The sequence below is a fragment of the Gallinula chloropus genome (assembly GCF_964237585.1).
Source record: "Gallinula chloropus genome assembly, chromosome: 1".
In the NCBI taxonomy this organism is placed as follows: Eukaryota; Metazoa; Chordata; class Aves; order Gruiformes; family Rallidae; genus Gallinula; species Gallinula chloropus.
In genome coordinates, this window is record NC_140085.1 from 62,840,884 (window position 1) to 62,911,826 (window position 70,943).

Below are 70,943 nucleotides of genomic sequence, written 5' to 3' on the forward strand. Positions count from 1 at the left end.
TGAGGAGCAAGAATAAGTAGGCAGCCTCATTTTCCCAGCTGCCTCATCCTTTCCCTTTAGAAAACCCACCAGCATTACATTCTTCCCACACAAAATGTCTCTGGGCCTTTACTGGAGATTCCTTAATTTACAGTTTGCCTTGTTGTTTATTTTTCACCACCCTACGTTTCATTTATGGCACCTGCAAAATGCCACCTGTTCCTGACAGGGATTGTTCTGAATGCAAAGCACAGATTAAATGCAAGCTTGAGAGGCTGAGAGAGTACTCTAAAAGCAGGATATAATCACAAAGAAAGGGATACACAGCCCGCAAATGTAACATTTTGACCTAAAACTACATGGTGGCCCTTGGTAGCCACCTGTCTATCTGAGGAACCCATGGAAAGCAGGAGGAAACAGAAAGAGAAGCAGTGTCAAGCTGCAGTTCGCAGGGCTGGAAGCAGAATTTTCTGTCTCCAACAGGGAGAAACCAATTTGGCAAGATAGGAAATAGTACAGAATAATACATTGTGTCTCGGTAGACAGGAACATTGCTGCAAAGCAGTGAGTGCTGCCTCCTACCCATGAAGGCAAGTGCATCCAAACAGGCAACGTGGGAGAAAACAAGGAAGGACCCTAAGTGTGTGGTTGATGGCATTCCATCACTGAGTGAGGTGCAGTGCATTTTGGCTCCAGGTGACCCACTTAAGGGTCATATACTCCCAGTGAATCTGACTAGTGCAGGTGAGGCAGATAAAATACAGATGCTCAAACTACAGAAGGTATATATTTCCAGGTGACAGGAGATAGGACAAGGGGAAATGGCGCCAGGGCAGGTTCAGATCAGATGTTAGGAAAAAAAATTTCACTGAAAGAGTTGTCAGGTCCTGGAACAGGCTGCCCAGTGAGGGGGTTCAGTCACCTTCCCTGGATGTGTTTATAAAAAGGGTAGATGAGGTACTTAGGGATATGGTTTAGCATAGGATGGGAATGGTTGGACTCAGTGATCTTAAAGGTCTTTTCCAACCTTGTTATTCTGTGATAAAGAAGAAAAGAACTTCAGATATGCTATTCCAGGGCAATAACCCCATTAACCACAGGCTGCATACGGGGGTGCTGCTGAGGGAGAAGCTGCACGCTTCGAAGCCGGGAGCAATTCTAGGTGTGGCTGAAAGATGCTGAGCTGTTCTATTCAGGATTTCTGCAGGAGTCCTTCTAAGGGTGAGAGCAAAGACGTGTAACTCTGTCCTTTGCTGATGCATGCTCTGCCTGCTGCTTGCCTGATCTCTGATAGAGCAAATGTAAAGCTCTCTTTTACAATTGTTGGCCCCCTGCACCCATGCTGCACGTGTGTATCTGTGTCAGTGGGAGCTCTGAGCTCCCAAACCCACAGAGGAGCCTTAGTCCTGAATGAGTTTGAATCCTTTTCCAACAACTATGCAGAAATTTCACTACCTGCTTTTTCCACAGATTCCCTGGAGTGTACAAACACCTTTCCCAACACTTCAGCCATTCTTGATAGTATCCCCTCCAAGCAACAAGTGAATGTTTTAGACTCTATGAGCCAGCTTCATTATTTTCCTTACCGAGTAACACACGAAGAAGATTTGGCCCACAGTCACTTAGCACCGCCTCTGCTTCAAATCTTTTTTCTTGAACACTCTGAAAGCACAAAAACATATATATATATATATATATATATATACACACACACACACACACAGACAGAGTGGTAAGTATGCTACTGAGTGTAAAGAACATATTTATACCAACAGACAGTGCAAGCAGTTAATTAGCTGCAGCCAGTGAATTAAAATTCAGGAGACCACACAGAGTTTACAGAAAAAAGCTATTGTTTCAAGGGTTTGTAAAATGCTATGTCCTTCCTTACAGAACCCTTGTGTCCCTGCAGATGCACACCTTTGTACCTGCCTTCCCAGCCACCACCAAGCAGATGTGCTCAGTTCATTGTTAGGAATGCGTAAACAAACACAGATAGCCCCAGTGAGTAGTCTGATCTTAAATAACAATTACCAATCCCAGTTACTGATTACAGGAACTGTGTTAGGAGCCAGGTATGGAGGCTGCTCCACGCTGCAGTACGGCACCAAGGCAAACCATGCCAGGGTGAGACTTGGGCTGGCTTCAGGCCACCAATGCCACGCAGCCAGTGACACACCAGGCTGACCAGCAAGGCAGGACCACGACTGGGGATGGAGCTTGGACGTGTTGCCCCTTTTCACCCTGGACAAGAAGCCAGCAGGGCTGGGGTCAGGCTGGTTATTCAGGAGCAGGAACGTGAGCAGAAGGCACAGGAGCGTGGCTGGTATACTTAGCATCTAATGAGATCCTACGAGACAGAAAAGCACCCAGGTGGCTGGCTGGCTACCACCGTCTGTCTGCCTCGTGGGACTCGGGAGGAAGAGCTGTAGATTTAGATATTTTTGGAGTAAGCAATAGCAGACTCAATTTAATGAAGCAGGAATCCTCCAGTTCATTGAATGTCAAGGGCATATATTTGCAAAGCAGGATTTCATCAACTCATACTTTACCATTTAAAAACACCTAGAGCTTTGAGAATGCTAGACATTCATAAATATGTAGAGCAGTGCTTTCCTATGACTTTATGACTTAATAATGATTTAATTATTGTATCACTATTCCTCTAAAACAAGTAATTCCACTTTAACATTATAAACTGTTCTGCAGTGTGTAAGGTGTTATAAATACCATGACATTCTAATGCAGTTATTAATGTCTGAGTGCCTGATAGGCAGCAACATTAAACAAAACAAACCTTTACTGTTAGATCACATAATCAAATGTAGTAATTCATAATAGTAAATGTTTATGTTAGTATTTTATAGTACCTAGTACATTGATACGTGAAATGACACTACTTGGATAGCTACAGATAATTTAAAAAGAATACGTTAGCCTAAATGTAATGCTGACTAGGTAGAGAGATCACAAGAGATCAGAGGTACAATTTACTCCATAAACAGACAAAACTTCTCTAGAACTTTATGAATTCTGGAAATTACCGAAGACTTGTCATAAAAATTGATTTTCTGAATTTACATGAGACACCTCACTTTTACAGTCCCCCCCCAAATTGAAGGTAGGAATCATTTTTTAAGTACATCTGTATTGCCAGTGATGGATAACGCTTATAAATTATTTAAGTTTAAATCATATTATTGTCTGTTAGCAGTGGCTGGCTGATCAGTTACAAAGAAGTAACCAAAGAATCACTACCTGGGCCTCTGACACAAGGGGAAAGTTTCTTTCCCTTCAAGGATTTCACAGAATGCTGCTTTTCACCACTCCTTCTGAGTTCTTTGTTATTTTATCCACTATTTATTATTTCTCAGAGCTGGGGGGAGAAGGGGGGCAGAAAGCTATTCCAAAGTGCTGTTTTTTCAAGAAGTTTTTTATGTAACACACACACATTTGGATTAATAAGTCTGCTTTCTGTCTCTTCTCTCTGTATAGCTTCACTGTTGGGTCAGATTACCTCTTCACCTGCACAGCTTCTCATTTGGATGAGCCCCCCATATGTAAATGCTGCTTTATAACCAGTTACTTCTAGCTCACTGCAGATTTGGTCACTTAAGGGACACACACTGTAGCAGCTCTAGGCCATCATCTAGACCTTTCAGGAATCTTGAGCGTCTTCTTTCTGGTCCTTCCGGCACTTGCAGTGATACTGAGAACTGTGGTTTTCCTGGCTCAGCAAATTCATGAGGTATCCTGAGGACAAGGACCACATCTGACTCAAAACAGCGGGGCTGCACTAACGGGAAGGAGCAACACAGCTGGTAAGATCTGCACATCTGCCCACACCTGGAATTTTGCAGCCACCATCAAGTGCCAGCAATTAATTCCAGAGCATCTGAGGAAGAAGGGACCCAGGAGGCCATTGAGGGCAGCCAGGTAGCCTGGGGAGGAGAAGCCACCCTTACAGCCCCAAACCCAAGCCACCCAACCAAACCTTATGTATACTGTCTGCATTTCAGACCCAGACACCATTGTGGAAGACATAAAACAGCACCTAACATGCCAAATAAATAAACTAGGCAATTCATCTTCCAGGTTCTCTGGGGCACCACCAGCTTTGTCAGGTATGGGCTGCCCAGACTATTTCTGCTGTTTGGCTTCCTTTTCTTTGCTTCAGGTGTCCAAAATAGTGCTAGAGGCCTTGTATTGTCAGTGACAGAAAGAGGCATTTCTAGGGCACAAGTCACCCTACCTTCAAGCAGATAATTAAAAGAGCCCTGTGAGCTACACTGTACAAGAACTTCTCTTTTTTTTTCACTATAAGGCAAGCCAGGAAAGTTGAGATACTGTGGATGAGAACATCTGACGTTAGGTGGAATTAATTCTACTCTGTATTTTTAAAGGCTTTGGTTACTTCATATAGCAAATCCCACAGCTGTCATCAAACTTCCTCTCTTTTGCTCTTCTCCCATTCTTTGCAACTTCCCTTTATTTTTTCTGCCTAGTTTCTGTGCCTCATCCTTTTTCAGCTAATGTAGCGATGCCGCAAAGTCCTTCAGAATGGCAGGTCTGCTTACTGCAGTGGAAGACTGAGAAAGATGAAAAGTCAAGGCATCAAAATAAAGCAACAAAACAAAATGACAAGCAAAAACTCCAAAGCAGTTTTATCAGTACCCTCAGCTTTTAAATATTGTTACCTTTTATGAGAAAACCACCTCAATTAGGCTACTGAGTGCACAGAGACTGTAAGCAGTCTGCTCTTCTGCAGAACTCTAAAACCTATATTTATAACCAGGACCCAGCATGACTTTATAGAAAGAGACCTAATAAACAGCAGAGATTACAGCCAACTTTCAGTTCCCCAAGTGCAAAGGCTTTCTTTCCCCATGCAAATTCCCCATGCAAACCATGGAGAAGAGTTTTGATCTGCCTTCCCCATGAACGCTTTGGAATTCATCAGACAGGCATGTGAGAGCTGTGTGTGTCAGACATGCTGTGCTACTGTTCTGGTGGTTTTAAATGAATAGTATTACTTCGCATGTTCATTAGGAAAAAATTGGCCAAGGGGCTTTTATTTTTTTAAACAGCTTTTCAACCTCACATCCCTGAACATCGAATGCCAACAAGGCTTTTATGCAAATATCACAGAATCATAGGATAGTTGAGGCTGGAAGGCACCTCTGGAGACCATCTAGTCCAAACCCCTGCTCAAAGCAGGACCAGCTAGAGCAGGTTGCTGAGTGCTGTAGCCAACAGGGGGTTGAGTATCTCCAAGGATGGAGAAATCCACAGGCCCTCTGGGCAACCAGCACCAGTGTTTCATCACCCTCAGCATGAAGAGTTTTTTTCATTGGTTTTAATTACAAAAAAGTTTTAAATAGACACCTTGTCTTATAATTTTATTTAATAAAGCTTGTTCATGGCCCTATTTTGACATTCTCCAGACAGCTTTTGCTATGGAGCCGATCGGACCTGGAATGCCATCCACTTGAAGTGCTGTGTTTCGAACTATAATGCTGGGATGCTAATTGCTTTGCTGACTGAAGCTGAGTAGCTGCAATTCTTCTCAGCTGCATTCTTCACTCCTGTGTGATGCCAAAACACCTGCCTTCAAGCAAACGTCTTGCCCAAGCTGCTGAAAAAAAACAAGTCTTAGAAGAGTGTATTAAGAAAAGTCTGTACCTGTGTCTGTGCTTACCAAAGGTTCACCGTCTTCTGAGAAATCAGGCTGCAAGGGAGGAAGGAACTCGCTCTCCTGTGCCAGGTCATACTCTGACTAGAGCTGCTGACAACTTTTTTTTAAAGGCCAAGGTGAGACATTAATTTGTCAATTGACAATTCATTGAAAATTAAATTGCTTATCCAAAAGGGTTAATCTTAGCAAATGTTTCAGTTCAAAAAGAGTATGAGACAAAACGTTCTAAAATTGTCAGGATTTCATAACAGCATGCAAGACTTGAGCTTTCCCATGATTTTTAATTGCAATATTAGAATTAACGTTAATAAAGACATAGTGAAGTGGTAAAAATCACAACGAAGTAACTGGAGATGACCTAAAGGGAATGCTGGGGCTTGTTCCATCTGGGATTTTTCTGGGGCAAGAGGGGAGGGAGGGATTACAGCCCAGGAGAATGGGTTATTGTCTGTCCTTTCTTTTTTGGGATGATGTTTTTTCATATGGCTCAGACCCAGTTCCTGCCCAGTGCTGGGGCTGAACGTATGAGCATTTTAAGGGAGTGAGCTTCCTCCTCCCATATATATAAGGTAACCATGAGAAAGTTGGGCAGCCTTTAGGTAATATATTACTTACCTCCTTCTGAGACCACTGCAGATACCTTGACTATATAAAATATCATGGCATTTTATTTTATCATGTTAAGTAACCCATAAGGCCAGAAACAAGGACCCCTCTGTATGTAGTTTCACTGTCAAGTTAGAGTTGCACACATCAAGACCAACCACAGGCACTACAAGAGATACAGCTTCTTCTATTTAATGTCTTTTTTTTCCCATATAACTTAACTAATTTATATGCAGTATAAAAAGATTTGTTCTAATGTAATATTTTAATAATTTATCAGTTTCCACATACAGCTTCTTTAAAAAAATAATCTATTCTACAGTGATATTTCAGTTGGCACAGTTGGGTTTTCTCTAACAGAATTACTGCAGAGTAAACGCAATACTTAAAAAACCCAACTGCTACAGTGTGTTCCAGCCCCCAGCAATGGCCCTAAAAACACACCAAGTGCACCATACTGGAGATTTTCACTCCTGTATCACCTCTGAAGTACTTGTACATCCATTTCAATACACCTGCATCATTTACTTTTTCCCCCAGTTTAGCACTCTGAACTCTATCCCTGTTTTCTTAATCTCTCCTCTAGGACTTTGGGTTTTTTTCATGTTACTTTTGGTTTATACCTTCTGTATCTATGAGCAATCCCTATAATCTTAAGACAAGAGTCACGATTTAGTCCCTGGGGAGTTAGAAATATTGAGAAATGAAAGCTGTTGAAGGTTTATGATGTCAAAAAGTATATAATCACATTTCACATTTCATTTTTTTCCAAGCCATATCATTTTTCTTTGTCTTTTGTGACAGTATCTCAAAGGTTACACGCGCCGTATTTTGCTGCTACCCCTGTCTGCAAACGTGTTCCCTGAGGGAAAATTTGCTCTCATTTCACAAAAGCAGAAGCAAGCGTAAAAGAGAAATCTGTGAGAGGTGTTCATTCAGCTCTCACAGGGATTTGCATGATTTGCAGTGTGATAGTTCAGCAGAACTTTCCATGCCATCTGTGGCACTGCCTATAAGCTATGACTTGCTTTCTGGGGTGATGTACTTGCTTTTAGAAAACAAACAGTTCCTCAAAAAAGTAAACAATATGTGGAAGAACTAACAGCTCTACGCTGCATCATTCATTGCCTAGCCATGTAATTTGGGATAATCATTCAATAAGAGTTGAAAGAGTTGCTCTTTTTATTTTGCCACAACAAAGCAGTTCAGTCTTTTAAGAAAGGAATGCTCTGGATTCACTGCTTTCATTGTGTGCTGGTAAACCTAGTACTTCCACACGGGATTCCATCGCAGTTTGAAGCTGTACCAAGGAAAAAGCACCTCTTTGTGGCACTTGGGAAACCTTGGGGTTTTTACTCTGTCAATAGTTGAGTGAGGGTGCTCTCATTTTCAGTGCCTGATGATAACTTCCATGGTGATTGTAACTCAGCCAGAAGCAGACAAGGAGCACTCGTATCATCCCTCGGGGTAACTCAGCGCTCAGACGAGGAGCGCTGCCAACAGATTTCAGGAGAGGGTAACCTTGGGCAATCAGTACTTTGGGTAACAGAGAGCTGAAATCAGCTGCGATCAGAAGAGAACGTGCGGTCGTAGCTTTTCATACACTGCAGGTTTGCAGAGCTGAGCAGGTCCAGAGTCCTGTAAAGCTGAGCCTTTGGTAGGTGCCAGGCGTGCCTGGTACTCTGAAAGTGTTCATGTCACCAGATCCGGGTCCACGCCGAGGACCTTTTTGCATTTTTCTGTTAGTACAAGAGGGACTGAAAGCAGCTTAAATGTTCAGTGCATCGCCTGCCACAGCGCAGTTCTTGACCTGAAGTAAGCACACCGAGCTCCACGACCAACACGTTTCCCTAAGCTAAAGCACCGCCACATGAGCACAGCCGCATCCTGAACGCAGCTCAGAGCACGCAGGGTGCGCGCTGTGCCTGGGTGTCAGTGCCAAACTCATTTGTTGCAACAGGCTGCAAACAGAAGAACCGGCTGAGCCTTCTGAAACAGCGTCAGCGCCTGACCTTCTTCAGCCCCCTCCACGTACAAAGCCAGGCCCGTGCCCCAGCCCTGGGTGTGCACACAGCCTCAGTCTACAGCCAGCATGCAAGTGGGTGATGTAAGGCTGTGGGGGGAAGGACTCGAGTGTGAGCACTGCTGATAAGGCCCTCAAGGGAGGGGTCAGATACCCTGATATTTAATAGCTCTACTAGTAAGACACTCATCTGGCATGTGAGGGACCCGGTTCGAACTTTTCTTCCTCTGATCTGAAGCATCAATTTGACCTCAAGTCACTGTCCCTGGGGGACTTAGCCCAGCTTCCATGCGCTAGGGCAGATCTCCTAGCTAACACTGCTTACCAAAGCCCTCACAGCTTGTGTCTCCGTGCTTTCGGGGAGCCTGCACACATTTTAAGGCTTTTAATAAAGCTTTAAGATGCAAAGTTTTGAAAAAGAACATGTCTTTATGAGGAAAATATACCTTTGCCAGTATCTAATGCGTTCTCAGGTGATTTGATTACCGTTATTCAAAAAATGGTGTTAAGCTTGACTTTGTGTGCAGTACCAAGGCACATCCAACCATCCAGCCAGGCTGCAGAGCATGCTCTAAGGCATGGGAAACACACAGGAAGATGAAGATCCAAAGCAAAGAGAAATATGTTGGCCATTAAAACTCAAGTACCAGTTCAATTTCAGACGAAGTCTATCTTTAAAGTTTCTTTAGTCTCACTGTCATGACTGCACACATCAGGATAAGCTGAACTATTCTGACAGCAAAACAACCCAAACTAGAACACTTGCATGTGCATACAATTCAGGTGTTGTAAGAAACAGGCTTGCCTTTTCCTCTTTCGTACATGTGATGACAAGAGTGGTGTCCATATGGCCACTTCCTTGTCCCTTCCTACTTAGTTGTTCACAGAAAACTATTGGATGAAAAGGCTTTTCCCTCCAGTCTAGAAGTTTCCAGCTTATACCTGCCTGGACCTGTCCCCACTCCTTGGCCGCTGCTGTTGCCTAGCTTGCTCCACACTCCTGGCTTCTGCTCATGCCTTTTCTTTTGTACATCACCCCTCTGGGAGTGTCATGTCAGGGTTCTGCCTGTCACGAGGTGGCAGGTCTCAGGAAGACAAGCAAGGCTAGAGAATGCCTTGGGAGTCACTTATTTACAGTCAATTTGCACCTTTAGCAGATTGAATAAAGGGAGCAGGGAGCACCTGCAATAGCACAGAACCGGCATTGCAATAAATACTAATCAATTGCTCTTTTTTATCAGTTGCCTTTCTGAACAGCTCTGCTCTCTTCATACTGCCAAGCAGCGGACACCTCCGATAAATAAATTCTAAAAATCTGAGGGTTACAAGGGGACCACAAATACTCTCACTTTAGAAACACATAGCATCATCTTTGTTTCTCCCTATTTCTTATCACTCTGCCTCTGCTGTGCAACCTTTTGCCTAGATATTTCTTTTGCCTCCTGTCCTGGTTTCAGCTAAGATAGAGTTAATTTTTCTTTCTAGTAGCCAGTACAGTGCTGTGTTTTGGATTTGGGATGAGAATCGTGTTGATAACGCACCAATGATTTTAGTTGTTGCTAACTAGGTGCAGTCTCTACACAAAGTCAAGGACTCTTCAGCTTATCACTGTGCCCTGCCTGGAGCACAAGGAGCTGGGAGAGCACAGCCAGGACAGCTGGCCCAGACGAGCCAGAGGAATATTCCCTACCATATAGCATCATGCTCCGTACGTAAGTGGGGAGGTGGGATCACTGCTCAGAAACAGGCTGGGCATCGGGTTGGTTTTGTTCTGCATGGGGTAAGCAATTGGAGTTGTACATCACTTGTTTTATTATCATTATACTACTACTCTTACTATCCTCTTCTTTTGTTACTCTATTAAACTGTCCTTATCTCAACCCATGCCTTTTTTCCCCATTCTTCTCCCTATCCCCTTAGGGGGTGGGGGGAATGAGTGGCTGCACAGGACATGCTTAAGTTCTCTCCACAATCTTCTCCCTTGCTTTTGGGGGCTGGCGTTTTACAGCCGTATACTGGGGCAAAGCTGGTGTGGCACTGCACAGTGAAGAATGTCCTTTGGCTTTTTGCACGTTCTTAACATACATTGCATTGCAGGCAGTTGGCAGATCCAACGCTCTTTTTTCGTCTTTTGCTTTCTGCTGCTGTTTCCACTCTTTAAACAGATACATTTAGGCTGCAGATGGCTTTAGAGAAGCAGATGCAAGGATTTAATAACATGTAGAGAATACACATTGAGTATCAGGTGATATATCCTCGGTAAACAGCTCTTGCGCCATCACACCACATGTCTGGTGATCCCAACTGCCTCTAATGATGTTTGAAACTGTGGGATCGTGCCAGCCAAGAGGAGCTAAAAGTCTCAAAGACATCTAAGCTTCGGTAGGTTTAGTGTAGATCACAGACGCCTTCCCGGAGTGGGCTCCGTGCCATTACTCCAGGCCCCGTGCATGGGGAAGAAGCCCGAGGAAGGGTCAGTTTTAGGAAGGGCTTTGCTTGGAGCTTGCGGTGAGGCGTGAGGGAGGTTTTGTAGGACACCGGGCTGCTGAGGTCTCTGGCACGGCAAGTTAAAAAGGGGAAGGTCGAAGCCGTCGCTGCCTCTGGCTATGGCCATCCCGGCCGAGCCAGGTACGATCGAAACTCGGACACGAGTTCGCGTTTGAACCACCACGGTTCTCGGTGTTTAACCTAGGCTAGCGCCGACTGCGGCTTTGTGGCTCCTCGCCTCCGGGGCTGAGCCTGTACCTCCCCGGTAGGCTGCTGCTACTTTCGGCGCGGAGCCCTCGGGGACCCTCTCACTTCAGCCCTGAAGCGGCCCGGGGAGCGTTACGCCCGTCGCCGCCACCCTCCCGCCGCGGGGGAGGCGTTTTCTGCTCCACGCTGCGCCCCACTGTGTGGGGGGGAGAAAGGGGGCGGGAGAGGGAGGCGGTGGCTGCGTGTGCCACAGCCCGGCCGCAGCGCCCGGTGGGTTTGCGGGCAGGGTGCCAGGCAGGCGCGGGGCAGCGGCACGCCTTTCCCCTCGGGCCCACGGCGGGTCGAGGTACGTGAGAGGACGCACGTCCCGGGTGGGGTGTGTGTGTGTGTGTGTGTGTGTGTGTGTGACACGCCCGGGCCTTCTCCCTGCGGCTCCCCGACCGGCGCGGCGCGGCGGCAGCGGGCGCGCGGGGGGGGGGGGAGGGGGGGAAGGGCGACCGCCGGGCAGGCCCTAACCTGGGCCAAGCGGCCGGCGCGCGCCCGAGGGGGGGGGGGGGCCGGCGCGGGCGGGAGCGCGCGCGCGCGGTCGCGCGTTGCCAGGAGACCCCGGGCGCGCGGGGGAGGGAAGGGGGGGGTTACGTGGTGACGTTAATTCTATATGAGCGCGAGCGGCGGGAGCTCGGGTCTTTTTACCGCCAGCCGCGCGGCGCCTCCTCCTCGCTCCTGAGTCACCGCCAGCCCCGGCCCGCGCAGGTACCGGGCGGGGCGCTGCGCCGCGGGCCGCCGCCGCCCCCGGGGCTGGGGTTGGGTGGGGGGGGGAAGCGCGGGGTGGGGGGGCCCGAGCGAGCGGGAGGTGGTGGTGTGGTGGGGGCGCTTGGCCGCCGTTCCCGCGCGGGGAGGCCGCGAGTGCCGGCCCGGCCTAGCGGGGCCCCTCGGCCGGCGGGGCGTGGGGGGCCGGCGGTGCCTGCGCCGCCCCGAGCCTCTCCCTCACGGCCCGCGGGGTGGCAGCGCCGCTGCTCGCCCGGCCCGTTCGAGGGGAGCGCTGCCCGCCGCCCCCCCCCCACTCGCCTCCTTCCCTCCGGGTCCCGCGTCCCAATCCGCCACCCTCCGCGCCCGGCGGAGGGGCTGGGGCGGGGTAGGCCGGGGCGCGCGGCGCGGGCCGGCGCTGAGGAAAGGCGGGTCCGGCCGGCAACACGTGGGGACGGAGCGGGGCCGCGGGGCGCCGCCGGGGAGGGGGAGGGCGGCGCGGCCGGGAAGCCGCGCGGGGACGAGCGGGTGTGTGTGTGGTGTGTGTCTGGCCCGGGCCGGGCCGGGCCGCCGCCGTGAGGGACGAGGGGGCGGGGTGCTGGGCAGGCACGGCCACCGGGCGGGCTGGGGCGGGCGCGCACATGGCGGAGGGTCGGGCAGCGCGCTGTGGCCTTGTGCTGGCTCCCGCGCCTTGTCCTCGCTCTCGAGCGGGGAGCCGCGGCCAGGCTGTGCTGTGCTGCTCGCTGCTGGCAGGGGGACCCAGAGATTCAGCTGGGGACGGGGAACTCTTGCTTCCTGCCTCGGGAAAGGGCATTTTTTTTTTTTTTTCGGTTTTCTGGAGTTCAGCGTGTCTCCTCTCTTCCCTTGGGTGCCTCCTAGCTACGATCACCCGAAATGAGGCATTTGCTTCCCTCCTGGTGGTAGATGTGTGGTACAGGAGGCTCATGATGCCTGTCACCAAGAAAGAAGACTTAAGAAATTACCCAAAAGATGTGGTAACCACAGTTTGAAGTATTGGCTTGCATTTAGCATTCTTCTGTGTTTGCATATAAAATATATCGTCTGCCTCACATTGGATATTTAGGGGACTTAAACTGCCAATGCTTGTGACACTTTCAGTGTTTAACTTTACTCATTTGTTTCTGGAAGAAAACACAAACTATTTTTTCGAGTCACCCACAGGTTATCTCCAAGTTCATTGCAGTTTTCTGTGTGTCCATTTGGTTTCTGTACCCTTATGGAGGTACACATACATTTCACATTTTGACTCCTTTAAGGAAGGTAAGAGAGGTGAGCAGTGACCATTCAAGGTATGACAGATTGTTCACCTCCTCCATTGGGATTTAAATCTTTGTAGAGGATGGCCTGATTGCTTTCACTTTGGTCATGTAATAAAATAGTTATAGGCACTTCGTGACTAAAAGAAGTGGCTTGTTAGTGGCTGCCTTTTGCAATATCGATCTCCTAAAGGGGTCAGAAAGGCACTGTGCTTGGATTGAAGCTAGTGGAATAGCTTCCAGTCTCTCATAAATCCAGAAGTTATCCCAGTTCTAAGGGCAAAAAGGAATCTGAAGTCTGTGTGCACTGAAATTCAAGTGACTTGGATGTCTCGGTACCAGACAAGTTTAGGCCACTCAGGGCTTCAGGTACCTGAAGTGTTGGTACAAGTACTTGGATTAGGCTGTTGATGTCTGAACCTCTGTTTTTGTGATTCAATCCTGTGAGAGTGATATATATATGTACTAGCAATTTCTCTTCCTTTCACTTCTGCTGTGACAGGTCTTGCATATCATGTGTTTTGGCTTCTGAGGACAGAGGACTGTAGAACGAGGGTGTTGCGCACAAATGGGTAGATCTGGTGATTCTGAGAGCCCCTGGTCCCTCTCTGGCATTCCTAACACTAGGAAGCAAGTGTTGGGGCTGCGCAGAAGTAGTGCTGGCTGCACAGATGCCACACATGAGGGCTGGATCTGCTGTAGAGCTGTGTGTCTGCAGCACAGTAATGCTCTTGCCATCCTTGTTCTTCATCTAGGCAGGGGACTTGTTCTGGTCGTCTTTTTTCTTAAAGTGTGCTGGAAATGGGTGGTCTGTTTTGGGGTTTGTTTTTTAGCTTCTTGAATAATGGACAATAAACATGTGTGCTCAAGTGAAACTGAAAGCAAGGCACTGTGGGTATGTATCTTAGGAAGGCTTTTCACAATCCTGGGTCGTACCCAAGTCTTGCAGGCTGAGACCATGTTCGTTAGTATGGAACCTCCAGATCTTCAAATAAACCTCAGCTTGCTGTCCTGTCAGCTGCTTGGGCAGAAATCTCCTCGTTCACTTAGCTCCTGAAAGTTGAAGCAGTTGCAGCAAGGAAAACTTAACTCATTGTGACAGAGGTTCCTTCAGAGGAATAAAATAGCTTGAAGATTGCATTTCAGTAATGAAGAATCTAAGGGGAAGACAGACAAGCATCTTCTATTTTGAATTCTTGATCAAATCCTTTCATGAATGACAGTTTGTTCCAGTAGACCAACAGGTGTAATGATCATGTCTGATGTGTAGACCTTTTGGATAATATAGTTCTAACCCAGTTCATCACACAGCTACAAATGTGCTCTATCTCAGACTAAAGGTCTGGTTCCTATTTGTGAAACTTGATGAACTGGACAGTTTGCAGGAAATAGAGATGCAGGTGTTCTTCAAATGCCTGTTTTTCTGTATTTGTGTGTGCATTCGGTGGAACTTCAGAGTCATAGAATGTGTTAGGTTGGAAGGGACCTTTAAAGGTCTGATTTTTCCCATGGATTGATAGTGCTTTGATATTTGTGTGACACTAGGAGTTATTTATACAGAAGATAACACTTTGCATACAGAAACATGAAGTTCAGCAATGCCAAGTGCACGGTCCTGCACGTAGGTTGGTGCAGTCTGAAGCACAGCTACAGGCTGCACAGAGATTGGATTGAGAGCTGCCCTGAACAGAAGGACTTGGGGATGTTGGTTGAATAAAAGCTCAATGTGAGCCAGCAGTGTGTGCCTGCAGCCCAAGCAACTAACTGTATCCTGGGCTGCATCATAAGCAGCATGACCAGCAGGTCAAGGGAAGTGATTCTGCCCCTCAACTCTGTTCTAGTGAGACCTCACGTGGAGGTCTGCATCTAGTTCTGGGGCCTCCAGCATAAGAAGGACATAGGGCTGCTGGAGCAAGTCCAGAGGAGGGCTATGAAGATGATCCAAGGGCTGCAGCACCTCCTTTGTGATGAGAAACAGAGAGTTGGGCTTGTTTAGTCTGCTGGATAAGAGAAGGTTCTGGGGAGACCTAAGAGCAACCTTTGAAGGGATCTACAGGAAAGCTGGACAGGGACTGTTCATCAGTGAGTGTAGTGATAGGATGATGAGTGATGGCTTTAAACTAAAAAAGGGAAGATTTAGATTAGATAATAGGAAAAAATTCTTCAGTATGAGGCTGGTGAGACACTGGAAGAGATTGCTCAGAGAAGCTGTGGCTGCTCCCTCCTTAGCAGTGTTAAGGGTCAGGTTGGATGGGACTTTGTGCAGCCTGGTCTAGTGGAGGGTGTCCCTGTCCGTGGTGTGTGTGGGGGGGGGTTGGAACTAAATAATCTTTGAGATCCCTTCCAACCCAAACCAGTCTGTGATTCCAAGACTTCTCAATGTTGGTTGGATTTTACTAGAGCTGAGGAGCCTTCTGAGTGACTGCATTCCATCTAATTGATTGTTAGGATACCAACTAGCAAGTAATAGAGCAGAACAGTATTGTACAAGTGGTCTTTAATCTGAGATACGATTGTCATGATGGATTTAATGTTTATAGGTCAGATTTCATTTGTAAATTACTTTGAGCTCAGAAGTGATTATAATTAAAACTAATTCAATCTAGCTGACCCAGACTCAGCTCCGAGGTTAGCACAGTCCCTCATCACCAAATTTTGGTAATCTGGAGAGTAGTTCTAATGTCATGATGTATTTGTCTAGAGGACCAGATGTGCGTGGAAAGCTTTACAGAAGTTGCTTGGGGATTGGTTTGATGACCTTCTGAAAAATTAAAATATTTAGAAGCAATGCATGAGGTTTTTGAGAACTTCCTGCACTCAAGAAAGATAATGCAAAGGAAAAAAAAAAATCTCAGTGATGAATATGTCCTCATGTATTTAGTGATAACTTCAACCTTAAGTTTTCAGGAAGACTATGTTGCAGACTAAAGCTTCAGCTGCATTCAGAAAAGAAAAAGACTTTTCTAACTTATATTATATTTTAAGACTAAATATAAGTAGCATAAATAATGTAAAGATTTGAAGTAATTTATTTTCTTTAGAAAAATTAATCTTTTTAATGAATTTATGTATTGCCAAAATGTAATCGGCATCTTAACTACTGTGAAAGATTAGACTGGAGACCTTTCCTAGATGGAAAGCTGTTTAGATTTTAGTACTGGAAAATATAGGATGCATTTGAGGGTTGAATATCTGCCTAAATGTACATCTGCACAGAAATAATGTATAATTGTGATGTCTCAGTTAAGCTTTAAACTTGCAGTAATGGTAGGCAATTGCACATCCCCTGATCTTTGTAGACTTTAGAATAAAGTACCAGTTTATCTGTAGTAGTGTTTTGTGATGAAAACACAAAAGCAAGTTTTTATTTATACAAACTTAAGTTTCTGGATGTACCTATATCAGTGCAAAGTTTGGCTGCTGGTTTGAGGTTTAGTTAAAAAAAACAAACAACAAACTAAACAAAAAAACCACCACCACACCCCCCAAACCACAACCAAACAATGAAGCAATGGTCACCCAAACCCTGTGAGATACTAGTTATTCTCAAGGGTTGGAAATTCTGGTTAAGGGAATAGACTAAGCAGGTACCTGAAAAATCTCAGAGTGCAGCAAATCCCTAATCCACCCTCTCCCCACCCTGTCCCCGCTCCCCCCCCAGGTTTCAAAGACCCTGGTTAGAATCATAAGTGCTAGTTATCTTCTCTGACCATCTGTAGTAAGTTCAGATTAATCACCTGTTTTCTCAATATGTTTAATTTGTTATGCTTCAAAGGAGGAAGAGTTCATTCAGGGTTTTTTGTGGAGTGACTGGCGGTTGAGGGAAAGTTTCCTTTTTGTTCTGGCTCTAGTTAAAAGCTGAAGTATTTGAAAGTTGAATTGGGGAGGACACAGCACGGGACATAAAACTATCCAAAGTAATTTCTAATAGTTTCTTTTTTACACTTCCTTTTACTTAGGCATTTTTGTGTCACTTCTCACTGCCCCCCTCTCAAATACTATTTATCACAAGATTTTAACTGCTTCTGTTCCTCAGGTATTCATGTTGCTAGGCCCTGAACTGATCTGTTTTCTCTCTTCTACAATGTTCCATGGTGAATACAGTATTAAGGATACATCACTGAAGTGTATAATGATCTTATTTTGCGTTATGTGTTTTAGTCATCACACATTTGTTTTAGATCCTTACTCTTTCTCCATCTTGAATAGAAGTCTGCAGTGGGCTACATACATACACAGAATTTTTTTCACTTTTTGAATTCTAAATTACCTTGAATTACTACTTTTAGTATTTGTTACTTGAGATTTTAGTACTGTTTATTTTGCTCACTCAGAGCCCCCTTTTAGAAGGTGCTCACCTTCATTCTGTGACACTTCTGGAAATTACTCATCTTGACTTTGTATGGCTAACTATGAGCTGGTGTAAGAGCTTTATTCTGTTCCTTGTGTGTGCAGGGTAGCGTAATCAGAAGCATACTTGCTGCTTGTGAACTACTGAGGTCTACATGAGGTGGCCTTTTGAAGAGGGGAGACCTGGTTACCTGGGATATGGAGGATGATAAATTACTCAAGGGTTTTGGGGTTTTTTTTGCCTCAGTCTTCATCAGCAAGTAATCTAGCCACACTGCCCAGGTTGCCAAAGGCAAAGGCGAGGGACTGGGAGAATTAAGAACTGCCCGTTGTAGAAGATCAGGTTGGAGAGCGTAGAAGGAACCTGAAGGTGTACATGTCTGTGAGGCCTGATAAGATGCACCTGCAGGTCCTAAGGAAACGGTGGGTGAAGTTGCTCTGTTTTAAGAAGGGAAAAAAGGAGGACCCAGGACACTTCACTCTCACTTCTGAGCGCCCAGCAAGATCATAAAGCAGATATTCCTGGAAATGATGCTCAGGCACGTGATAAAGGAGGAGGTAATTGGTGGCAGCCAGCATGGCTTCACTAAGGTCAAATCCTGGCTGACAAATTTGGTGGCAGTCTACAGTGCAGTTACAGCATTGGTGGTGGAGGGAAGAGTAACTGATGTCATTTGCCTGGGCTTGTGCAAAGGATTTGATGTTGTCCCACACAACATCCTTGTCTCTAAATTAGAGATAAGAATTTGCTGGATGGACCACTTGGTGGATAAGGGGTTGGGTCAATGGTCACACTCAGAGTTGCAGTCAGTGTCTCAGTGTCCAAGTGGAGGCCAGTCAGGAGTGGCATTCTTCAGGGACTGGCACTGTTTAACATTTTTTCTGGCAACGTGGATGGTGGGGTCAAGTGCACCCTTACTTAGCAGGTTTGCTGACAGCACCAGGCTGTGTGATGGACAGGCTGGAGGGGAGGGATGCCATCCAGAGGTACCTTGAAAAGCTCGAGAGGTGGGCCCATGTGAACCACATGAATTTCAACAAGACCAAGTACATCAGGGTCCTGCATGTGGGATGGTGCAAGCCAAAGGACAGCTACAGGCTGTGTGGAGAATGGATTGAGAGCAGCCCTGAGGAGGATGACTTTGGAGTGTTGGTTGAGAAGCTCAACATGAGCCAGGAGCTTGTGGCTCAGAAAGCCAACCATATCCTGAGCTGCATCAAAAGCAGCACGGCCTGCCACTGGCAGAAAGCGATTCTTTCATTACCATCACCTCTCTTACAGAGGTATTGGGTACTCCTGGTGGTGCCAAAAGTGTGTTTGAGTGAAATTCACAAGAAAGTGCTTATGAAGATGACTTAGTAAGTAAGGCTCTAGTTCATTGGCTTCAGTTCTCTGCAGCTGTAGTATATGTTTGCAAATGCTATTTAAACTCTGCACCTGTATTCATTTGAAAATGGCTTAGTCACCATCCCTGGAGGTGTAAAAAACTATGTAGATGTGACACTCCAGGACATGGTTTAGGTGATGTGGTGGTGTTGCACAGACGGTTGGACTTGATGATCTCAGTGGCCTTTTCCGACCTTAAAGAGTCTGTGACTTACCTAAACCGTTAACTGTGCGTATACTTCTGTCTGGTCTTACTACCAGTTGTAAGGCCTCACCCCTAGAGGTATCCAAAATGTACCAAAGTTAAATTGCTCTTTACATGAGTGGGGTTTTTTTTAGTGAAAGCTAGCTTGTTAGTTGAAAACCAAATCTTTTAAGATTTGCAATTTAGTAAGGACTTTGTTTCCATGGAAAAACAGACTGAACCAAAGCTGAAAGTTGTTAAAAATACTTTAGGGACTTCAGTGGCTTCTTGGGGGAGTGAATGAGTTTGCAATATTTTATTTGTCGGATGTTCTAGCAAAAAAACACTCTTTGAAACCTGTGTGCTTTTCACAGGTTTGTAACTTTCTTTTCAGATAAGGATGTTTAAGTCAAAATTAGATAAGACTTTGATCCTGCAGCGCCTGAGTCTTGCAGATAGCTGTGTAAATGCCAATACGCTTGTGTTTGATTATGTGGCCATCTTGGTAGTCAACTGCCACTGTCCTCTGTGATGGGGTACGTGCAAGTTGATCTCTTCAACTGTTAGAATGTACCCCACTGCCTCAAGTACTTCAATAAAACACTGGTTTTGTGTTATTTTGACATATTTTATAAAACTGAATACTTGTACCAACATGAACTGTATAAGGAAATACTCTAAGGAAGTTTTAAATGTCTTATTATATATGTAAAGATTTTGATTTCAGCCCTTCAGGGTGTCCGTTTGTTTCCCATTATCAGGGGTAGGAAGAAGAACCTGTAACAAGCTATACTGATCAGTTAGTTTAAAGAAATCTTCGTTTAGGTTTTTCAGATTTGAGTGTAAATTTGTGTATTACTTTTTCTAATAGTGAAAGATTGTTCTAAAGAGAAATTGGTATGTTTTCTGCTACAGTCTTGGCATCCAGGACAAAGGCCACATTGTGTGTTAATTACACTATTTTTAGAACATGATCAGGGAGCTCGGATCAGTAGCAGAGACAAACATGCAGATATAATTCTGTCCTGTTTTTTAGAATATAATTCTGTAGACTGTTTCCATCTCCTTGTGGAGACTTGCTGCAAGAGTAGTAAACAGGCACTATCTTAAAATCTAATTAAAGTGCTGCAAAAATGGAGGAGTGAGGTACTTGTCGACTGAATCTGCATTTCCCGATTTACAAATTAATTAAGGGGAAAGCTATAAAAAGTGTTTCCACATGAATGAAAGCAAGCAGTAACTGAGTTTTATATATGGTCACTCTTTTATTTTGGAGAATTTGAGTTCTTAGTATCATGTAAGTGGTGTTTTCATGTAAGTTGTAGAGCTCTTTAAAGTTGAAATGTGGGAAATCTGTATTTTCATGCCATGACATGTGTGGAGCAGAGGCCTGTGAGCACACGTGGAATCGTGGTGCTGGCAAATGGCTGAAGCTGGTGCCCTCACCTCAGGAGTTACTGGGAAAAGCAGGAAACACCAGGTGAAGGGAAGGGAGCAGGCGGTTCCAATGGTGGTGTGTTACTTGGTTCAGCGCGATCTGACTTAGTGTTTTGATTCTCTGCAGCCAGATTCTGGGTTTTGCCATGTTACCCCAAGGGGAGGTGTTGCAGCGTGTGGTTTGATGGTAACTTCAGACTTGCCTTTTCCCTGTTTGCAGCTGTTAGGAAAGGTGCTCTTGCCCATGGTCCCTCTGTCTCTGGAACCTGCTGTTACTTACACAAGTGCAGGTCTAGCCCTATGCAAAGAAACATGCAGCACTTCTTTTTTTTAATTAATGTTGGAGATGTTTGCATGTTTCTTACGAAAGGAAAGGGATGTGCATAGCTCAGGAACAGCCAGGATAAGCTCTTCCAGCAGCATTCACCAGGTGGCTTTAGCTGACTGGAAGATTGTTCAGTGGAGAAATTTTGTGTTCCCTTTATGAAGGGGGCATATCTCCATTGTGGTGATCAAAGTGCATCCCATCTTGCTCAGTTTAGCACTTGAACTTAGTGAAAAGTTTTGAGTATGTTTTGTGAAATTTTGCTACTCCTCTGAATTTCTTACCAGCCTTCTCTGCTTGGTGCAGAAGACTTCACTCAAATCTCTGCCAAAGTTTCCTGTGTATCACCATGCCAGTTAGCATTTCTCCTGTTGACTGTGTATGTCTTCTTGGACACAGAGGATGTGTTGGTGCTTGCACAATAAATTGCAACTGAACAGAGGAGTTTGAGTTACTGCAGCGGTCCAGTTGCACCTTCTTGTTACTGTATTTTGAAGAATCTGGATTCCTTGTTTAACTATTGGCTCCTTAGTCTGTCCTACCTTGTTATCCTTTATATGAGTTCTGCCTTGTTTGTTATCCTGTATTTTTGTTTCCTGTGCTTGTATTTGGGCAGACAATCTTAATCATCTACTGTAGATTTGAAAATTTAAGTTTCCTTTTGTCAATTTTTGCACTCAGAACAGTCAGTAATCTCTTTAACAGGAGAATTTTGAGTTGCTAATAACAGGAAATTTTGTCTGCACAGTTCAGTGCCTGATAATGTCTTTCATCAAATAGGTGTGGTATCTTGATGTTCTAGCACTGTCCTACTCTGCTCACTTAATTGAGACAGCTTTTGTTTTTTCTGTGACCTTTCCTAAGAAGGCCGATTTTCCCATAGTGTGAATGATGCACTCTATAACATGGTTCGTCTCTGCCATGTTACTGGTAGGCACAATATTCCCTTCTTTCATGACTGATTTCCAGGCTGATGATACCAGACGTTTCATGAATTTGATCACACAAGTAAAAAGGAAATGCTTGGTCTTCTTGACTTCCTTTTGAAATGGCATTTTTAAATCTGATACTTTATTCAGTTGTTGCTTTTTGAGGAGGAACTAAATGTTTTCCTAGTTACTTCTGAACTGTGTGACCCTTTCCTGTGTAATATTTTTCCTACCTGGTGGCTGGTACCAAAGCTCCTCCTGGCAGTTGTGAAGTGATTTATATGGTTTTAAGCTCTCAGAGCCATACAATGGGAAGTGTGTAGCCCTGCCATGGACTGTGCACTTTTTAAACAGTTCACCCACTTCTGCCATCGATGTGAATGAAACTGCACTGTGCAGAGCATCAGAGCTCTTTAAAGTTACAAACCTCTCAGTGGTTTTGAGCAAACTGCCCCAAACAGCTGCTTTTAACATCTACAGTCAGAGAGGATCTTTTGATGGATCTCTGTGCTACTACTTTAATTTTTGCTTTCTGTTTTGATGCTGATTACATAAAAGGAAAAATATTGTAAGTTGCCCTGCTGGAATGCTAGGCATCACTTTGCATTTATCATAACTTTAAAGAACATCACTTTAAAGTAATTTTTGGTGAGTATATCGCTCTTGGGTTTCACTGTCTGTAGTGAGGGTTGAACTTAGCTGATATGATGTCATTTGTCTGGCACCTTTGGTTTCTGCATGCATTGCAAATAGTTTACAGACTTAATCCTGGTACTTTTTTTAATACAACTAGCTGTCCTCCAGCTGGACCTCTCTTTTCTTCACCCCAGGATCTTCAGAAAGCCCATTTGTGTCCCCTGTTTCTTCCACTTGCATTGCAGGCTCATGGTCTGAGCAATTCCTCTAGAGAAAGGGAAGCGATGTTTCCTGAAAGGGAGGGGATGAGTGCTGCTGGTGGTGTGGTATCCACAGAGATGCTGAACAGCTGAGATCTTTTGGTGACCTGCCAGCCTCAGGGCTTGTGCAAAAAAAAAAAAAAGCTGTTTTGCTGGAGGAACCCTGTCTCAGGAATGTCTTGCCTCCTCCTCAGCTGACTCCCAATTCACCTCGCAGTGACCTGCCTTCCTGAGGCCGAGCGGATGTCAGGGTAATCTAATACTGTCATGCTTCCTTGGGACGCTTAAAGCTGACCTTCAACGAGGGAGGGGAAGAAAAGTGCTTCTCACCAGGGTGTTTGTGTCCCAGCTGCAACGTGGTTGGTGCTGCTGGCAAGCTCAGGCTGGTTTCTGTGTAGATAAAGGCAGACTGGGAAAGGGGAAGGACTGGGGAGGGTTGAATGTTTATGGTCTTCAGAAAAATGGCTTAGTGAAGAAGCAGTAACCCCCTGAAACAAAGCTTACTGTAATGGCTGCCTTGAGGATGCATGTGGCACTGTTACTAGTAAGTTTCTGCACGTGTCAAACTACATTTCCTAAAACCCATCACAGCTTAAAGAGGTAAAGTGCCTTAAAGGATGCTTTAAGAAAAAAACACCACATTTCCGTACTGTTTTGGTAAGGTTTAAGTGTTTAAAGGAGCTGTGCATATTTTTGGTAATTGTGCAGGATGCTCTCAAAACCGTGGCTAAGGTGGTGCTGTGTTCTGTTTTGAAAAACAATGTGTTCCTTGTGATGTCAGGCTTGTGATTGATCTTCAGCTACCTGTATGAAAGAGGTGTTAAACTTCAGCCTTTGGAAAATGAGCGCTGTAGCTTGCTTTTCTGTGCTTCTGCTTCCTCTTTGTTGCATAAACTTCCTGTGCATTGTCTTTAAAGCTCTGCAAAGATAAGATAACTATTTCTTTTCCTCTGCATATTCTTACAGGGAGCAGCATAATATTGTATGTGAAGCCTCTGGGCACCTTTGTATTTAACCGTAATTCAGTACTACTGGCTATAGCTATTTTAAGTAACAGGGAAATATTTTACAAATAATCACAGAATTGTAGGGGTTGGAAGGGACCTCCAGAGATCATTGGGTCCAACCCCCCTGCCAAAGCAGGTTTCCTAGGACAGGTCACACAGTAGGTGTCCAGACAGGTCTTGAACATCTCGAGAGATGGAGATTCCACAACCCCCCTGGGCATGACACTGTCAGCCTGTCCCAGGGCTCTGTCAACCTCACTGTGGAAAAAGTTCTTCCCCACATTGGTGTGGAACTTCCTATGTTCCAACTTGAAGCCAGTGCTTCTTAAGGAGGTCATTTGTAAAATAACGAGTAGGGGACTACTGTTTATTGGTACTCATAAACCAGGAGGTCTGTATCGAGTAGTAATGCCCAAAGCAAGCACCTGGACACTGAGGCTTGAAGTAACACAGCAGCTGTAGCCAAGGTGTGTTACAGCTCTGTACTGGCAGCTGGTGGGCTGCTATTTCCCAGGGACCACTTCAGGGAGCGATACCAGGGAATGCTTCTTGCTGCTTACAAGCCAATGTGCAGCTGCTGTTCATGGTCTAGTTGCACCTATGAAACATACCCAGAAAGATGGTTGTGTCTTTCTGGCAGAATACTGTATCCAAATATTTAGTTATGGGGAGATAATACCCCAGTGATCTATTTTGGTATTACTGGTTGTGGTACATACTGTATCTGAAGCTCTGGATACTGGGCTGGGGCCTTGTGTTAGATGTTGTGCAAAAACAGAGGAGTCTCAAGGAATGCATTTTCTCAGTGCTTTTCCTCTGCAGTTTTTTCTTTATCAGTAGAACTGTGTTTGCAGAGAAGCGTATGGTTGTTTATGTAAATGACAATAAGCTAAATGTGATGCAGCTATGTATGCATTCTAGTGAGTTGCAGAGATTAGTCTAAGTGTCTGCCAACGTAGTCCTGTTGGCATCGTGCCTTGTAGCCTCCTTGCACAAGAACTGTTGTCTAGAGCTGGCAGATGAGAGTGTCATGACAAACAGTAGTATCTTCTCAGTTTGCAGAAGAGCTCTTCCAAGTGCAAATGTTCTGATACCGAGTTGTGTAAGAAGTGGAGAGAAGATTAAAGGATGAGACATGAAAAAGACTGGTGCAAGGAGAATAGAAAAAGTGGGATGAGGCAGATAGGAACATACTGGAGGGAGGCTCTGAAGTTGACAGCTGTTTGATACAGACTATTTAATTAAAAAAAATAAAATCTTTGAAGAATGCTATCCGAAGTAAACTGGGCCACAGTTGGAAAACATGCGGTGCCTGCAGGGATTGTTTAAAAGCCAGGAAGCAGAAGGTAACTGCAATAGAGAGAGAGAGAGGCAGATGCTGAACTTCCCCTGGGTTCTGCAGCAAGATAAATGCCTTCAGCATGGTCATAGTGATCTTGGGAAGGCAGGTGAACAGTGAAAGGATGAAGGTTGCTGGCGACAGGTAGTTGTTTAGAGTGGTGAAAACAGGGGCCTCTGAGGAGCTGGAGAATGCAGAGGCTGCTGGTGACACCTCCTCTGCTGTGCTGTTCCCCGGTGTAGAAGTATCTGACTTAGTTATCATCTCTGAGCTGAATGTTGCAACTCAGAAACAGGATTTCAGTGTTTGGATACTTGAGTGATAACACCAGCTTACCTGCTCAGTTCTAGGGAAGATGATACCTCGGGAAGTTGTTAGGCACCACTTGGTCACAGCCAACTTTGTGTCCTCATTTAGGAAAAAAGTGTAAATGAGCTCTAGAAGCCTGTCTCATCAAACCTGCATCTTAAGGTGTTTCAGCTGCTGTTTCATCTAGCACACTGTCTGTGAGAGACCATAGGAGTTGTGCTGTCACTAGTCACTGTTGAAAGAGCTGCCTCTGGCTTTATGGCAAGTGAAGGAGTATTTGGTGAGAATGGAATGAGGAAGTGGTGCTGGTCTTGCAAGGAGCAATAGTTTGAGAATGTGATTACTGTTTCACACTTGCACAGAAACACAGGAGAGGCAAGTAAGTTGTGCCTCTCCATCTTTTGCACAGCAGTGTTACCAGTTGCCTTGACAAGGTCTTGCATGAAGGACGATTTAAGACAGAAAGCCTAAGGAGAAGTTGTATCTTTCGCACGGATACAATTATTTTGCAAATTGGAAGTAATGCTAATTATGTTGCTCAAGAAATACAGGGACATTGAAGTGTGAGTTGTAATTGTAGTATGATTTCTCCACTGTAGGTCTTGGTCCATGCTATCTTGTGTGAGAATGGTATCCAAAGGACACTCTTTGGAATTGCTATACAGATAGGCACCTTGTATCCATGTGTAAACCTGAGATCACAAGACAGGCCAATGTGGTCTGAATTCTGAGAAACTTTAAAATTAGTCAGGAATATTACCAAACTCCTCAATTTCTTACTGAATTGTTAGATGGCCTTTGGTTTAGACTAATCCTGCCATTCTGTTTGATAGCATTATTTTTCTGAAATGGACTGATAAGTAGATGGCTACGCAGTTTCAACATACACTAGGGAATTTAAATGTTTTGATTACATGCAGTCTTCTAAATACTTCATTGGCACTTAAAAGTTGTGGTCCTAAATAAAGATATCATACTACTTTCCCATAAAATTGTTGAGAAGTAGTTGTGACACCAGAAAAACGTGTTTTGACTATATCTCCACAGAATGTAGGTGTTTAATTCAGAAGTTTAGATTCTAACATGTCTCTCTAAGATCAGGACATTAACAGTCAATACTGGTTTTGTGCTCTTGTGTTACACGCTCTGGACAGATCAAACACAATTTTAATTTTTTACTGGAACACCCCTCTGACACTTTGACTAAAATTCTCATTGGAATGCAGTATAAGGAGGTGAACTTCCTGACAGAAATGTGAATTTGTTCAGCTTACTGGACAGCAACTAAAATGGGGACTCGCAGAATCACGGAATGCTTTGGGTTGGAAAGGACTTCAGAGATCATCTAGTTCCATCCTCCTGCTGTGGGCAGGGACACCTTCACTAAGCCACGTTGCTCAAAGCCCCATCCAGTGCTTCCAGGGATGGGGCTTCTACAACCTCTCTGGGCAGCCTGTTCAAGTGCCTCACCACCCTCACACTAAAGAGTTTCTTCCTAATGTCTGACCTAAACCTGTCCCCTTTCAGCTTGGAGCCATTGCCCCTTGTCCTATCACTGCACTCCCTGGTGAACAGTCCCTCTCCCACTTCCTGTAGGACCCCTTTAAGTATTGGTAGGATGCAATTAGGTCTCCCCTAAACTCTAAAGTGGTGATTTCCAAGCTTCCTGAGCCAGTGGGTTATTCTTGATACTTGCTGTCTCCAGAACCATTCAACCCAAGGCAGTGATAATGGTACAGTGTTTTCTTGAATGTAGTGTTGTCTCTGACTGCAAGCTACCTGAAACATCTTTCTGGAGACTAGACTCCTCAGTACTGTTTTGCTGGTAGAAGTTGTTGTTTATCTTTTAATAGGTTGGAGAGCGCAGGTGCTTGGTGGTATGCAAGACTTGCAGTAGTCTCAACATAATGTTACTGGTTAGTGTGTCTGGAATGTGTTTCTGATGATACTGAGATACTTAAGAAAATTCTGGTCATCCAGGACATGGAAATTGTTAATGTTAAATAGTTTGGCACTTGGCATCAAAGGTTGTGTGTTTTTTTTCATGATGCAATTCTCTGGGTATTCTGGGGAACTACTTGGATTTGTTCTGTGAAGTTGGGATTGAAAGGACATCCATATAAAAGGCATCTTTAGTATTAAAAGACTGATTTAGCTCTAAGGGTCCTCTGTCTGCAATTATATGCTGATAATGACTAAACAGTTCTGAAAACGGTTCTAGCACCCTTTTTGCTCCAGTTTTTCTCAGGTTATATTTTGATTTTATACTTGGACAGCACTAGTTTTCAATCTGTGATAATAGTACAGTCCTGTGATACAAAATGCAGCATGGCATTCTGCTGGTACTTGATGTAATTAGATCTGTTGGTTCTAAACCAGAACAAGGTTTTTCAGTATTTCTATGTGCTTTAGTGTGAAAGCTCAAAGTGCATGGAGACCTGTCACTTTTCAGACTGTAATATGTATTTATCCTGTTTCTTAAAGCTGACAAGGCTTGTGTTTCTTTCCTCTTTCTAGTACTGTGGTGCTTGCCTCTAGACCTTGTAAGTGAAGTCTAATGCTGCTGTTCTTACTTCTTTTTTTTTTTGTTTGTTTCTTCTAGGGTTTGAAATCTAGGATAATGGCAGACATAGACAAGTAAGTAAAACCTGCAGGTTACTGGTGTTCTGTGCCCTGTGCTGTACTTCAGGTGGCTGTGATCTCCAGATATGTGATAGGGTCTAGGTGGTGGTCTTGGTGCTGTGGCAAGATGTGATGTTTATAGCATGTGGGGGAAAAAAGGCTTGAGCTGCTCATACCAAATGGGTTTGAGATCTTAATTGTAAGTAAATCTAAAAGGTGGAACAAGGCACTGGTCAACTTAAACATTGGCTGGAATTCTGGAGGAGAGAACCTGTTAGTACTGCACATTACAATTGTTTCACTGTATGTAGTTATTTTCTACACTTTGAAAAAATGTATTTTGTGGCATTTGAAGTATAGTTTAGGTGAACTTGTTATGGACAGGAACTGAAGGCATTTTTTTGCAAAAAAGAATCTTCAGAGTTCTGGAAAGCTGTTAGTTCTTTAAACTGTTTTGAGATTTGTTGAATGTGAAGTCTGTGAAGAAAAAATTGGCCTTCTTTGGCTATTAAGACTTCTAGTTTGTCGTAGATCAAAACTGATGCTTCTATCCACATGATCTCAATCTTGAAATTTTTAAGGCCATTATAGCATTTCATAAAATTAACTTCTTGATCCTGTTGAATATTCCTCATAGCAAAGAACAGTCTGAACTTGATCAACAGGATATGGAAGATGTTGAAGAAGTAGAAGAAGAAGAAACTGGTGAAGATGCCAACAGCAAAGGTACTGTTGTAAATAAGGGTTCCTAAGCTGCTGCATACGTATTTCCTAATTAATGTGTTAAAAGGATTTTACTGCTTAAAATAATAGGAAATGGCACAACATAGATGCTGATGCACAGCTGTATTTAAATTGTGAAGCTTCCTTTTTTCCAGTTGTGTGATTTTTATTTGCTCTCTGCAGTCACTCATTTTATTCATGGTTATTACTAGTTAAGGCAGCGCTGGTCACCTGTAAGGCTGGATAATTGGAAAAGAAAGGATTGTTGAGGATATGTGACTAGATTCTTTCAAAACTAAACAGTTAAAAGCTTATAAAAATGTGAAGTTTTAGTAGAGAAGAATTAGGTCCATACCTGTGTGTCTCATTGTTTTTGATTAATTGCTTGGTAACTTGCTGCAGAGTTCTTTGGTTGTGAATGGAACAAAAGTCATGCTTAGTGTTCCCAGTCTTAAAATCAGTAAGTCCTTTTCCCCCCTCAACAGAAAGCCCATGCACATACCTGAATACTTGTTTTGTGTGTGATGAACAGTCTTACTCATGTTATGTAGCTAAAGATAGGGGCACATACAGTTTTATTCTGGCTACTTGCTCTTCAGATTCTGACTAATATTCTCTGCAAATAAAATTTGGACTACTGATAGTACCACACTGTGTATTTGCTTGACAGAACAGTAACACTAAATGCAAGTAGCATAACTTTATTCAAGATGATGTTACAGACTTTGCTGTATCTGTGGAAAAAAGTGTTTTCAAAGCTGCATTGCAAAACTCTGGGGAACACACTGGTCAGCTGAAGAATAGCTTACCTGGATACTTATCATTTAGTTATTCTATAGGAAGCTGGAGATGAATAATGTGTATTTTTAGTGATTAATCCCAGCTGTTGTAGATGAGTGGTCTGAGAGGGAGATTATACTGCAGGGTTCTTGGAGGGAAGTTGGATTTTATAAATCAGAAATATGTTTTAGTAGTAGGGAAAATTGACACAGTGTCAAGCAATTATTTCACATCTGTTAATTCTTGCTTGTCTAGTTCTCTAGTGTGTATATTTTTTCATTAGGTTTTACTAATTTACTTATTTAAAAATGGAATTACCTAGAGTTTAAAAATACCAGACACTTGTGTGGACAGTAAACCACTCGTGCTTTTAGGGAAGTCTTTGAAGAAAAACTCTTCATGGATCTAAGAGCTTGCAAAACAGTGTATGTGATCAGATTCCAGTTTGTGGGGATGTGGCTCTTGGCACACCATGTGTATGATGTGTATACTGTTTTGGTATTAAAGAAGAACTGGTAGCACACTCAAATGGCATAACTGACTTGATAGGCTTCTAAATGTATAGGAAATGAATAGTAAGACTGGAGAAAACTAGTCAATACTACTCTTGTCAAGGGATTTAATGTGTAGTTTTATGTAGTGATTACAGCCCCTACTGCTAAAATATAAACTGGTTGTAATCATTATGGAGAAACAAGACTGATTTTTGGATGTTGCTTGAAATTACAACTTCAGCATGGAATTTCAGCACTAGGACGTAAAGGTAGAGGAGGATATTCACATGTGGCTCATGTAGTGAATGGTGTCGAACTAGAAAAGGATATGGTCTTTCCAGAAGTTGTGTGTGTCAGGAAGCATTCAAAAACTTCACTCTGATTTGAAGGTGCTGGAAGAATGCTATATAAACCTAGAACCTTTTAAGGAATGTGAAGTAATTTTTTTCCCTATCTGTGAAGGATGGGGAAAGAAGGCAAAACGGCATGATAGTAAGAATTTATAGTTGCACTTTAAAAAATACATAAAGTTGTGAAATTAATTTCTGCTGTTGAGACACAGATTTTGAGCAGAAGTGAATGGGTTGATGGTTAGTGTGTATGATGAGAACATTTAGGCTAAGAATTTGTGTGGGTTTTTTAAATGTCCTTCTACCTTGTTTGAAACGGGTTTCTCATTTTGACAAAGAGCTTTCTAAATATGTTGTAGATGATAGGCTGATACTCTGTATGTGAACAGATTATTCTGATGAACAATTTATTCTTTTGCAGGAAAAGTTAGATGAGGATAAATTTGTAAAGCAGTTTTAATCCCAAGTCTGAAACTCTGTTGTTTCTTCCCCTTCACCTAAAATAGAGTGAAAATCCCAATGTATAGAATCATAAAATTGTTTGGGTCCAGTTTTTATTCCCTTAAAGTAAGAGCAGAAATTCTTCTACCTTGCTTTTCCTTAATGAACTCAAAAGCAGTGAAGCCAAAACATATTTTTAGGGGCATCATAGAAAACCTTTTCTTTTAAAGAAAAAAAAAGATTCAGTTTGCTGAGTAGTGTCCATTTTGATCAGGTGCTATTTGCATGTATGTATATACAGTAAACTTACTGTGCGTTTGTAGTATTTAAGTAATACTTCTTTCAAAAGTAGTCCCAAAGATGCACTTTGCACTTACATAACTTTATTTTTTTAATGTAGCTCGGCAGTTGACTGTGCAGATGATGCAAAACCCTCAGATTCTTGCAGCTCTTCAGGAAAGACTTGATGGCCTGGTAGGAACATCCACGGGATATATAGAAAGGTACAGTGTTTGTTCAGTATGAGCAGAGTGGTACAAATGGTTCTTTTGTTTTCTCACCTGTTTTGCCTGTGACATCAATAGTCATGAACAACTGTGCTGCCCAGATAGCAGGATAATAGAGTCTGTAGTGCATCTCAGAATTGAAGAGTGTTTATTTAGGCTTTCATGAAGAAAAGAATGCTGAAATATTTACAGTGACTGTAAAAACTCCCCTGCAGCTTCAATATGGCACACTTCAAAAAGATCATAGGATATCCTGATTTGGAAGGGACATGTAAGGGGCATTACCTAGAATGTCTTTTGTAGCTTTGCCTTCATCATGAAACATGAATCTTAAGTGTGGACAAATACTTGGAGACCTAGTGTCTCTAGTAGTCATTCTTTTGTTAGAATATAGTCAGTAGCTAATAAAATTATGATTGTGTCATTACCTGGTGTGGTCTCCCTGGCTATAAACACTTGCAGCAAACTCTTGCTGAAGTTTTCTTTACTTGAGCTGCACTAACAGAATTTTCTGGCCCTCCTACATAATTTCTGCTTTTGTATGAACATTTCACCACATCTACAGGAGTTGTTAACAACTGTCTTGCTGTGGTAGGGCCCTACATTGCTACTGACTTGAACTGGGGGAGCTGCTGCTACTCCTGCTCACAGCACTTCAATATTATAGATGATAGCATGGAAGAAAAACCTGTCTAGCTAACAGTGTGTCCTAATAAATACTGGCCCAAGAAAGAGTGTGGAGTTAAAGGGTACCCAGGCTCTTTCTCCTAGATAATTGTACACTGCAGGCTTATATACCCAATATATTTCTTTTGTTTTTCAACAGGTGTTAATTAACACCTACTGAGAGTCCAGGTTCTGGATCTAAGAAGTGAAGAAAAGTGGTGGCGTTGGTTTACATGGCACCCTTGTAGTCAGCAGCCCTCTAAAATACTGTACTGTTTCTTCATCAGTTCACAGTACAGTAGTGCATTCCCTACCAGAAAAGCATTGCAACTTTGCAGTGTACCAAATGCTCACATAACTTGCAGCATGGAAATATCTGGAAAATATGTGTAATTTGAGCCTGCAGTTTCTCAACATATGCATGCTGACTTAAACCACGCTTTACAGGTGCCTCTTAGATGTCTTCCCAAGTATTATTTTGCACTTACTTATCTACAGAGCCTAGACACTGCTGATGGTACAAATCAGCAGGAATTTGGGACCCTAAAAGTGTCTTATGTGGGCTGTTAAGAAACAAGATCAATAAGCTGGTAGGAAACTAAACAGGTTCCAGGAAAATGTGTCTGCTGAGGCTTAGAATCTGCTAATTGCTTGGCAGATATCCAGTAGCTTACCTCTTCACCTGTGCCTGGCCACAATAATTTTAATTCTACTTTCATGGAGTAGGATTTTCCTCAGCTGCTTGCAGGAGATGGTATTGTTGTCATCATAACGTTTGCTAGTGGCTTGTATTCAAAGAAACAGGATTTACTTGCCATTGTTGTTCTTGTGCAGTCCAGTGCAGGCTTCTTGGTCTGCTGCTTCATTCTGGGTTTACTTTGCAGGAGCTGTGTCTTTCATGGAATTACCTCTTTTAAAGTACAGAGTTGAGGTGGATGTACAAACTGTGAAATTTGAAGTAGCTGCCATAGACTGTAATGAAATGTAGCTTTGACACACACAAGAGATTGTAGATTCCCTAATAAAGGGATTGAAGCCTTTGACATATTGGAGTTGGACATGCTGTATGTGTGGCACTGCCTCTTAGTCTCCTAGTGCTTTATATGTCACTGCTGGCACCAGTGCTCTCACTCTAGGTACATGTACGTGGCGTTCAGTGGGTGATTGTATAACTTACCTGTGCAGTCATCAGAATTGTAATAATTCCTTAACATTTCTTTCTTGAACCAGCTGAACTTGTTACTTAAGTTGCTCTAGTTCTGATACTATACTTGAACATAAAATTAAGGCAAATTATGAACTAACTTCTTGAAAAATACCGTATCACAAGAATGTTATCAACCCTTTATGAGCAGGCATGACTAAATCTAAGTGCTTTTGGTAGTTTGTGTGGCAGATGAATGTTTGCCCAAATTGGAAGGTTGAGGGAAATACTGATTTAATGGTCATAGGCATATTATCTGAATAACCAGATATAGAGTGTGTGTGTGTGTGTGTGTATGTTGAGCATAAAATAGTTGGGGAGAAGGGTTCTGCATAATAACGTGAACAGGGGTGTTGGAACATGTGCTTGTCCTACCTAATAGTGCAAAGGTAGCTTCAGTAACTAATAAGAACCTTCAGGAGTTGACTAAGATAACATGTTTTTGATTGCTTCTTCTAACCTGAAGCTGGTCCTAACAACTAAACCCAGTTGTTCACTACTGTCTTTTAAATATATGGCACAACTGCTTAAAACAACTAGGGGGAGTTAACATAGTAAGCTTGTGTAGCCATGTGCTGGAGTGTGGTGCACCTCACAGGCAATGGAGGCGCTCAGCCATCTGCCCCATGAATCTCACCAGTAACTTTCTGCCCTAACAATAAGTCTGTGTTAGCCTATTTTACTAAACTGAAACTAGTATTAGAGTTGTAGCTGATGAGGATCTATAATGAGGGTTGCATTAACTGTTACACATGTATAATACAGTGGCTCAGTTGGCAAAACAGTTGTGGCTTGCTTTGGGAGTGACAGTGTATCTGTAGAAGACAGTAGCGCCAGCTGCTTCTCTGAGTGAAACAAAACATATTTATTTGGAAGATTAACTTCCTTGTCAAAGAATAAATCATCTTGAACTTTCCCTCATAAAACCAAGCCAATTAAGAAGGCCCTTCTTAATTATGCTCAATCATGTGAATTTGCTATGCTGCTCGTCGATAAATTAAAACTTAGTTTTAGTGTGAAGCTTTATTGCACAAGTTTGTCCCATGACTGACCCAAGTGTTTGGAATACTTTGATTCTAATGGAGGTTAAGTCTCAGTGTAAGAGCCTGTGCTAACGATTTCAATTCACATGGTACAGTGGGTCATAGAGGTTTTTTTTATTCATACAGGTTTGTAAAGCTTAAAATAGTGTAAAATCTGTTTTGTTGCCAGTTGGTTAACTTGGAAGAGGAATGGTTAAGGGGAGGGGTCAGTATGTGCTTGGAATGTGGTGTTATAACAGTTCTGTCACTGAATTTTTCAGCTTGCCTAAAGTTGTTAAAAGACGTGTGAATGCTCTCAAGAACCTTCAAGTTCAGTGTGCACAGATAGAAGCAAAGTTCTATGAGGAAGTTCATGAGCTGGAAAGAAAGTATGCTGCTCTCTATCAGCCTTTATTTGACAAGGTATTTTAACACTAATCTGATTTTTAGTTAAAAGCTTCAGCTAAAGCACAAGGGAATGCAAACTGAAAGCTTTGGCGTGCTCTGAATTACTTTGGTCTTGTATGTGCCCATTAAATTCAGTTGATACCATTTTATTGTCCATGTGAATATCAACTAAGAATTAAGGAGGTGTGGGGGAAGGTTGAGACTGTTCCATGGTTACCAAAATCCCTTCCATCTACCATTCCTCATCTTGTTAATTGAGAAGATGTCAGATGGTATGGTAATCCTTCTGGAACTTTGGTCCATGTTTTAATGTGTTGAAAAGCTCATATCTACTGAGTTTTCTTCTAAGCCCAGAAGAAAAGGTTTTGATAAATGGTTAATGTGTTACTAATTGTGTAACTTTAGGATTAGGACTTCATTGGTTAGGGCATTTCTGGTTGTGATGACTAGGAAATGTGAAAATATTCTTGGTATTTTTTTCCAGAGAAGTGAAATCATCAATGCAATTTATGAACCTACAGAGGAAGAATGTGAATGGAAAGCAGATGTTGAAGAAGAAATCTCAGTGAGTATCCTAATCAGTTGTCATCAGTACCTGAGGCTTTAGGGTAAAACAAGATTCAATACAGTAACTAAAGTTAAAAAAAAGTATAATGATTATTTGCTTATAATAACAGTAATTTTCAATGATTAGTACTTAAAGCATGCATATGAAATTTAATCTGTACTGGTACCAATGTAAAAATTTTAACAAACCTTGTAGGTACTCTTTTAAAATTAAGAAAAACTAATATTTTTATTCTATCAAGGAGGAAATGAAAGAGAAAGCAAAGCTTGAAGAAGAAAAAAAAGACGAAGAAAAAGAAGACCCTAAAGGAATTCCTGAGTTTTGGCTGACAGTATTCAAGAACGTGGACTTGCTCAGTGATATGGTTCAGGTAGGTGGTGGGTGGTCCAGACTTGTTTGAAGTTGTGTTAGTACTTGATCCCAAGGGTCTTTTGGTGGTGGGTTGACCCTGGCTGCAGTCCAGGTGCTCACCAAACCTGCTCTATAACTCCCCTCCTCAATTGGACAGGGGAGAAAAGATATAATAAAAGGCTCATGGGTTGAGATAAGAACAGGGAGAGATAATTCAGCACATACCATCATGGGCAAAACAGACTCAAGAAGGGATGAAATAAATTAATTGATTACCCAATTAAACCAAAGTAGGATAATGATAAATAAACTCAGATCTTAAAACACCTCCCCTCGCCCCTCCCAGGCTTAACTCGCTCCTGATTTCTGTACTGTCCTCCCCCAAGAGGCCACAGGGGGACAGGGGATGGGAGTTGCAATTCATTCTCTGCAGCTCCCTCCTCCTCAGTGGGAGGACTCCTCCACTGCTCCAGCCTGGGGTCCCTCACACAGACAGTTCACAAGCTTCTCCAATGTGAGCACTGCACATGGAGACTTTAGTTCTTCAGACTGCACCGAAGTGCCTTCCATGGAGCGCAGACCTTCCTGACCAGATAGCCCCAGTGTGGTCCCCCACAGCGTCACAAGTCACCCCAGCAAACCTGATGTCTGGCATGGGCTCCTATGTCCATGGGCTGCAGGTCCTGCCAGGAGCTTGCTCCAGTGTGGTCTTCCCAGCGGTTCACAGCGTCCTCCATGTGTCTCCGCCTGCTCCAGCGTGGGGTCCTCCACAGAGTGCAGGTGGAAAGTCCTCCCAGTCTGTGGGCTGCGGGAGGACAGCCTGTGTCACCATGGTCATCTCCACGGGCCGCAAGGGAATCTCTTCTGTCACCTGGAATGCTTCCCCCCCACTTCCCTGACCTTAGTGTCTGCAGAGTTTCTTACATCTTCTCACTCCTTTCTCTGGTGGCAAAAAGCTGCTGCTTGTTTTTTTTATTGGTTTTTTTACCTCCTTAACTCTGTTATCACCGAAGCGCTACGACTGTCACTGATTGGCTTGGCCTTGGTCAGTATCAGGTCTGCCCTTGAGCCGGCTGGTATTGGCTCTGTCAGACCTGGGGAAGGTTTCCAATAGTTTCTCACAGAAGCCACCCCAGCAGCCTTCCTGGCTACCAAGACCTTGCCATGCAAACACAAAACGCTTTCAGAAAATAACAGAAACAGCTTGTTACTTGGTATGTCTGTTGGAGAGCAAAATTGGAAAAAAAACCCAAGACCTTGGATGTCATCTCTTGTAGTTATTCAGCTTAAAAGCACAGACCATTCTGAAATACCTTCTTGCTGTTTTGAGCTTGTTTTACTGTACTAATGTGCCTTCTGTGCTGAGTGTGAGATGTGTATTAGACACAGCTAAATCCCATACTTGGTGTTTGGATGGATTCACGTTGTGCCGCGGCAGAAACTCTGTACAACCACTGTTGCCATCTGCTGGTCACACTTGCAAAAATGTTTCACTGCAACGACAAGTCTCTTGTCCTGCCTAAACCCATTCTACTGTCTTTTTATCTCTGCAGGGTCTTAAATCTGTGTACAGAGTAATGTTATGTAAATTAAATAGACTGTTTGTTCTTTACAGGAGCATGATGAACCTATCCTGAAACACTTAAAAGACATAAAAGTGAAGTTTTCAGAAGTTGGACAGCCTATGGTTAGTTTAACAAGATTAACTTTGTTCTATATTAAGGCTTCATGTCTTCTGAAAAACAGTGCTAGTCTTGCAGTATCATGTAAATTCATTTATACCTATTTAACTTCAAATAACTTCAAATTCTGATGAGGTACTTTGGCCTTAGTATCTAATGGCTTAAGTTTCACCATTAAATTTTGATACTTCTGGGTACTTGTTGTTTAACTGTTATAATTGGGTATAATTTCCTTGTGAGAAATCAGGTAGTTTGAGTTTTAATATTTGAAATTGAGAAATTATGTGTTAGCACCACTAAGGCTGTACAGTGGGAGATTTTGTCAATGCTGTAAGCAGTATATTAAGTAACAAGTACTAGATAAACATAGTAAATGAAGACATTTGAAGACTTATGGTACAACTTGGGCAGCGAATCCCAGAGGTTATGTGTGTGCACACGGATTCAATGTGGGTATAGGTGGATATGTTCCACTGCGTGTGTATTTTTGGGTTTGGATTGTAGCTACTGGGAAGTTAAAGATCATGTTGCTGAGTTGATTAAGTTGTTGCTCTGCAATTCTTTTTAAGAGTTTCACATTAGAATTTCACTTTGAACCAAATGACTACTTCACAAATGAAGTGCTGACAAAGACGTACAGAATGAGGTCAGAGCCAGACGATTCTGATCCCTTCTCCTTTGATGGACCGGAAATCATGGGTTGTACAGGGTAAGTGCTCATAAATAGCTTTCAGGCAGTGTAACAGGCTTCTTCCTCAGATTTACAGCATCTTGGGAAGGTGCTTGAAAAGATACTGCTACCTAGCAACTTGTGAACAGCTAGGGTTTGACTTCAGTTTCTTCATGTATTTCAGTAACCTCAGTACAATGTATAAAACTACATATTTTATCATAGAATGGTTTAGTCTGGAAGGGACCTTTAAAGGTCGTCTAGTCCAGCCCCCCTGAAATGATCAAGGACATCTTGAAGTAAATGGCTCAGAGCAGCATGCAACCTAACTTTGAATGTTTTCAGGCATGGGGCATCTACCACCTCTCTGGCCAACCCATTTTCAGTGTTTCACCACCATTGTAAAAAAATATTTCTTTGTCGAGCCTGAATCTACCTGCTTTTAGTTTAAAGCCATTAGCCCAAGTCTATTGTTATGGACCCTATCAAAAATCTGTCCACATCTTTCTTTAAAGCCCCCTTTAGTATTAGAAGGCTGCAGCAAGAGCCTTATCCAGGCTGAACAACCACAACTCTCAGCCTTTCTTTGTAGGATTGGTGTTCCAATCCCTCTTGATCATCTTTGTGGCCCTCCTGTGTGCTTGCTCTGTCTCTTTCCTATAATGAGGACCCTAGAACTGGACAAAGTACAAGTAGGGGGGGTCCTCACAGTAATGGGGTAGAGGGAGCAGAATCGCCTACCTTGACCCTGCTGGTCATGCTGCTTTTGATGCAGCTCAGGATATGGTTGTCTTTCATGGCTACAAGTTCATGTTGCTGGTCACATCCAGCTTTTCATCCACTACAGGGCTGCTTTCAATCCCGTCATCGCCCTCTCCCCCAGCCTGTATTGGTACTGGGGGGTTGCCCCAGCCCATGTCCAGGACCTTGTGCTTGAACTTGTTGAACCTTATGAGGTTCATATGGGTCCACTTCTCAAGCTTGTCGAGATCCCTCTGGATGGAATCCTGTCCCTCAGGCATATGAATCACCCTACTTGGTGTGGTGTCATCTGCAGACTTGCTGAGGGTGCACTCAATCCCACTGCCTGTGTCACTGATCGAGTTACTCAATAGTACTGGTGCCAGTATGGAAGCTGAGGGACACCACTTGTTGCTGATCTCCATCCAGATGTTGATAGCTGTTGGCCACCAGGCTCTGGGATGTGACCATCCAACAAATCCCTTATCAGGAATAGTCTGGAGTAGTTCGTTCATCAAATTCATATATCTGCAATTCAGAGATTGCCAGTGAAGACTGAGGCAAAAAGGTTACTGAGTACCTTGGCCTTCTCCATATCTGTTGTTACAAGCCATCTTCATTAGGTGGGGAATTCTTCTCTTTGACCTTCCTCTTCTGATTTGACACACCTATAGAAGCCCTGACTCTTACTGGTGGTGTTCAGCTCAGGTCCAGCTGCGCATTGGCCTTCCTGGCCCCATCCCCACACAACTAGGTGTCATTCCCATACTTTTCCAGGATACCTGTCTTTGCTCCCACCGTCTGTGTGTTTCCTTCTCACCCTTTTAGTTTGACCAGTAGATATTCCTCAGCAATACAGGCCCTTTGCCTCATTCTCCTGACTTTGTACAACGTGGTGCTTGAGAGCTCGTGCCCTCTGTGGGAAATACGCTTAAAGTATTTATAGAATATATAACATTACATATGCATCTAAATAAAAAATTAATCACTATTTATCTAGTTACACTGTTCTGCAGTCTTTAAAGCTGAATTGAAATGGTGGGTGGTGTTACCTTCTTATACGTCTTGACAGCTTTTATCAACATTTCTTTGAATGCTTCTTTTAATACTCTGTCATGCAGCATTTTGGGAAGGCTGTCGCAGTTTTATGGCTACATTCCAGTTGTCCAGTTTGTTTTATAATGTTTGAATACTTGTCTTTGAGTGTCTTAGGTTGATCTGTGTGAGAAATTGAGAACAGCCATCTTCTAGGAACTCCAGGTTCCTCATGATTTTAAAGATCTCTCTCTCCTTTCATTGAAATCTTTTGTTCCTTCAACTGAATAATGTCTTCATTCTGTGTATGTCCCTTTTCTTGTGAACAGAAGGACAAGAGAAATCTGAGTCATATGTAATTAGCCTTATGGGTACATCAGGGTTCTGTGCATCATGACTTGTTCAGCTGCTTTCCTGTTAATGTTGCTAATGTTCTGACTGCTCTTCTGAGTGATGATAACTAATTTATAGCCTATTGCTGCATGGTTGTGGCTTTACCCTTCTGTTACTGTGAAGTTACTGATGCTGACCTACTTATCTCTTCAGTTCCTGGGCAGTTCATGTAATACACATCTGCAAACTTCTTGTAAGATAAAGCCTTAAGTGGAAATGATTTATTCCCAGGCCTCGTTTTGTGTTTTAACTAAGACAAACCTCTTCTTATCCCAAAACAACTCACTTCTCTTCCTTGGAGTCTTTGAAAGAAACTAATCAGAAACTTCTGTGATTGTGGACAGTCTTATTCATGTGACTTTGTTGTTTACATGTCCCCAGAATTCTGTGTGTCTGACAAACCTGTGGGTGTGATTTAGAAGGATAAAGTTAAACCAAATAACCCCTCTCCCCCCCCCCCCCCGTGTAACACAGCCCATGCCCCCCCTCCCAAATGAACAAAGAAAGACATCTGCTTGCATTCTTCTAAGGACTTAATTACAATGATGGATGAGATAAACCTTAGTGTATTACTGGTGTGACCAGATAGGACGTTACTTTAGAATGGATAGGTAGCAGTGAAAATTGTATTTCCCTATTCTTTGATAGGAAACCAGATAGAACTTGGTGGCAGATGAAAGTAGTTGGGGTGGGGAGGAGGTAGAGAGGGGAAGGATAAACTTTGGGAATAAAAAAAACCTTCAAACCTGAAACAAACCTGCTAACTTTTATTGTCAAAAGTATAAACTAATGAAAAGATAACACCAAATAAATGCTACTGTAATATGTTATGTTCAGTGCATGCCTTGCTGTTGTGATAGTTTCAGCAGGTACCTATAACAAAGGTGTTAAGCTGCAGCTGTGTGTTTTCTTCCCTCTCCAGTTGCCAAATAGACTGGAAAAAAGGGAAGAATGTTACTTTGAAAACGATTAAAAAGAAGCAGAAACATAAGGGTCGTGGAACAGTTAGAACAGTGACAAAAACAGTTTCAAATGACTCCTTCTTCAACTTCTTTGGTCCTCCTGAAGGTAAATGAAACAATAGTTTATCTGCATTAACTTAGAGTGTAGTATATACTTTACTCACTTTTCTTTCTCTTTTTCTCTTTCCCCCCTACAGTTCCTGAAAGTGGAGATGTGGTAAGTTGGCTTACTTAAAATAGCAGGGTGTTATACAAAGCCTTTGCTGAAATTCTTTTGTAATTTGTTAAATAGATTCAGCTTTAACTGCCCCTGTCTTTAACTGAGAATAGTTGTCATAGTTGGTCTGTATTTGAGGCTTCTTTATTAGAAAGAGTGCTTGTGCAGTTGGATGGCAGAATTGAGTTTAGTAACAGCTACTTTGAGAATTGTTAACAGTTGCACAAATGTAGGGGTTTTTGTTAGTCTTTGGCCTTATGGGTGATGTAAGTCCCTCCCTTTTAGCACTGTTTGGATGATCATCTTTAATGGCTGCTTGTATGTGTTTTGTATTTCATGCTGTTAAAAATTCCCAGGCTATTACTCTTGGGGAAAAGGAATTAAAACAAGCACTGAAAACTGCAAGAGCCTGCTCTTTCTTGTGCCCACTAGTAAAAAACTGGGTCAATAAACCATGCTTTTGCAAAGAGGAGAACTAGCAAAACACACTTAATGGTGCTGAATACATCATGCAGCTTGAGTGAGAAATCTGATTAAACCCTCTAGAAGTAAGTTGGCATGGACACCAAAAGCTTGTGGTCGTGATGTTAAAAAAAAAAAAAACCTAAACCAAACCCCAGACTCTTTCAGTTGAAGATAACTTAGATAACTTCTCAGATGGGAGACAGCAGAACACTTGGTGTGTAAACAAAAAATGAAAACCTGGGATTGGAGCAGAGAGCATTTTTAGGTGTTCAGGTGCTTCACAGTGGCTTGCTTAATGGGAATTAGGCTCATCTGGCTGGCATTTAGTCCTTAAGGGTGTTGTGCATACCAACTGGGAGTCTGTGGCAGGTATTAAACAGTTCTTCTGCCCAGGACAAAAGCAAGTTGGGGGTGGAGGAAGAATTTAAACTCCAGGATTTTGTATGATTAAGCTTGCTGACTAAGCAGCCCCAAGTGCATAATGCAGGTAGGCTGTTTAAAGTGTGAAAATTGACTCTGCAGTTTCAATTCTATGAGGCAAGTCCAGAGCAAAACATGCCAGCACGTTGGGCTTGTAGAAGTGTGGCCACATCACAGTCTGTGCAACTCGTGTTCTTGTGTCAAAAGCCCTTTCCAGCTTGCTGTTCAGGGAGTAACAGTGTTGTTTCCTGCAGGATGATGACACTGAGGCAATCCTTGCTGCAGACTTTGAAATAGGTCACTTCTTGCGTGAGCGCATCGTCCCCCGATCAGTATTGTACTTCACAGGAGAAGCTATTGAAGATGATGATGATGACGTGAGTACAACGTTCTTCCACAGTGCTAAAAACTTGGAAGTAACGCTGCCTAAAGACCCTGGACAATTTCTGTCTTGTATGATGTTGGTGTCCTTAGAATGGGATGTATCAACATTAGTTTCAACTGAGCTTTCTAGAGTTCAGTAAAGAGCAGGGCAAAGGTGTTAGTCTTGACAGTAACGATGTCAGAGTTTTGTGGCAAAAGTAGTGGTAGAAGCTGAACATTTAGAGGATGTCCAAGTTTTTATAAGGCATTCTTTATGGTGGTGTACCCAGTACTGTAGTAGAACTGCAATGAGCTGCTAGAGAACAAATTAGTCTATTTAGCTGCTCAGCCTGTTCTTCGTGCTTACAGTGTGGTACTGGGCTACCAAGTGCCTTGAGATTCAAGCCTGACCCTTTCAGGAGGGCATTCTTCTTAGAAAATGATAGCTGAGCACATTCAAAGCATGCCAAGATGTTCAAAGCAAGCTCTGCAAAAAGCTTGAATTAAATGCTTTTTGAAGGACCTAAACTTGAAAAACAAACCACAAAACCCTGGAACGTTATACATGCAAAATATTTTCTCTCTCCTACCTCTGCACAAAGGACAGCTTGATTTGGCAAAGAGGAGTGCTGCCTCTAAATCGGTTTTTAGAATGTAAAATGGCAGCCCTTAGTCCAGAACCTTGGCTGGGGAAGAGAGAAGTGACTGGCTGTACAGATTGCATTGGGCATTGGGACAGCCTGCTGGCCAGCAGTGTTAGCACAGCCTGACAAGCTCTGCCAGTGTTGCACATCAGAAACTTAAGATAGTTTCCTCTGCCAGAGCATAGCTTAAGAGATTGAACATTGCTCATGCTGGTGCATAAAGCGATTTTAAATCTGTCAGGTATAAGAAGCTCTCTTGCATCACAGTACAGTGTGGTTGCTGGCATCCACTTGAGTTATCTGTCTGTACTTGAGCCAATTAAAATTGTTTATTTTCTTTCCTAGTATGATGAAGAGGGAGAAGAGGCAGATGATGAGGTAAGTTGTCAGATCGCCTTGATTTAAGTAGTTTCCCTTTTGGAGTTTATCTGAGTTCCTTCAGTTTTTGAATGATCCAGACACTTAAGTTTAAGTATTGCTTATGAATGAAAGATAACACATTCTTTTGTTGATGTAGAGTGAGTATTTAAAAAAAACCCAAACCAAACAAAAACTCCAACCCCAAACCACCACAATAAAACAAATTAATTAAAAAAAATCCAAACCAAAACCCCAAAGCCAAACCTAATGTGTCTTATAAATGAAGTTACAATTGATGTCAAAAGCTTATGTACTTCTGTGTAAGGTAAACTAGTACAATATGCATAACGTAAGTGGTAATTAATGTATCTTCAGAGTAGAATTTAATTTATCTCAAAAATGGCTTGGAAAGCTGAATGTGGATAAAATGGAGAACTATAAGCAAGTCTTTTCTTTCAGGAGGGGGAAGAAGAAGCAGATGAAGAAAATGATCCTGATTATGACCCAAAAGTAAGGAATTTTAAAGAATATTTGACATTTGTGTGTGCATACACACACTTAAAATTGCATGGAGGTTAAATCTTGATTTTTAGTTTAAGTATTTAATCATACTTCCTATAGCAAGAATGTTTTGACTGAGGCTGTTTCAGTCCCAGTTCAGACAGACTAATATTGCTAGAGCAACTTTTAAAAAAAATCTTTCTCCAAGAACAGTTTTGTAAAAGGCACTTTTGGCTTTGAGCACTAAAATTAGCCAGGCTTGGTTTTCTGTAAACTCCCAATGTCTGCTGTGAAATGTGCTTGCCATTTCAAATGAGGAGGCAGCATTTTTCAGTAGGAATGGTTTGAGTTACAGTCAAAAGTACAACTGAAAGAATTACACGCTCTTAGCACTGCACCCAGAAAGATGGAGGGCATAGAAATACTGACCAAAATGTACAACCTGGTGGTAATGTGTAACCTATTCAAATTGCTTCCCATTCAAGGGTGTTTTAGAATGAAAATGAAACAGCTGTGAGATGGGCTCCTTATTTTTCCACCATTTCAGATCACTGTGCTAGGCTAAACAGAACTGAGGGAGGGCAGGACTGAGAGCTCAGTTTCAGAGGACTGCCAGAGGGCTGGAGACAGTAGTGGCACTACAGTATATTGACATAAGGATAAATAGTTGCATGCTGATCACAGGCTGAAAGCCAGATGAATTTATTGAAGCCCTGTGGCCCTAGAATAGCTGTCCAGACCAAGGCAATGGAATGAAACTTGCAACTGAACTCTGTGCCCAAAAATCCTTTTTCCTTATCTCACCATAAGATGGGAATTTATTGTTGGCTGGCTGCTTCAGTAACAGAAGCTGGTTTCCACATTAGAATTTTCTAACTACTAGTAGTGCAGACACTACTGCAAAATATGTTTCCAGAATGTTAAGCAGGTTAATGTTAAGAATTGTACCATGATTTAGTGTTTCATTGCCTTGCTCTACAGCAGCTTCTGGAGTAAGGCTGTGCCCTCATTACTGACAGCAGGAAGCTTGTCTTGCCTCAAACTGTAAAAGGACTGGGTGCTGATTCTGAGCTGGGTTGTCTGTTCCTAGCCATAACTCTCCTTTTTCCAGTTTAGTGTTTTTCAGATTATCCCACTGCACATAGTTCTGAACAGATTTTTGTTCTGGTTCATATATATATATATACACACACACACATATATATAGTGCATATATAGGCACTAAGTAAGCCAAAATAAATGCATTGTGGGTGTTGCTGCATCCAAAAGCAGACGTATTACTAATGCTAGGCAGTTAGTTTAAGGGAAAAATGACAGAACAACTCGAATGCTGGAACTTGAGAAAGTATGCTTAGTGATACTAATACTTTGGTTTTTAAAAACACTTGATCTCTATAAATTTGTATTTCCTTTTTTTCTCAGCAGAAGGATCAAAACCCAGCAGAATGCAAGCAGCAGTGAAGCAGTGTGTATGTGGCCTTGAGGATTACCTGCACTGTAATAGCCTAAACACAACTATTAGTTACTTACAGCCTTATGTTTTGTATCTTGGTAGAATTAAGTAACCAATTTGTTAAAAAAAAAGAAAATAAAATCAAACACCTAAGAACCGGTTTAAAATGTAGGTTCAATCTACCTAGCATTTTAACAGCATAATTTTCTGCCAATATGTAGAATGCAGTAAATCCCTTAAAGCATGAATGTTAATTCATTGCTACATAGTTTGGTTCTTGTGAAGTCTTTGTCATGTAGCTACTAGACTGCAGCTGTGAAGATTATCAGAACTGTTAACTGAGACCAATATTTGTTTAGAGAAAACTCTCTCCTGAAGAACCAACCAAAGTATTTTTCAGCCCAGTAGTCTGAACGGGTTTAAGTCTGCTTGCACTAGCTGTGCCTTCATTACTTTGTTATAGAAATGGCAGTGACTTGTACTAACTAGGAGATGATGATGCATTTTGAATTTGACTACTTGAGAAGACTAGTATAACTTGTTCAGTTTCCAAGGAGACCACATTAAACATTCATAACTGTCAGCTTGTTTATGCTATGGGTTTTGTATTTTATGTGACATAGTGATCTACAAAAGAAACCTAGTCATCATATTAAGGTTATTGTTTACCACTGGGGTGTGAATAAAACCTAGTATTTTCAGAAGCTAGTCTTGTTTTATTACCATGTGTGTATCTGCATGTGTAAACTGGCAAGGCATATCTTCCATGCTGCAGCTCACTTTGTACTGGAAACAAAAGTTGGGAGTTGCTGAAAAGCAAATTGTATAGCATTTCAAAACCAAACAACAATAGTTTGGAGAGTATGATCCACACTTTCCATTGGCAGTGTGATAGTTGGGAACCTGAGGGAGATGCTTTGGTGGTTGGTCAACACTGCCATTTTGGAGAAGACAAGTTTTTAGAAGTGGGGCTAGATCTGATAAAGGACTTTGGTATTGCTGTGCCTGGCTGCTGTGGCTAGCCATGATACTAGTGATCAGTATGAAATCCAGAGCCAGGAAAGGTACCTTGGCTCTGTGTAGGCAGAGCTAGGCTGTCCTGAACAAAATCTGCAGCCTAAGGGAGTGCTACAGCTCCTAGCTGTGCTCTAGTTTGTACTCACTGTATCAGGCACCTGCAGAGGGGGAAACAAACCCCATGGAATTCCTCTCTGCTCACCCTAGTGTTCTGTTCACTGCACTTTAATTTGCACATTCTGGATTATGCTTTGTCCATACTGGGTGTTTGCTGCCAGTTGAAACGTGGGCTTGGAAGATCCCTCTCACGCCAGCCTTGCCTCTGGCCGAGCAGTGGAGGTGCTCTGGACGTGCAGATTTGAGCGTGCTCAGCTCGAAAAGACTATAAACTGATGCCTTTCACCTTGAGTTTTCTCAGTCAGGAAGATGCTGCTGTACTCTGCAGTCTTGCCCTTCCTGTAGGTTCTGATCTTCCAAGCCAAATACCTGGATAACTTTGAGGAATGTGAAGGCCCTCACAGGGCTGTAAAGAAACATCCAGCTAGCCATGGATGTAGTTCTGCAGTAGCTACTCTTTATTTTTCCTTTTTCTTTTTTTTCCCCCCCTTGCCACTGAAACTGTCTGGACCATAAACATTAAAGGTTTGAAAAGAGCAGAGCAATCACGAGGCAACAGCCACATGAGGATGGGGCTGGTGGAAGTGTTTTTCTAGCGTGTCTCTTGCTTTGAGAAGTAACAGAAAATGAAACCTATGCCAAGTCCCCTTTAAATCCTCAGCTGCTCTGAGAGGCAGAAGGTCTAGTGTGCTCTGCCTAAGCTGATTTTTTAAAAAATAATTATTTTTTTTTAATTCTTTGGAGGCTTAAATACCACACTGCTTCGCTTCAGAATCCCTGTCAGGCTTCATTGTTCTCCTCTCCAGGTATTATGGGTTTGGGAGAAGAAGTTCTTGCTACCTATAGCTGTATATAAAACTGTACAGTCAAAAGCTGTGCTCTTAAGTGCTTTTTAGGTAAAGCATGGATCATAGCATAGAATCATACAGTAATGAAAGGCTAACATCACACTCCTTGGTAGCTGTGTGTTAAAGTAGATGTGGTCATGTTCTTGTAATATAAATCCTGACAGACTATGCTTATCTTTTGAGGCACTGACCCTGTCAGGTGTTCAGGTTTCACTTGATCTCTGAATGTTTCCTAGGGTTAAGCTTAAACTAAAACTTAAGGGCATGTGGAGACCAAATAGACATGCTGTGAGTGGCCATTAGTATGGGGCTTTGTGGTTCTTACTTCTGGACATGAGAAGTCCCTGAAGTCCTTACTTGGATCTAGCCCATTTTTACTAACAAACAGCATCTGGTGACTGTATCTTAAAAAGAGAAAGCACTATTCAAGGTTGTCTCAACTTCAGAAGTTGCTGCTCTTGAAGAAATTTGGCTTGTTTTGATTGCTTTCTCATTTAATATCCTCATATCACACAATGGGATACAGTATTTGAAAAGGGGAGCTGGTAGACACCAAAACTTGCCTGCAGCCTGCAAGATCCAGAGCCATGAATCCATCTCTGTCGACAGATTTTTGGTAAGCTGCTCTCTAGAATGACTTCCTAGTTCTAAATTGGCACCTCTTGTGCTCTCCAGAGTGTGACAAAAGGAAGGATATACTACCACAAATTGAGGTGCCAGTTCTTATGGCATCAAGTTAAAAAAAAAACTGTTTTGGTGCTTAATGTAGTTTTGTGATCAATGACACTTTTGTTTAGCAATTCTGAAAGGCAGTATGTAGCAGGAACATTAAACTTTGAACATTGGTTGCAGTACTGTGGCTTTCTTTTTTTTTTTCCACTTCTCATGAATTTATACCAGCTGTAGAAAAGCTCCTCACTTAGAATTTGAGGAGGAGAAGTTACCTTGTTAGCAAGTTCAGGCAAGGGAGGTGTGTCACTGCAATAGGGTTTCTTGGTCAGTTGTTGCAGTTGTGCACCAGAATTCAAAATCTCTGCAAGTGATTCTTGCAGAAGAGGCGTCTTCTGTCCGGTTTTGAAGGGAGATGTATCTTGGCTGGGGTGGGGGGGTGGAATAGGAGATTAGCAAGGAAACAAGCAGGAGAATTAGGTGAGATTTTGGATGAGAGGGAGTGGCACACAGAGCTTATGCTTTATGGGGGGAGGGGGATGCTTCTTGACAGCTCATTCAGCAAATGTAGGTTAGATGACATTAGCACTGAAGGGTTCTCCTTCCTGGTTTAACTAAGGTTAAAGAAAAATAAAACAGTATCCTGACAGGCAGTAGACCAGCTGTAAACTCAGCATTCTCAAGTTTACTGTCTGGGGAAGGTTGATGCAGGTGCAATTAGAAATGTTACCTTGGGTTATTTAAACACCAGGTGTAACAACACTACTTACCAGTGTCTCCTACAGCAAACCAGCTTTGTAAGCTCAGGGTCTCGGTTGGGCTCTTGGGACTGATGTTTCCCAAGCAATGTAGCAGGTACTGCAATTTGATGTGGTTTTACTTGTTAAATGAAAAAAAAAAAACAACCCAAAACAAACCCAGCAGGATAGAGAAAACTGCAGGAGTCAAATCTGTTCCTCTTTGCCTTCAGGCTACACTTTCCCCTGTATTGCAAGGCCTGTTGTTGTAGACCTGATTTGGAAATTGATTGGGAATTGACATACAAATGGATGATTATTTTTTCTGCTGGAGATTTCCTATTTCCAGGGGTGTCTGTGCAGCAGTTTTTATCTCAGATGCCTCGTGCTGAGCAGGAGGATTGTGCTGTGGTGCTTTTAAAGAACCAAAATGCTAACCTGGGTGCCTGCTAATGAAGGCGGTTCTGTCCCGAACAGCCTTGATGACCTGCGTGGTTGGGGCTGGAGCTGCACAGACGTTGGAGTAGGTAGACCCAGCTCTCGAGCGCTTCCTCCCTCATCCTCTGTAGACACAGCCTCCTTCCTCCAAGCCAGGGGTTTCTTGTACAGGTCACAGAAGATGTGGGTACTGTGCCTTCAGTTAAACTGCTTGCTTCTGTTAGAGAGGCAGTGATGTCCTCCTGCAAGTCATCAAGAAGGTGTTGCAGTAATGACTTTAACTGATGGCACTTCCCTAAGGTGCACCTAAATCATCTGTACGCTACAAAGAGGAGTTGGCTGTTTGTCCACATGGCATGCTGGACGTGTCTCGTGACTCTTTAAATCCTCCTGTGGGACCTCTCCCCAGACCTGGTGATCTTCCAGGTGCGTGTCTCAGCTTCGGTAGGAAAATTGGAGCGAGGGAGGCAGAGAAGGCAGAGCACACGGGGGTAAGGATACACTGTTCTGCGTTTGGGTCTGCCTGGTGCATGTTGCAGGTAGGTGTGCAAGGAGTGTGGGGCTGTGGCAGAAGAGCTCTCCTTTGTGCAGGCACCTAAAGCGTGCTGAGTTGACAAGAAGAGTGTCTGCAGCTACAGAGGAGGCTTAGCTCCTGTGCTGAGCTGCTGTGAGCTCTGCTTCTCTGTGCTCCAGTGCAGGGAGTATCTGCCCGGACGCGTGCTTACCCTGCGGATGCTACGCAGCATGTTCTGAACTCCCAGCGTGTTTTACTCAGCAGTTGGTGTTCAAACAGAAAACACCAGGACATTTAAACCTTGTTACAGGCTAGGCTGGCGTTGCTGTACGACGTGTGCTCAAGACCCCTGTCTGGAGTGCAAGGGACCTCACAAAAGCCAGGCTGCAGCTGCTGTAATGCCAATAGCTGGTGCATCGCGCAGCTGCCTGGCTGGGTGTGCGAAGGCCAGGGGAACGTGGCTGATCCCTGCGGTACCTCTTCCATCAGTTTCGCTGCCGAGGGGGCGCACGTCTCGGTCAGGAGGAACCGGTAAAGGGAAAAGTCCCCACAGCACAGTTCAGTGCTTTGGGGCTCGGAGAGCCGCAGGTTCCAGTACCGAGGTAGGGTAAACGTCAGGAAAATAAACAGTCGTTGCTTACCAACTAATTACCTTAATCACGTACTGCAGCACACCTATTTGTCGCGTTTTTTGCCAATCCCTAATTCCCCCCTCACCCCCATCCCCCATCTCTCTAACAATAACCAGCTCGTTTTCTTTAGGTTTCCTTAACCCTTCTTGTGGTTGAGGTACTCCTCAGTAATGGCAGACATGGTGATGTTTAAGGGTTGCCACTCAGGGATAGGTTTAGCATCCTTTGGAAGCTCATAGCGGAGAGCTGGTGCCTGCAGAGTCATAACCCAGGTAAAATAATGAGCTTTTTAGTCTTTCGCGGTGGCTTCCCAAAACAGTGCTTAACCTGCCTCAGGGTTTAAGAACACCACTTCAATTACTCTTGCCATTAACAACTCTCTAATTAAGCTTACACATGCAAAATTTCAACTGCTCGAGTCTGTTAGAGTTTGGCAGAGGAGACCGGCATATTTAACAGTCAAGCGTTTGTGTCACCAGCAGCAACTTGATACATGTCAAACGAAAAGTTCAATAAACCAATGGATCTGAGATGTTGAGGCTTTGGAGGATCAGATTCGGTGGTTTTCCAGGTTGCAATGTCTTCAGCCTGACAGTAGGAGGCACCTGCGGATCAGATATTTCGGGAGGACCAGCTGCAGAACCTGCATGGTATTTACTGGAACTCCAATAAGGGTAGTGAATGTGGAACATTTAATACAATTATAGTGGTTTAAATAAAGGAAAAAGGTATATCTCAGTGGCATATGTAGTGTGGTGAGTGTGGGCTTTTCAAAATACTAATGTAAGAAGCGTTTCTGGAAGTGGAGTTTTGGTTTCCATCTAGGAAAACTTGTTCTCCTTTATCGCCAAGTTCTGCACAATTAAATTGGGGTATCTTCTTCTCTTACCATGAAACTATTGGTACACCTTCTTGCCCCAGTCTCCTAGGTTTAACTGATCTGTTTGGTTTGGTCAAATGCTGTGTATTTTAAATGGCTGTTACTGTTTGTTGGTTTACAGAGTGTAAGCTGAAATGGGTGTTTTGCATGTTTACTGCTGATCATCACATGCTTAGGTGGGAATAAACACGCTGTTGTTGTGAGTCTGTACGTTAGCAGAGTATGTCTGTCGGTGTTTAGAGTTGGGTTAAAAATCTGATACTCAACACTTTGGAGAGCTTTGTGCCATGGGAAGCCAAAGTAGAAGCAATTAAGTACCTTTCTCCTGTGTATTTGATGAAAATCTTTGGCCTTACACACTAGTCCTCCTTTTTTTTTTCTTTTGATTAATTGCAAATTACTGTAAGCACTGAGAACAAGCAAAAAAGAAACCTCATCATATTAAAATATATAGATGTAGATGTTGTGTTATTGTTCTTGAGTGTTACAGTGCCGGGTTTTCTGGGGGGACAACACCCTTGTCCTCTAACAAGCTTGCAACATGCGGGACTCCTTCCGAAATCTAAGGCTGGTTTCCACACTACTGGTCAGTACTGGTATTTTAATTAGGTTGTTTGGTACAGAGGAATTACATTTTAATCAGTTCATGGTTTCAGTTGGACAGTTTGAAAATTAAGGCTTGCTTGTGTGATACCCTTAATGGGGAGCGAAGGCGAGGGTACAAAATGCATTGGATGGAAAGGTGGAAGCTCCCTTACCTCACTAGAGCTGGTGTAACCTGCAGCTGAAGGTGCCAGTATTCACCCTGGGGAGTTGAGGTTCAGATGGCACAGGATTGGAGATTAAGACCATCTTGAGTGGTGGTCAGATCTCTTGGTAACTAGTGTGTGCCTCCGTTAAGAGGCATAAGATGGTTGTGAGAACAGGCTGCATCTTACAGCCCATATGCTAAGCTCTAAGGAGAAGGGACTGTTCTTTAGATAAACAGCTGTTTAAGATACCACTTCCCTCTTTTTTTTTTTTACTCAGTTTGTTGCTAGCAGGTTGCCTTTCTAACTCATTTGAGTGTCTTCCAGTTACCTCAGGAAAGGTAAAACAGCTAAATAACTTTAATTGGCTTTATTACTTTAATTGCTTACCTCTCAACGATTTATCAAAATTAACTTTGAACTTCAAGAGTAAAAGATTATAAGAGGAAATCCTTTTTAAAATGTTATCAGAGATAAACTCCATTAAAGCTATCGTTAATACTGATACTTTTTCCCTAATGTGTTCCCACTGCTCTATACTATAGCTGCCAAGATTGCTCAGAGGAGGGTTGTGTTGTTTGGGGTTTATTTTTAAATTATTATGGCCCTGTTAAATATGTATTTTAAAAAACCCCCACCAAACACAGTGCTCTCAAACGTCATACGGAGTTTCCAGCGTTCAGCTGATATACTGGCATTGTCAGCCCCATTCAGCTGCGTGTGCTTTTCGATTTAGTTCTAATACATCAAAGGACTTTAAACAGTTTAATATTAAACCTTAGGTCACTTTACTTTTCTACTCTGAATAAACGAATTCAAAAGCTTAACCTCAGGGGAGAATCCAAACAATAAGCGAATGGGTGGCAACAAAGGGTACCAAGAAAAATGGGCCTGGCTGCTTGCCAGTTGGGTTTTGTTTGGTCTTTTAGGTTTCTTTTCTTTTTCCTCCCAGTCTACTTCTACCCTTTCCAAATACTGAGGTTCCAGCACATCCTTTGGGAGGTGATGACAGATACTTTTCTACTCTGCCCTGGTCAGGCCCCACCTGGAGTATTGTGTCCAGCTCTGGGCTCCTTGGTTTAAAAAGGACAGGGATCTCCTAGAGAGAGTCCAAAGAAGGGACACGAAGACGATTAGGGGCCTGGAACATCTCCCCTATGAGGAAAGGCTGAGTAAGTTGGGACTCTTCAGCCTTGAGAAGAGAAGACTAAGGGGGGACTTAATTAAAGTCTATAATTATCTTAAGCAGGGGATGCAGGGGGAATCAGCCAGCCCCTTTTCAGTGGTCTGTGGAGACAGGACAAGGGGCAATGGCTGCAAGTTGGAGCACAGGAAGTTCCGCACCAACATGCAGAAGAACTTTTTCACAGTGAGGGTGACAGAGCCCTGGGACAGGCTGCCCAGGGAGGTGGTGGAGTCTCCATCTCTGGAGATATTCAAGACCCGTCTGGACGCCTATCTGAGTGATATGTCCTAGGGAGCTGCTTTGGCAGGGGGGTTGGACCCGATGATCTCTGGAGGTCCCTTCCAACCCCTACGATTCTATGATTCTATGATACTTGCTTTCTTTAGGCGTTACTGGGAGCCGCTGCAGAGGGTAAAGATGAGTTTCATAGTGCGGGGGGAGCACAGGGGAGAGCGGTGCTCAGGTGTAGGGGTGCAGCTGGTGTAGTAGGTGGCCTGTCAGACCCTTTCCTTTGTGTAATGGAGCGACGATCCTTTAAATAGCAGGGTGTTGCTGCAAACTGGCACGGGTTCTATTGGACTTGACTCAGAAACACACAGGCGGTAGCCCAGCGCTCTTGTTCCCCGCGGGCGAAGGCTAAGGAAACGTGTTCCAAGCAAATACGGCAGGAATACCCCGGTGAAAGCAAACGAGCTGTCAATCGTCACGTTAATCCCCGCGTTAGCCGCCCGGTAGTTAAATACGGCGGGGCATCCCTTCCCGCACCGCCTCCGTGCTCCGTCTCGGCCGTCGCGCTTCAGGAGGCGGGGTTGTGGGGGGCAGGAGCCCGGCGGTGCCGCTGCCCGCCGGCTGAGCGGGGAGGGGAGGGCGGCCGGGCCGGGCGAGCTGCCGCGGGGGGAGCTGAGGCTTCAGCTCCGCGGGCGGCGGGGAGGGCCGGGCCGGACCGGGCGGGGCAGCCACGCCGCGCCGCTCCGCACCTCACCGCTGCCGCGCCGTCGGCGGCGCTGGGCTTCCCCGCTGCCGGCGGGCGGAGCCGCCTTTTCCGCTGGGTGTCACTCTGGGGTGGGAAAGGCGCGTTCAAAAGCCGAGGGGAGGGAAAAGCCCACCGCCACAGCCGCCCGCACCGGCAGCGCGCCCGCCGCCCGCCACGCCGCGGCACGGGCGGCAGCCGCTCCGCTTCCTGCGGGCCGGGGCGCTCCCGGCCCTCCGCTTCGGAGCCGGCGCGGGGCGGCGAGTCATCGGCTGGTGCCGGCTACCCCCCGACCCCAGCCCCTGCGGGCGGAGGCTCCCGGCCCCGCCGGCCCATGCGAGAAGGATGCTGGAGAGCGGCTGTAAGGCGGTGAAGGAGGGCGTGCTGGAGAAGAGGAGCGACGGGCTCCTGCAGCTCTGGAAGAAGAAGCGCTGCATCCTCACCGAGGAGGGGCTGCTCCTCATCCCCCCCAAGCAGCAGCCGCCGCCGCACCACCACCAGCAGCAGCAGCAGCAGCAACAACAACAGCAGCAGCCGCCGCCGCTGCCGGCCGAGCCGGCGGCCAAGATCAAGGAGCTGCACTTCTCCAACATGAAGACGGTGGACTGCGTGGAGCGCAAGGGCAAGTACGTGTACTTCACGGTGGTGATGGCCGAGGGGAAGGAGATCGACTTTCGGTGCGCGCAGGAGCAGGGCTGGAACGCGGCGATCACGCTGCAGATGGTGCAGTACAAGAACCGCCAGGCCATCCTGGCCGTCCGCTCCACCCGCCAGAAGCAGCAGCACCTGGCGCAGCAGCCCCACGGCCCGCGCCTCCGCAGCGCCTCCAACTCCGCCTAGCGCAGGTAGGGCCGCCGCGCCCGCCCCCGGGACCCGCTCCCCGGCTCCGCTCTTGCCCCCGGCGCTGCCGAGCCCCGCATCCCCCGCCCGGCTCCGGCCCCGGCCCCGCGGCTGCCCTGGGCTGGAGGCGGTCCCGGGCGGAGGGGGGGGGGCGCGGAGAACCTGCTCCGGCCGCCGCTTCTTCAACTCACCCGGCTGCCCTGTTGTGCTGTCTCGTTGCAGGTTGGGCTCACGAAGCGCTTCGGGGAAGCGGGACTGAGCGCGTTCGGGTGCGGACGTACCTCACTCGGTCAGGAACTGGGCAAAGGCCAGAGATGCGGGTAAGCCTGGAGAGAAGCGGCTCAACGACCTGAACCCCAGCTAGCTGCTGCTGCTGCTGCTTCGCCGCCCTCGGTGCCGAGAAGCATTTCAAATCCATTATTTATGAACCTTGGAAAGGATCCTTTGGTGTGATGGGACTTCTAGGAGACGTGATGTACTGTAACTTTATTTTAATGTATTTTATTTTATTTATTAGGGTTATTTGGTTGGTTTTTCCCCCCTCTTTTTTTTTGGGTTTTATTTTTTTTGTTTTAAGGCTTGTTTGCGAGATGTTTCTGAATGTAGGCCGTATCCAAAAAGCAAAGGGGGGGGGGGGAAACCCAAGCAATGCCTGTGTTAGCTCCCTCAAGGAAATATAAAATGCTCTGGATCGTCTGGCCCTGTGCAGTTTGACAAAAGGGGTTTTAATTTTTACTCGAAAGAGGCTGCGTTCCGCTAACGTGGAAGGCGGGATGCGCGCTTGGGAGCTTGGCCAAAATCCACCCTGTGCATGAAAATCCTTCCCCCTAACGAGAGTAGTAATTACAGTCTGGGTTGGAAATGCCATTCTTTTAAAATCCTGTGCGCGGGGGAAGACGATAGAGATTGTTCACGCTTGGTTACTCGGGAAGAGTAACACTGATTGTCATCCTGAGACTGAACCACATCTGTTCAACGGGTGAGCGGAGGGGAATCTGGCCGACTTCTGGGATGCAGGAGTCGCAGCCGGGTTCCAGTTGCCCATTTGACGTGCTTGTTCCTTCTAGGTTGGAGGGCCAGAGCTGAGAAGCACTTAAGAAGGTTGGTTTTTTTTTTTCCTCATCCTGAGTTGAGGGCTCCCTCTGCACGGCTGGTTTGTAAGCAGGCTGGGCTCTCCACCGGCGTTGAGTTCTCGTGTCGGTTTTTAAATGTCTTGCATTAAAGTAGCCCCTAGTTTAAAATCCACCTTACCTACGTCTTAGTGTGCAAACAGGTTATTTTGGTCACGGTTTTCATAAGCTGAAAGTCGCTCCCTAGCTGAGATAAACTAGATTAATTTTGGTGTTTAGCACTGTCAGATGTTGAGAGGGGCGTGCGATCTCCTCTCTCAAAACGTTGCCGAAGCCATGGAAGTTGGAAAACAAAGGGCTAATTGCACAGCTGGTGCGTCTTTCCTCTGCCTCTTAAAAGTCAGCGGGAGTTTGGCTGGCGATGCTGGCGAGAGCTGGTTGGAGCCGTTGGCCCCGGCGCGGGGGAAGGAGCCAGGCGCAGGCCGGTGTGTTCCCCAGGGCAGGGCCCGCCGGGCCACGGGCGGTTGATTCCGCGTGCCGGGGTCTCCCGCTTCACTGGAGCGGGGAGGTTGTTAGTGGGGCAGAGGGACGCGGCCCGTTATCTCCGCCTCAAGGTAAAATGCTGCAGCCACGGAGCTGTTTGTTTTAACCAGCGCGGTGAGCGAAGCGACTTCTGGCCCCTTTACAAGTGACACAAATGTAAACGAAAACCTTCTAGAGCCATGCATCCAGGGCTCCTCTGTTTGTGTAACGGAGCCCTAGCTTGATGCTACAAGCCCCAGGTCGCTGGTTCGAGACGCTTCCGTTCAAAGCAAACGACCCGACTCAGAGGAAGATCTTGGAACCGGCTGCTGCTCCTGACGGTCCCTTTCTGACTTCTCCACCCTTAGCTCAAGCTTGGTCTTCTCAAGATCTTCTTAAGCCCCCCCCCAGGTGTTGAGGTCACCTACGTAGATGTGCAAAACGCATCATGGTGCAGATGACATGCTGTGGTTATTCCCTCTGGTTATTCTTTCCGCTGCGGCTCTCGACAAGGTAGAGTGATGAGCTTGGGCTGGTAGATTGCAGCCCTCCCGACAAAGTTACTACTTGGAGACTAATTGAAATCGAAGGTGTTCTGCATCTTCTAGGATTAGATTCGCTGTCTTGGCAATCATAATAGCCAATTTCCACATCTCTGTACATCTGCCATTATCGTTTTGCTAATGCTTGGATGTTAGAGCTGCGAGGGGATCCTCTAATGAGCTAGTCAAAGACTCACAGAATGGGCTGTAATTTGTAATTTGGCTTCTCTCTTTAGAGTCTTTAATTACAGTTTGCTGAGTAACTAATCCACCTTTTCAGATACACGGGCGTATCGCTGATAGCTCACCTACTAAAATGTGTTTTAGCCCACTGAAGGAGAGATGTCACTGATGGAAATGAATTCCTGTGTGATCAGGTGCATGCATGTTTCTCCGGGAGAAGCAGGTATTCCTGCCCTCGGAGGACACAGGTCCCCAAATGCCACAGAAAGTCTACAGTCCTGGTCTGAAGCTGAAATTTTACTGCTCTTCTGGCAATACCTCTACTTTAAAAGCAAAAGATGAAAATTTTAGTTATTTAATTGACATTAAGGTTTGAGAAAACAGCTTTTGTTCTGAATTTGCTGCTCTTTTTCACCAGTTCAAGGTCAAATGATAACGTTTCTTGATTTAGGTTGGTCTGAAGAATGCTCTCAAAACCACCTGGGCTGGCGTAGTTCGCCAACAAAACTTTTGCCTGTTGTGGTGGCCTCCTGTGTTACCTCTATAAAAGCGTTGGGGTCGGCTAAACAATTCGTGTGAGAGATGGGCACGTCGCAAAATCCACCTCCAGCTGTTCCTAAGCCCGCCGCAGGCCCCTCAGTTGATGGGATGGGTGTCAGGGTCAAACCTCCTTTTTGTGCCTCCACACTGGATCTTGGAAGCAGAGTGGGAACAGATTGTCTGGGGGCCCCTGGGGGACAGTTGGGCTGCGTGGCTCGTGCCGTGTCAGCGAAAATAGGGCTAAATTGCCTGGCGTGGACTGCTGTCCGACAGCTTTCTCACGCTCTGAATTCCATGGGGTATTTTTTTTTTTGCCAAACAGTAATTTTTAGATCAAGGCATTGTTTGATGTTACAAAACTAGGTAGTTCAGGGCTTGGTTTTGTTTGTTTTTTGCTTGCTCCTCTTGCAGAGTCTTCATTGGGGCTGCTTCCTTAAACGCTTACTGTCTGTTACCGCCTTCTAAGCAGTAGTAGGTCCTGCGGATCACCTTCTCATCCCATTGGAGCTTTGCAAGAAGAGAAACCTGGTTGACCTTCCCTTTACAAATAGCACAGAATTACAGAATTGTAGGGGTTGGAAGGGACCTCAAGAGATCATCAGGTCCAACCCCAAATAATACTACTAATAATAATAATAAGGCCATCAGTATATGGTTGAAGTAAATTCATTAGAGAAAATGCCAGTGAAACACATGCAGGCAAGTGCTCAGTATAGGTAGCAGAAGTGTGGACTGTCAGTTCATAAAGCTGTCAAAATTCCATGTTTTAATTAAAGGAAAAAGGTGATTAAGGGGCAGATTCAGCAAGAAAATTCAAGCTGTGGTGACCAAGGAAATTTGGAAACTGGGGGAAAAAGAAGATCAAGTGAATGTTTTCTCTGTGGCACCCTGAAGTAACTCCTCTTCTTTAAGGTTGATGATATGCAAATGCCAGCTTCTGAATTATAGCTGCAGTGATGTACCAAATGTTTTCTAGCCTATCCTATTGTGAGCAGAAATATCAGTGTCGTCAAAAAAAAATAATTGTGTGTAAATATGACTCATAAATGATTTCTGAGAGATGTGATTTATTTTTCATATTTTTCAAGATGCATTCCATTTCAAATAAAGAGGTATCTATTGAAAGAGCTCTTGGTATGTTGGAGGAATGGTTGTTTGGCGGGCCGATAGGATTAAAGCCTGATCTAAGCTCTTCCAGTGTTTTCATCTCAATCTAAGGGCTGAAGAGGAACACTTTGAACCCGTGTAGATCCCTTCCAAAGGAAAGATCCACTTAAAAGCTCCAATTAATCTTTACACAGTGCAATTACGAGACTCAGACTCCTCTGTCTCGCTTCTTGCTATGCATGAGCACCCACACAGAGTCCCACTAATTCGAGTAATAACTCTGCTTGGCATCACAGTTCATGTGGAATAGATCTTTAGGACGTAGACTTCAGGCTCATAAATGTTGCTCCTGTGACATTAGGAATTTAAAATCAAGCATTAAATGTGCCTTTTTTTTTTTTCCTTCTAATGTATCTGAAGCACTGTGATTGTATCTTGAGTAACCCTAAAGCAGTCCAGAAAAGCACACTTCACCATTTGGCCTGTCCTCTGACCAGTTCTCTTCTAGCATCACGTGAAAAGAAGGGAGACATGAAGAGGAAAATGTGTGATGACTTCTGCTGCTTTGGGGTCCCCGCAGAACTGTAGCCTTTCAGATGCCTCGAGGAGCCCCCTCAGGTGTATGTGTATTGCAGGAGGTCCTCCTTTTTAAGCGCCTTCCAAAAGTGTGTTAAGTTTAGTGGCATAGTGTGCGTTGACCCAGGCTTGCTGGTCAGTCACCTCTTCCATAAGGAGGCTATTGCTCTAACGAGTCCAAGTTCTCTTTTGGATAGAGAACAGCCAAAATGTAGGCATTTGAACTTAATACATGGTAGACAAACGATGGCTTAAGGAGCTGATCTCTTGCAAGCTCTGGTGCTCGGCAGCTTTGAAAAGCCAATTAAGCATCTCTGGATTTATTGTCTGTTCGAGTCCTCGCCGTTGCTCACAGCTTTTAGAGCTGTCCCTTATCAGGGATAGTATCTCATCTCTGTAAGGGCATAAATACGGTAAAAAAAATAGAGTTCAGTAGTTTGTGGTTGCTTCTGCTCCAGCATCAACAGTGACATCTCCATAGAGGTGCGTTGAAAATGTGGTTTTGTGCTTGAGTTTCGATGAAGAGGATATAAAGTAAGGCTGCTCGCGTGTTCATGGTACGTATGAAACGGTCCTAGGAACCTAGGGCTGTTATTTTCCTATTTGTCTTTGGCTTCTTAAAAGTTTTCTCTAGTCCAGATTAGGGTGGGAAGAATGCTGAAACTCGGGGATCACTGCAAAGTACAGTAAAATCTGGGCCCAATTCAAAAATCCACTGAAGTCAACAGGGTTTTTTCCAGACTAAACCAGATTTTGACCTCTTGGAAAAGTGATGGCTGCTTGTCTTTTCCTGCTCAGAAAACCAAGGAATGAAACCCAAGAGGTAGGACCTTTGCCAATAAACTGTGCCAGTATTGATGGTGGGTGATCAGGATAAAGCTGACGTTCTGGTCTTGCATCTTTGCCGATGAAACAATGGGGGGGAGGGATGAGAAGATGGGATAATGCTTATGTTGTCCAAGCAAAATAAAATCTGAAAGAAGACCAATGTCTTTTTTCCCCAATGGAATGCAAACTAGACCAGACAAGTTTCTTGGAACTTCACTGAATTCGCAGCACAGCCGAAAGGGAACAATTTTTTGTGTGACTGACCCAAGTCACAACTAAACCAAAGCCTTTCCTCCTTTGGCTGCCTGTTTTTTAACAGAAGCCTCTCAGTCCTTCCTAGGAAGACCCTACATGACTTTCCTTACCTACCCATTTGGGTTGGTTTTTTTAAGCCAACTTTTGTGAAGACTGTCAAGTCTTTATAAATTCAAGATAAGCATTTTTTAAAAGTTATAAAGAGTGTTATGGGTGCTTGGAATAACTTTTTTTTCCTGTCTTTTCATGGGGGTTTTTGATGTGCAAGGTAAGGAACCCGGAAATGCTGCACAGCTGTTACACACTGCTCACAGCGTTGTTTCATGCCTTCTGTGATGAAGATGGGCAGAGCAGAAGACAATGACTTCAGTCCTGCTGAAAGCTGAATGCCTTCACGGTGTCCTGATACACAAGTGACCTGGGTGACTTGTGCAGGACCTCACGCTGGGCCTCAGTTACTTGTGGGGTCTTGGCCTAATGCCACACACTGTGTTTACAAGAGAAGGGGCAGCAGCTCCTGGGTGAGGCACTGGGCAATGAGGTTGGGGGGTAGCTAGCACCCACGTGAAGCTCGTGCCCTGGTTTGGTTGCAGTGCTTACAGCTGTCCTAAGGAGACTTTAGGCAAAGCTGGAGGTGAGGCTTCAGCTGTCCTCAGGAGACTTTCGGCCTGAGGTGAGGCTTCTGTGCTTAAGTGCTGGGGATTTTAATCTGTTCTGTTTAAGTTTTTAACAAAACCCACCCTTCAAGGCAAAGATGTTCACCTCAGCACAGGTTGATCACAGCCCCGTGGAACTGGCTGATCTCACAGCCCTTCTGAGTGGTTCTACTGGATGGCTCTAGTGATGCCAGCTGCCGGTGCAGGGGAGGCCTTTGTTTGCATGGTGGGCGGGGGGATGTGTGTGATTGACCTTTTGTGTAAAATGATGTTATGATGACCATGGATTTTGCATAAACAATTATTTTTCTTTCCCTAATTGACCCTCCTTCATAATCTTTGCTTTGCAACAGTTTGTAACCAGCCATAGCAGATTAACCGAACCAGTAAATACATACAGAATGACTAACTAACTGTTACACCAAAGCATACAGCGCTCTGTGGTCAGCACAATGTTTTCAACGAGACCATCTACCCCGTGTTTTGTAAGGCTTCCAGTGAGATGAGGAAATAACTGCTTTTGTTTTTAAGATCTTGTCAGCATTTTGTAAATATCCCTGATATTTATGACTGTACACATGGTTGTGATTATAGCTTGCAAGAGGCACAAGAACTGGGTCACATGGAGGCAATTATTTCATTAACTGTAATTTTATTAATTTATTTTTTTCCCCAGTGACCCGGGGCAGGATTTTTTTTTACACCTCTTGCTCTTTGCAAAGGTAAACGTACGGCGCGTAGTAGTAGCAACACCGAGCCCATGGGCTCCCTCGGAGAACAAACCCAGCCTGTTCTCGGTGTGGGTGCCAGAGGCAGGGTCCTTTGAGGGGACGGCTCTCCTTCATCTTGCTGTGTGCTTTGGACCCGGGCCTGGGGACGATAACTCCCTGTACCGGCGATAGCACCTCTCTGCAAGGCTCTCAGCCCACTTGTATATCATATCTCTGTTTTGGAGAAGAGGAAACTCGGGACCGGAGAGCCTGTGTCTCCCGCCCAAGGTCGTGCCTTGGGAGACAGAGCGCAGCGTGCCATCCCTTGGCAGGGTCCCTGTCCTTGCCTCAGGAATCGCTGCCTTTTCCTTGCTTGGTAGGGACCCTCCTTAGAGCCATCTGGAAGCACAATGTCCAAGCCCCTCTCTGCTGCCACAGACCTTTGGATGGAGATGCAAATGAACATGTATGTTCCAGCCTTAAAAAATGTCATCACAGTGCAGCTACTTGCCTGCTGGAGATAAGAGCAAGCCAAAACATGTAGGTTCCACATGGGATTTAGCAGGTTTTGGATGACTTCAGGTCATTAAATCAGCTTCTGGTTATTCCCAGCACTAGGAGTATTGTGCATCAGCGTACTAGGAGTGGAGGGATCTGCAAGTTGTTACCCATTTCCGGACCGATTAAGCTCCTCTATTTACCATGGATTACAAGGACAAAGAGAGGTTATCAGCTCTATAATAACTTGAAAGGATTATATAGATACGAATCCAGTGTTAATGCAGCTTTTCCAGCCTGTTAACTGCCTTAACTAAAATACACAGAGGAGCCAAATTAAAAAGAAAAAAAAAAAGGGGGCAGATGGGAGAAGAATAATTTTCATCTCTCTAGCACTCTGCTGTCATTTGACCATTTTACTCAGAAATAAGTTTTGAGAGGAAAAACCTTTTAGCCAGAAATGTCCCAAACACGTAATTTTCTACAATGAAAAAAAATTATAATAATGCAAGGGAAAAAACATAATAAAAATTGATGAGCTGTAGTGGCTCAGAGACAACCAGCTTCCCCTGACCCACTGCTGGAGCGGGGTGAAGCTGTGTGAGCCTGTTGTAACAGCCCCTTAAACCATCAGTGGAGATGAAAACTCCTCCGTGCCCTTTCCTGTGCCAGCAGTTACTGCAATACGCAGACGACCTTGCTCGGGGGCTTTTCTTGCACGCAGATGCACATGGGAAAAATCACTCCTTCCTTTTAAAAACCAGCCTCGAAGCTATTGCTTTAGTGGCTTTTCCAGGGGCCTGTCGCTGCTCCTAGTCGGTCGTGGAGCGGTGCCTCCAGCTGAGTTAGACACGTACTGGGCCGCTCTTTCTTTTTTCCCTTTCCATTTTTATCACGGATTGTTAATGTTTCCTGTTCCACTAAGCCACGTCTCCCTGGTGCTCGTCCCTAGTGCTTGGCTCCTAAACAAAGTCACGGCTCTTGTCACACGGCAGCGGGCTGCGTGCTTTACCCTTCATGCGAGTGATGACTGATGGCTCAGCAGTAGGGAAGTAACGCTGACAGCTCCGCTCCCGGATGGCGGGTTGTCAGCATTCCTCGCCAGCGCACCCAGCCTGCCTGGGAAAAGGCTGCTCTTTTACTGGCCAGGCGGAGGAGAACTCTAAAATAGACCCACTGGCCTTCCCAGAGCTGAGGAAGATGGAGAGGGATGGTCGCCTGACCTCTTTTAGGGCAGAGGTGAGGTCAGACCTGTGAAGCTACAGGGGCCCAGAGTGACTGATGTGATTCTGCAGGCACAAGCTGAGCGCTACGGTATGAAGGGAGAGGGCATCTGATGGCTGAGAGGGTATCTGATGGCTGAGCGGTCAGTAAGGTATTATAAAATTATGATAATTATCAACAATAAGCCATTCCCCACCCACCCCCATTCTCATTGTTACAGCTTGCATAAAAGGGAGGAATGATGGCTCACTGGGTGGATATGTCTGGGATGGAACTGAGATCATTCCAGCTAATCCATGGGCCTGCTCCTGTGTTTAAGGATTAGCCGGGAGAGAGTTGAGAGCAGCAGCTGCGAAGGAGCACTTAGCTGCTGCCCTGGGGAAGCTGCTACAATCACTCCCAAACAATTTGGAAATTGTTCCTCTGTGTTTTCCTGAGGGCTTAAGCAGCTCCAAGTCATGGCCGCAGACGTCTTGCGTTGTGAAACTGCAGCCACGGGGCGACCAGCTCCCTGCCATCCTCCCCATCATCCTTAGTCATCTGGGAGGGATGCTGCGGAGCAGCTCTGCGGGGCAGGGGTGCCTCCCAGGGTGACTCAGGGTCGGCGGCCGGGAGGGCTCCGGGCTCAGCTCCGGGCTTGCCTCCATCCTCCTGGGGCTGACTACAGGAGACTCCTTCCTGGGCGACTCCTGCTCTGAAGGTCTCATTGCACGTGAAGGAAAAACAGGGTTCTTGAAGTGGTCTTGAAGGTGCTTGATAGTCCTGCAGGATCTGCTGGCTTCACCAGCACTGCCATTCCTTGCCGCAGTTGTGCGAGTAGCATGAAGAAGGAGTGGCTGAGCAAGGGCCTCTCCACAAAGCCTTCGACCCTGCAGCCCTGCTATTAATCACCTCAGAACCAGCATTGCTGACCTATCTTGAACTGGAGGCCTGGGGTAAAGTGTGTGAGAGAGGCTCTTTGGCCATATCTGAAGAACAGAGGTCCCCTTGCCTGGTGTCCTGCTGGCTGGCCTGAATGCAGGTGTGTAGCACCCATGCTTGGTGCCTTTCTTTGCAGGGCTTGGGTCTTCTGTTCTTCCTGTATTTTCCCTAATCCTGCATGTTTCAGCCACTGAGCCACCCAACCAAAAGGTGTTTTCTTTTCCCAAAGGTAGTTTTGAACAATTTTCATCAATCTCTTTTGCTTCCGAAGCTCAGTGAGCAAGGGTAAGTGCTTACACAGGTAGTCTTAAGGTAGCATTTAATTGTTGTTCTGGGCAATGGCAGGACTCTACTGCAACACAAAGCTTGCATAAAAGGAAAGATTTTTATTTATATATATGTATATATGCAAAGCTGGCATGGCTACAAAGATCATTTTTCTGGCTCTGATTTCCTGACGATTTAATTTAACTGAATCTGAGTGGGTTTAATGGTTAATTTTCAGAGCATTCACTTAAGGGTTTTTTTTTCAACGCGTTCACTCAGAATGAAGTCGAAACCTGAAATCAAGCTGAATTCGGGAGAAGCGATTTAGTTTTGCTGAGCTCTGGATATGCTTAGTCTTTCTCCAGCCCTCTTTTCCCTTCCTCATCTCTGAGTTTAGCACACAGCGTTTAGCGGGAGAGGTTTGCAAGCCATGATGCCAGCAGCTGTTCCGCTACAGTACAGTGCCTTGTCTGGATACAGTAGCCCTGGAGCCAGCCACAGGTACATCCCCTGCTCAGTCTGTATGCAGCCATCAGGTTAGCCCTGGCAAAAGGAACTCTGGGGCCCGCTCTCCATTCAGCTGTCACAATGTGCCACGTGGCCCAGGGGTGCAAAGCCCTGCAATAGCAGTCCTGCACCCATGTCCTTTGGGGAAAGGGGGGTGTGTGTGTGTCTTTTTTTAGCTATACCTTTGTTGCAGTCACTGCAAAGTATTCGCAGGTGTTGAGGAGATGGGATCATGAATGAGATAAGGTGCTCTGAAAGCAAGGATGGATCTAAAAGCACAGTTTATTTATGTGATGCTCCCAACAGGTCTTCCAATCTCGTGCCTCCTGGCCTTTCCTTAACCTTGACCTCACACAGCTGCTGTAAAACCCAGCAGCTCCCTGACCTGCAGCCTGGGAGAGGGTGACAAGGCTTTTATGAACCATTCTGAGAAGAAACATGTTTTCATCATCTAAAGAATTCCCAGTTCATGGAGGAATTTGTATCACAGGGCCAGGACTTCATTCAGCATGATACTTATGCAGATGCCTAACTCCTAATAGTGGGGCTGTCTCTGGAGCTGGCAGGGTTAACCCAGATTTAGGGGTTCTCATGAGTCACCTCTCTGTTCCTGTCCATGAAGGCACCAGTTTACAGCTGTTTTCAGCTCCCAGATGTTGACTACATGACACTGGAAAGCTGTATCTGCAATTTACTGCTGTTGCTCTATCTAACAGTGGTGTTACAGATGCTACAGTGTCAGTGGCTCAGAACTGCAGTCAGCTTTTTTAACTGCTGCCCACTCCCAGCCCATAAAAATCCTCTGTGTTTATGAACCTTGTCACTGTTCTTCTTTCATGTCCTTCAGTGGCTTCTTGCAGGGGAGAGCTCAATTCTTGCACGCTTCCTTTCCTCCCTCCAAGAAACTTTGCCCTTGTTTGTCAGCAGTTTCAAAGAGATCTCCAGTCCCCAGGTTTGCATGCTGCTTGCTCACCGTATTTGAATCCTCCATGTCCTTAGACACGTGCACAAATGCAGTGAAGACTAAGGCAAAGAAAAAAAAAATGCTGTTGAGCAGCCAGAGATGTTCAATAACTTCTCACCCTTGAGAAGCTGTCATATTCCTATGTCTTTCAGCTCAGGACATGAGTATTTGTTACTAGAACTTCTCACCTTGGAGGACTGCAAAGCTCCAGGGTCTGCTCCACTTGTGGAGTTAAAGTCTGTAGGTCTGTGTGCATGGAGGTGTGCATCCCCTGGGCGGGTCATGGGAGTGGTGGGGCATTCAGGGCTCCTTGGCAGATACCAGAGCCCAGGTGCCTATGAAGGAGGTGAGTCCCCAAGGGAAACATCAAGAAATACCTCAGACTCCTTCCCTGTGGTCCCCTAGCACCATGCTGTGCTTTCCTGTGGAGGATGGGTTTGCTGCTGGGGGTCATTACACATGCTGGTGGAAACTGAACAGTGGAGGAGGCTGTGTAACAACTCACACCCCTCCCTCTGGCCTTCTAATTATGCAGGCTGCCCCAGAGGGAAGGGCACGCTGTACACTAATGTTGGTACTGCAGCTGGAGTGTTATCCATATGGAGGCATACGGGGACCTGCGCTCCTTCAGTGGGAGGGATGCATCGGTGAAACGGCTTAAGAAGCGTGGTGACCTCTAAAGCAATGGCTCTGCATAAAGGTCTTGAAGATATGGGACACCAAGGCCTCTCCCCTGCCGCTCCCTAGCCTTGTAATCAGCTACTGCTCCCGTATCTGAGGCAGTCCTTCTAATAGACTTCAAAACATGCTGGTGGAGGCTTTAGTAAAGACCAGACCTGGCTTTCCTCGGCTGAGCACCACCCAACCTCGTGCCAAACCCTTCCATCAAGAACAAACATGGTTCTGGGGCAGCCAGCTTTGCTGTGGTAACAGCACTGATAAGGGCTTGCCAAAAACTTAGAAGGAACATCTAAAGTGAATGGTGCATTCAGGAAAACAGAGTAGAGCTCTAGGGGGGAAATTACGACACCACTGAAATCCATGACAAAATTTCATTGACTTCACTGAAGGACTTGTCCCTCTAGAAAGTCTGGGATCAAAATAAAAGTTTGGGATTCCAGTCAAATCCCAATGTCAAAAAAGATGTTATAAAATAATACAGTTGCACTTGTAATTTGTTTTAGCCGCTCGGTTATTAGGAGAAGGAGAGTCAGGCACCAAAAAGGAAAAGCATCAGATATTCACGCTCTGATAGGGTCCTCTCTGACAATCCAGTCTTGTAGCTCTCAGGAGAAGCTCCACTGCTTGTTTAGATGCTAAAGAAAGAGCTGTGTACACTCAAAGGGATGAATCTGGCCTGGGCCCAAGTCTGTAGCAGCCAATTCAACACAGTTCCACTTTCCTGACTGTCTTTAGGAATTCAAAATCTGTCAGTGATAACAAAATAGGTGTTGCTCACCAACAATTAAACGCTGTCATCTTCCCCATTACTTGTGCTCCCTTGCAAATGGAAGAGCTATCAGCCTTTTCTCAGCAGAGCTACAGAAACAACAGAGTTGTATTAGATCTGTCTCATGCTACTGATAATAAAAAAATGAGAAAAACTAGTGTGGCAGCATCAGATAGCATCCTAGGAGAGGGCGTGTTCCAAAGGGAATGTTGCCTCCAACAACAGACCCAGGCTGCTCCTTCTTAAGTAAGGAAAACATGTCCAAAACCCAACCTGCCAACATCTACTCAAAACTTGCCCCAAGGGTGGGAATGGGCTCCCCAGCCTCCTGACCACAGCATAGCTTGGCTGCTGCTCCTGCCTGTTTGCCTTCATGTCATGAAACTGCCACTCGCCTGTGCAGCAGCACCCGTGTGGGTGCGAAGCCCAGGCTTGCCCTCGTGATCCCCATGGGGGAAGGCCTATATGGCAGCTCTGAGGGCCGTGCCCAAAGGGGCACATTTGTCTCAGTCTGGGCTTCCTGGCGTGCCAGTACCCCAGCTCCACTCTCCTCCCTTACCCAGCAGGCATTGATGAGGCCAGGGCACTGCTCCACCAGTGGGATACTGAGTTTGGGAACACGTTTCTCGAGGGCAGCGGAGGGGAAGCTAAACCTCTGTCATGCTGGCACAGCCGGGTGCCCTATGGCACCAGGAGGCTGAAACACTGCTCTTGGTCACTGGTTCCTCAGCCCTGCTCTTAAACCACAAAGCCTGGCTCGTCTTGGTACCTCCACCAGCTTGCCAACAGCTGCCTAATGTCTCTGTGCAGTATCAATAATTGCCGTACCCAGGACAGCTGCCCGCCCTGCCGCAGGCTCACCACAGCTATGCGCCAGAGCCGCACCTGGCTTCAAGAGAGTTCCCACCTCTAAAAACCTCTGCTTTCCCTCCGAGCACATGTTGGCTTTAGTAGCCCCCATCTGCAATCACCACGTCCAAAGGTGGGGGGTCCGTTATATTTGGTATGTGGAGAACGACTTGCAGCTGTACCCCTGGTCACCTGAGGCAGCTCTCGCTGAAGGACAGCAAATGGTTTGCTAGTGCCCTCTTCCCCTGCAGCAGCTCTGCATAGAAGTGTGGGCTTAAAACTGAGGGGCAAGTCTTGTTTGGCAGGTCCTGGTGATGTTCCTGCCAGTTTAATTAGCTGGTTATAGATGTATGAGGGGTTAGAGGTTTCTGGTTATAGCTGGAGACACGAAGGAGGGCTAATAGCACTTTGGGTCACAAGGCCTCATCGCCTCATGTCTGTGTGTCATGCTGACGGCTGGCTGGTCCCCCAGGACTGGGCATTCTGTGTCCTGAGCATCTTGCAAAGAATAACAAAGCAATAGTACTTTTTAATGACTGATGATCTGCCACCGTGAATCCCACGCACTGAGTGTGGCATGAGGGATATGGGTTTTGTTAACTCTAAGAGTGTCTATTTTTCTGCTAGGGATTGACGTCATAGAACCTGCAAAGAGGAGACCAGGGGATTTCATCCGGCTCTGACTCTTCCCTCTTAACCTCCCATGTTCTGCCTCGCTCCCTCCTTACCCAGTATGTTCTGATTTGCCCCAAATCTCTTCTGTGAGTGTGCCTATCTCACAGCAAACCTCTCCACCACTAGCACAGGCAGGGAAGCGGTTGCGTGATGTTGTTGTCAGTGGATGGTTTATCTAGTTGTAATTCCCATGGCTCCAGTTCTGCGAGTGCTTATACACAGACCTCATTTTGCAGGGGTGGCAAGGGGAAAGGTCAGTATTTATGAATCATTTCCTCCTGGCTGTGGCAATGAGGTTGGTTTGAGGAGTGAGTCATGGAAGAGCAGCCCAGAGCGGCAACGGTCTCCAACCAGAAGACCTTCAGGTCATAAATTGCCCTTGAACTCGGCAGCCAAGTTACCATTGTCATTTCACATTCATGGTCACAAAGATCTTTGTTTACTTAAAACTGTAGGTTCTGTAGGCATCGTATACCAAGTATGTGAGAACCTGTGCTGCTCCTGGAAGCATTGCAGGGACTGACATGTACGACTGCCTGGATGGCAAACCAGTTGCGCAGTGGAAAGACGGAGGGAAGCCTGGCACACCTTCCTCTGTTAGGAAGATGATCTTGTGTTTGAAATGCCTGTTGGTTATGGAAAGGGAAAGATATTCCTAAGGGCAGTAACCTGATAAAACAGAGTAGCTGAGGCTGGACTTGTTACCCCTTGGAATGAAGCTGTTGCCTGGGTGCAGAAGCATTAACATCAAGGAGCCAACATGGTACTGCTGCATTACAAGCTGCAAAAACATGGAGCGAGGCATCCCTGCAGTGCAGAGCATAAAAACTAAAAGGACTGAGATGCTGAGAGAGGTTGTACGTGACCCACCTTAACACTTTTGAAATAGCATCAGCAAATTACCACCCAAAGGATGCGTGCATCCTCTCACTCAAGAGATCCAGTTTTAGTGCAGGCTTTCAGGGAAAACATTTAATTCCCCATATTAAATGTTTTCCAGAAGAGCTGCCCAGCTGCAAGCTCTGAAATGTTCAAAACTCTTTCCAGAGCAGAGCTAGTTATTTTTGCTGCCCTGTTTCCCTGATGCTGTCTATTGCTGCTATTAGGACCTGCAGTGGTGAGTCAGGCTCCTTCTTCACCAGACCCCTCCGAGGTTTCCATCGCGCCCCTTTGAGCTGGCACATGTGTGGCTGGCAGCACTGGCACAGGTGGAGAGAGATGGACTGGGCTTTCTTGGGTGCTCAGCAGCATCCAGCTATATTTGGTGGAGCAGAGCCTGACAGGCCCTGGTGCTGCCCAAGCCGTGGATACCTGGTCCTTCTCAGCTGTCGGACATCACACCCATCCCATCCCCTTCCCCAGCGCGGGAGTGCTCCCCACAAAGCCAGTGTCATCTACCTCCCTGCTTGTTGAAATGTAGGGTGGAGGTTTGAGGGTATAAGAGCGGAAGATGAGCATGTTGGTTGATGCTGATTCCTGGGTGAGCTGCTTCCAAATAATATTCCTAGTTGTTTCCCTAGCAGGGCATCCATCTGAACATCATCTCAGGGCTTTCTGCTCAGCCTTTTGCACCACCATTGTGAGGCCACAGCCCTACAGCGGTAATTGTTAGCCTCAGACAGGAAATCTAATTAAAAGGGAGATGAGCTACAAGGGGATGACATATGGTGCGTTCCCTTTCAGCAGGCAGAGAAGGCAGGCAAGGGGAGAGGGCTCGCTCCTGGAGCTCGCTCTGAGGTGGCGCGGGAGGGCTGGGAGCCTCGGCCCTCCTGCAGAG

The 70,943-nt window shown here is 44.9% G+C and overlaps 2 protein-coding genes across 3 annotated transcripts; both read left to right on the plus strand.

Annotated features, from left to right (window-relative positions):
- Window positions 1–11,701: 11,701 nt before the first annotated feature.
- Window positions 11,702–46,852, plus strand: NAP1L1 (nucleosome assembly protein 1 like 1). Of its 2 annotated transcripts, none has more exons than XM_084279280.1 (15): window positions 11,702–11,750; window positions 27,787–27,821; window positions 28,444–28,532; window positions 30,995–31,097; window positions 34,274–34,415; window positions 34,885–34,965; window positions 35,210–35,338; window positions 36,935–37,006; window positions 37,571–37,710; window positions 40,763–40,908; window positions 41,000–41,019; window positions 42,159–42,281; window positions 43,257–43,289; window positions 43,731–43,781; window positions 45,195–46,852. In XM_084279280.1, the coding sequence occupies exons 2-15, from the start codon at window positions 27,805–27,807 to the stop codon at window positions 45,231–45,233; spliced, it is 1,185 nt and encodes a 394-aa protein (XP_084135406.1). In that variant the 5' UTR covers window positions 11,702–11,750; window positions 27,787–27,804; the 3' UTR covers window positions 45,234–46,852. The 2 variants fall into 2 exon arrangements, with proteins under 2 accessions (XP_084135406.1, XP_084135407.1); XM_084279281.1 differs by having other exon boundaries at window positions 35,213–35,338.
- A 942-nt stretch (window positions 46,853–47,794) lies between these two features.
- Window positions 47,795–54,822, plus strand: PHLDA1 (pleckstrin homology like domain family A member 1; the record flags this gene model as incomplete). Its single annotated transcript, XM_084264030.1, has 2 exons — window positions 47,795–47,823; window positions 54,084–54,822. The coding sequence occupies 2 exons, from the start codon at window positions 47,795–47,797 to the stop codon at window positions 54,820–54,822; spliced, it is 768 nt and encodes a 255-aa protein (XP_084120156.1).
- Window positions 54,823–70,943: the final 16,121 nt, after the last annotated feature.

What these genes read in the sequence shown, in the direction of transcription:
- NAP1L1 (XM_084279280.1), top strand. An exon ending in TGCTCAGTGATATGGTTCAG is followed by an intron (nt 35,339 to 36,934) that starts GTAGGTGGTGGG and finishes TGTTCTTTACAG; the next exon opens with GAGCATGATGAACCTATCCT. An exon ending in TTGAAGATGATGATGATGAC is followed by an intron (nt 42,282 to 43,256) that starts GTGAGTACAACG and finishes TTTCTTTCCTAG; the next exon opens with TATGATGAAGAGGGAGAAGA.